This window comes from Adiantum capillus-veneris, chromosome 27, assembly GCF_014529385.1.
Source record: "Adiantum capillus-veneris isolate H3 chromosome 27, ASM1452938v2, whole genome shotgun sequence".
In the NCBI taxonomy this organism is placed as follows: Eukaryota; Viridiplantae; Streptophyta; class Polypodiopsida; order Polypodiales; family Pteridaceae; genus Adiantum; species Adiantum capillus-veneris.
In genome coordinates, this window is record NC_140957.1 from 38,304,679 (window position 1) to 38,376,767 (window position 72,089).

At 41.8% G+C, this 72,089-nt stretch overlaps 1 long non-coding RNA gene and 1 pseudogene across 3 annotated transcripts; one reads left to right on the top strand and one right to left on the bottom strand.

Annotated features, from left to right (window-relative positions):
* Nucleotides 1-6,550: 6,550 nt before the first annotated feature.
* On the top strand, nt 6,551-43,331 carry LOC147421800 (uncharacterized). Of its 3 annotated transcripts, none has more exons than XR_015186800.1 (3): nt 6,558-7,054; nt 7,126-7,516; nt 43,003-43,331. It is a non-coding gene; the product is annotated as an uncharacterized LOC147421800 (long non-coding RNA). The 3 variants fall into 3 exon arrangements; XR_015186799.1 differs by lacking the exon at nt 43,003-43,331 and adding an exon at nt 7,836-9,991; XR_015186798.1 differs by lacking the exon at nt 43,003-43,331 and having other exon boundaries at nt 6,551-7,054; nt 7,126-7,609.
* Nucleotides 23,476-28,724, bottom strand: LOC147421801 (uncharacterized; annotated as a pseudogene).
* Nucleotides 43,332-72,089: the final 28,758 nt, after the last annotated feature.

Below are 72,089 nucleotides of genomic sequence, written 5' to 3' on the forward strand. Positions count from 1 at the left end.
TGGTGGGCAAGACTGCCATTGTGGAGGGGACGTGCAGAGGATTGTATGGGGACTCCACTCTATTGTCTATTCATGGTGTATGGGGTGTAGGATTGAACTTAAGTTCGAGCCTCCACCTCATCTTGGTGCAAAGTGTAGGCTCGAACTCCTCCACCGGTGCATAACACCATGAGTAGGTAGACTAGTGGAGGCTTGCAGGCTCAAAATTAAGTTCGAGCCTCCACCCCATCTTTGTGTGTAGCACCATGAGTAGGTAGTCTAGAGGAGGCTTGAACTTAAGTTCTAGCCTACCTCCAACCGTATTGATACAATGAGCTCAACCTTCACCTAGGTGGGCTTAAATTCGAGCCTCCACCCCACCTAGGTGAAGGATGAGCCCATTTCTTTCTCATGTCATTTTCCACTAGGGTTGGGTACAATCTTAATTGAGCATCCATCCTACCCAATTGGAAGTTCATGCACTGCTTGCCCCATGAATTTTGCACCTGTTTTGTATTAAGATGGGGTTTAGGCTCAAGCTTAAGCTAGAGGTTCCAACCAGCTTGGCGTCAAGAACCAATATGCTATAGCTTAAGTGATCCTTCAAGGTTTAGCTTTCTCTCATTCCTTTTTTGGCACACATAGAGAGAAGGGTTTCCTTATCTTTAACTCACAATTCAAGGTGCTTCCCAAAATTACCTCATATCTTAACTATTATGAAGAGTCCAATCTCTTAGGGAATGAGACTAAAATACGCCCTGCGATATGTTATTAAAGTCTTATGGTCTTCTATCTAAAGAAAATACACCATATTACATACAATCAATACGCCCTACAATATGTTATTAAAGTCTTATGGTCTTCTATCTAAAGAAAATACACCATATTACATACAATCAATACCACCATAATCTCAAAAAATTTATCACAAGATTAATGCAAATTGTGTTTTACTCTCTTGAAGTCTCTCATTTTTTTCCAAATTTCCTTCATCTTTTAAGACCAATTTCATTTTCTCTTGGAGTTCTTCAACTTTTTGAAATTCTCTATATCTAAGTTAAAAGTCATGAGACTCAGATACACTCTATGATATGTCATCAAAGCCTTATAGTCTTTTATCTAAATAGAATACACCATATTACATATAATAAATACCATCATAGTCTCATGATTTTTGTCAAAAGCTAGGTGCAAATTGTGTTTCATTCTCTTGAAAGTTCTCATTTTTGTCTCATTCTTGAACTTCTTGTAGGACAAATTTTGTTTTTTTCTATTGAAACTCTTCAAATTTTGAGATTCTCCTTATCTTGTAGTACCTATTTTACAACTTTTCTCAATTACAGTATGCTGCTTATTGCTAACAAAAAGATAACTAGGCTATTACTAGTCAAATGCTTCTTATTAGAGTAGACCAAATGTAACTAAGATTACAAGCCCCAATTTAAAAATGGGACTTGAATAAATCCCAAAATTCCTAAATTGGATGTATTAACGTTTGAAGGTCTTTAATGAAGCTAACCCTAAGGTCTTTGATAGACTACCTCCTTTTGGACCCCTATTGAGATGTAACCATCTCTCCTCTTGGTCCCTTACTGAAGTAAATCTGGAAGCACTTATTGCACATTTCTCTTTGGTAGACTTCTCCTTTTGGACCCCTATTGAGATGCAATTATTTCTCTGTTTGGTCCTCTTTTGAGATAGGCTAGAAGCACATATCTATATTCTAACTCTTGTTCCCTTTTTATCTTCCCATATTAAATAATCAATTTAATATCAAAAATCCATTTGGTAATCCTAAACCCTAAAGCGACTTTATCTTCTCTACCTCATAGTCGAGGACGACTATGATTTCAAGAGAGAGGTAATGTCATAAAATATAATATCTAACTTTACCAAATCATTTTCTCATATTAAACTGATCATTTAATATGGGAAAATAAAAGGGGAACAAGAGTTAAGATATAGATATATGCTTCTAGACTTATCGCAACAGGGTACCAAAAGGAGAAATAGTTGCATCTCAATAGGGGTCCAAAAGAAAACGGTTTACCAAAGAGAAATGTGCAATAAGTGCTTCTAGATTTACCTCAGCAAGGGACCAAGAGGAGAGATGGTTACATCTCAATAGGAGTCTAAAAAGAGATATGCTATCAAAGAGCAACATGCATCTAATGGAACTTAAAAGACCTTAGGGTTAGCTTCATTAAAGACCTCTAAAAGTTAGTGTTAAAAAGTCCTTTGACCTTAGGCAAGGTAGGGCTGACCTTGAGGTGGGAATCTTACCCAAGAATGAGGTGCTTGTCGGCTTGCTAACTAAAGTGCTTAAAGTGTTTGTGGGAACCTTGCCCAAACTTGAGGGGATTCTCATGCTTAATGACTAAGGTTCTTGAAGTGTTCAATTCAAAGATAAACTCTCAAGAGGCATAAACGGTTTCCATACTTAATTGACTAAGTGCTTGAAGTGTTCAATTCAAACCAAATGACTTAAGAAACATAAAAGACACATGTCAAATCCTCCACATGTCGTTTTCATGATGTGCTTGAATCCTATTGGATAGGCTTTAAAGAGGTCCAATGAGAATTTAGATAAATAAAAATAAATAGTTAAGTTCTTTCTCTCAAAGAGAAAAAAGTGGACACATGTCCAAATGATATAATTAAATAATACGAGAGAGAGAGGGAGGGAGGTAGGGGAGAACCAAGCTTGAGAGAGGGGGGTATACTCTCCACACATATACACACACACACACACACACATTCTCTCATTGCGTGGAGTGCAACGTGCAAGAGCTCCATCTCCTTCTCCAAGCTTGTTGAGAAGTTGAGAGCCCACACGAACAATCTTGGCTACGGAATACAAATCCAACCAAGAGCCATGCTTCAATGCTTAAGCTTGCCATCTTCTTCATCTTCATTACTATGCTATAATGCTATGCTAAGCAAGAAGAGTGATGATAAGTGAGGAACTATTTCTTTCTCCAATGAATGATTCTTCTTCAACTTCTCTACCCTCATTCCCCGCTAGCTCTCTTTACCTTCGAAGGCGTTTGAGGCGTTGGGGTTGAGGCTTGTGATAGTTAATGCTTTTTGCAAAGTTTATGTTATGCTCGTGAGATGCATGAAGCTTTCCATCTTCATAGCATCACGAAGGTCACAAGGAACACAAATATTGTATTGTACCAATTCTTTCTTGATGCAGGGAGAATCTGTAATACAAACGCCTTTTGGAGGGGACCGGCTCCAAGTAAATCGGGTCCTCAACTATTGTCATGTTCTCTAATACTCTCTCTCTTGCAAAAGTATTGTTCATGCCAAATTAATTAAGTACTATGTTCATGTTGCTACCATCAATTAAGTTCACCCTCTATGTTTTCAAAGTAATCTCACAAAAATGCGCACTCTTTCTCTTAATTCCGTTATTCTCAAAGTTCATAAGCCATTTCCATTCTCTTCAAATCATAGTCGTCCTTGACTATGAGGTAGAGATGATTTGACTCAAACTTGGAGTAATGTGGGGTGGGAGATCACATCTAGGTCATAAACACTTACAATCTAGAAGTGCATGGCCTTGATTACCAAATGTAGATCTTTGAATGAATAAAAGAAAGTACAATATATATTCAGACTCGATGGGATTCACATTCATAAATGAAGACGTAATTAAAAATTTTGGGCTCATTATGATAGGAAATCATAGAGCTATTATTATGGGTGCTAGCTTCTTCCACCTTTAAGCTTTTCATATGATTTTTATTTGGTGGGTTGATTAGTTCTAGAGATACTTTGTGAGTATATGGTAAAATTCGATGTATAGTATTGAGATGAGCATCTTGAAATTTGTGAAAGGCATAAAGGGTGTTTTGCAACTTGTGTAATGGTTACAGTTGCAACATATGATTGGCTACAATTGCAACCTATGATAGTTCAGTTTATCACTTAAAAGAATATATTTGTTAGCACATTGAAGGGCTGCAAGATGTTTCTACTTGTCTTCAAAGTTGCGTAGTGTCCCATAGATTTACAAACATTTGCAATTGTTTTACAAGATCCTTGTTTTAATATTCATTATCATTAATGTAATTCTTTTTAGTTGGTGGTATAAATGATTCGGTGAGCGATTAGTAAATACCAAAAGTTTGAGCACAAGTAAATGTTATGAAAAAGGGCCTTGAGTGAAAGTGATTGGTTGAAAATGATAAAGTCCCAAGGCCTACCTGCAATATGTAGGAGAAAAAGGAGGAGAATAATTTTAAGAGATGCTTAAAACACATTAAATATGTACATTGAAATAAAATTAAGATCAGAGAGTGATTTTCAAGTTGTGGTTTCCACATTTTAGGCCGACCTTTTTCTAGCAATAAATTTGCAAGCATCCCTAAATTCAAGAAATAATATCCCAACAATGAAAATAACATCTTGAACCCATTAAACACCTCCCTGGTTTTCCACTATATACACATTTTCCAAGATCATTAAGCATGAGCAAGGCATAAAAAACATAAAAAACAAAGCATGATGAGAATTAATCCACCGCACAAAATTTTGTATGCATTTAGTAGCCACATAGAGACACAACTACATCCAACAATCTCCAACCAAATCATCATTTAATTACGAAACATAAGACTCAGATCCCCTAAGTCTACTTGAAAAAGTTCATGATGCATGTGAAAAATTGACAGAAGAATGTGTACTGAAAAACAAAAACCAGCAAAGAATCAGTGGAAGTAAAGACATTTTCAATAACATTCCACATATTTATGCAATGACATAGTGCATCTATTTCCTCCAAAAGTATTGCATCCTGTTGGAAATGAGCAAGAGAGATGCTTGAAGTGGCTAAAGGGGGGCGGGGGGGGATTTGATATCATCAGTAGGCAAATGTTGTTGTGCCAAATTGCAAGATGAGCGCTTCTCCAAAAGAAAGCTTGCAACTGCCCAACAAAGACGTGGTGTTGAGAGAAGCCAGTTGTAGCAGCCTTCAATGACAACCTTTGACTCCCTTTCTAAGCCAGCTACACGAGGCACAATCAAATGCAACTGTGCAAACCTAATGATGGGAAAATGATCAGAAATTATTAGACATCATGAAAATCTTGATCAAAGCTCGAGTCACTCAACAAAGCATGCTTTAAAAAAAAAGATGCTTCGAGAGCTAGCATGAACCGATAAAGCAGACCTACATTGTGCATTGGGCTTTCAAGGCTCCAAAACATTAAGAATGATGCAGGCTACCAAGGCTAGCTCCACGTCTAGCTTTAAACTGCCAAGATATGGTAGAGCCAAAAGCCTTTCTCCACAGAAGCACCCTCTTCCAAGATATAATTTTGGGATGAGTTGTGTTGAGACACAGGTTCTCTGCTGCTCGAGTTTTTGACGAGCTTTTGAGAAGGGGATGCTGGTCTCATGCGCTCAAGTCTATGACTATTGAGAAACAAGCATTACCTGCACTGACTACCAATAGCTAAGGTGATTTTTCTTTACAAAGGTGACCTCTTCCAAGAGCAAGGCCTTCAACAGAGAGAACAAGATCTTATGGCGATCTTCATAGACATAAGCTCTTAGTGTTGGAGTCTTTGTGAGGAACTTGTGACAGGGGAGTGTTTGGCCTCATACACTCAAGGCTATAACTATTCGGCAGCGTGCATCCACTGCCCTGATGATCATGAGCCAAAGCAACTATTTCCATTGCTCTGCTACGCTCAATTGATAACCAACAACACCTATTCATCACCAAAAATAAAACAAAGCATGCACTTGGGGAAGATCGAGCAGCGATGCGTGTTGCAAACCACAAGGAAAAATCCACCATCGATACCCCTCTCTACCAAGACAACAGGCAACCTCTCAGGGTTTGCAAAGACTGCAACAGTGGCACGTCGAGGAAACACCCCCATGGATTCCACGGAGAGAAATAGGGTATTGCAAAGAGCAAGCGAAAAAAATCTACACATCCTAGGGTTACAAGGAACGCCTTGCAGAAGCAACTCACATCACTCACCTCAAAAGCCTCACACAGCCAACCTTCTTGAGGGTCTGCTTATTCGAATTTCCTGTTGCGTTTGAGCTGTGGAGCACCATTCGTGGTGCGGTCTTTTGCTACAGATGCGCGAAGTCGCGATGCCGCTCAAAGGGTTCGCACATGCAGCATATCACTAGCCGCAGCGGCTGCAATTGATGACGTGGCTTAAAGATTCCAGCCGCAGCGGCCCCAGCGCAATAGTAGGACTTTCGACATAGTCGCCCGCTGCGGGTGCGCGATTGTAGCTGGAAAGCCTGCTTCACCAATAGGGGCCAGGGGCTCCAGACAAAAGTCGGAAAACCAACACACACATGTGCGCAAAACAGATCCAGCGGCTTCGTCCGGATTAAGCGGAAGCTGGAAAACCTGAGGGGCTCACAACACATGTGCGCACCCTTTCAGAATGGCCATGCGTAGAGCTCCTTTTAGAGCCGTGAAGATTTGGAGTGGCTCCTCTACCCATTATAATTAGAATTTCAGATTACTTTTTCAATTTTGAAAATACATAAATAGTTTCATCTACTAACATAATATGACGTTCCAAAAGAGGGAGAGAGAGAGAGAGAGAGAGGACGCGTGGGGGAGACAGAAAGAGAGGCCGTGAACCTCAGGGGTCAGTCAGGCACGAGTCGGCCGCACGACAGAGCTTTGGATTCAGCTAGAACGGCAGCCTCAATTTGAAATGCTCTCTCTCCCCCCCCCCCCCCCCCCCCCCTTCTCTCTCTCTCTCTCTCTCTCTCTCTCTTTCTTTCCGCTTCTGCGACCCCCAATTTGAAAGGTTCTCTCTCTCTCTCTCATCACACATATCTGCACAGCCTTTGCGACAGAGAGGTGGAGGGAGGCATGCATAGCCTTGAGAGAGGTAGGCTCGATGATGGCATAACAGGTTGATGAGGGATGCAGGCTCCTACGAGCAGGTCCTCCTGTGGCATTCTCTCTCTCTCTCTCTCTCCCCTGTCCAATCAAAAGATTGGTGCAACTTCAAGTGTAGGCAGTCCTATTGCTTCAATGTGCTCAACAATGCTGCGATAGGACCTAACAAGCCACCTGCAGGTCACTATGCTTATATTCTGTCCCCGGTTTTTCAGCTATGCGCCCTGTTGAAGGAATACTGTGTTTTGCAGACATGCCGTCTTGGAAAGCAGCCACACAAAGAAGTCAATACTGAGATAAACAAATCAGGTACTGGGTTTGCTGACAAGTTGGGGAGGCACACGTCCACTCTCTGCGTCGTCAACAGACAGGCGACCCCAACCCCCTCTCACCTCCAAAGCTCTGCCCAGCTGTTAAATGATTGATATCCCCTTCCTGCGCCCACTCTCCAAGTAAGCATTTTCTCGGCCTTTGCCTTCTTGGGTTCTCTATCATGGAGCTAAAGATAACTATCAAGCATGTCAAAAGCAGTGAACTTTCAAAGTTCAAGAGCCTGGCAGTATGATGTGCAGATGGCAGGTCCACATCTACACTTCAGTATGCATTTCTCAAAAGCAACAAGTTGCCATCGTTTTCCTAAGGGTATGAATGTATGACATTAATGAAAGTGTATTTGTGTGTCTTTAGAAGCTGCATAAGATCTTCATACTGTCTTTCAATCTCTCTCTTTGGCCATATCTCTCTGCCATCATCATGCAATGTGTTCTTTTGGGACATGATTTAGTATGCTTGCTTGCCTTAGAATTTATTGTTAGTTGTGATTTTAAGTAGTGATTACTTTTGACGGGTTTGCTTGTACTTTGAAAAGGATTATTGCATGCTAATTTTATACGAGTTTGTAGATGTGGTTTTGGGCCCAACCTCGCCACTCAATAGTAATAATACATTGTAGCCCATACAGGGCTAGGGGCAGGACATGTGAACCAAGTTGGGGCTGTGTGGAGACCTTTTTGCTGGTGGCGTGATTGCGCACACAATTCATCACAATCATCACGCGCACAGATTTTGAGCCACTTGATAGCGAAGTAAATGTCTACTGACCAACTTTTGATAGGTGAGTGAAAAACAGTGATGTCACCATCTTGCCATTGATCATCCTCAATGCCATGTTGCCTTAGGATCATTCAACAACTTTGATGACAAGCTGGATGTGTGTGTGAAGCTCTACGCCGCTATCATCAGCATCATCTCAAGGATGAAAATGGGTGAGAAGCTCCAAGGAGTAGCTTCTCAATCATTGGCTTTGTTTTGTTTGTAGGTGAGAGATGGAGTTGAGGGGCTTTGGACCAATAGAGAGGCTCTCGCATGCACCATGTAGTACGGGGGGTGGGTTCACATGTTTGCAGGGGTCCCTCTCTCCTAGCTCTCTGTGACACACAACGCCATGCCGGCAACGTCCTCTATCTCCCATCTTCTGTAGCTACGCAGGCAGCACGAGGGAGATTGTTTGTCGCTCTATGGGTGCCAAATGTGGTGCACTTTGTAAAGCTCAAAAAGTGCTTGAGGAGGGGATGTCGTATCGATTTTCGGATATGTCGAACTTGGGCAGGGCCATGCAGCTTTGGGTTGCTTTTTGCAGATGCGAAGCGAGTGTCTCTCCAGATGCAATCACATATACTTTGGGCAGTTTTCAACTAAAGTGAGGGTGTCTTTCTTGGTGTCTATATAGATGCAATGATTGCAAGATATGTCCAATAGGGTGAGGGTGATGTATGCCAAGTGTGGTGCACTTCATAAAGCACAAAAAGTGCTTGAGGAGCTTCCTATCCGGGATGTCGTATCTTGAAATGCATTGATTGCGGGATATGCCCAACTTGAGCAGGGCCAAGGAGCTATGGGCTGTTTTCAGTGGCTGCAAAGCGAGGGTGCCTCTCCAGATGCAATTACTTCCGGCTGTTTTCAGCTAATACGAAGCGAGGGTGTCTCTCGAGGTGTCTCTCCATATGCAATGTTGTCTCATGGACTGCATTGATTGCAGGATATGTCCAACAGGATCAGAGTCAACAAGAGAGAGTTGTTTGTAGCAGATGCATGGTGAGAGAGGGCATCTCTCCAAATGAAATCACGTAAACTTGCACCTTGAGAAAGTCTGGATGTCGTCTCTCAAAATGCACTTAATTGCAAGAAAAACCCAACTTGGGCAGGGCTAAAGAGCTCTAGGTGTTTTTCAGCGTGTGCGAAGCGAGGGTGTCTCTCAAGATGCAATCACATACGCTCTGGGCTGTTATCAGCTAATGCAAAGCGAGGGTGTCTCTTTGGATGCATGTTGTCTCATGGAGTGCATTGATTGCTGGATATGTCCAACAAGGTTAGGGTCAAGAAGAAAATAACTATTTTGAGCAGATGCAGAGAGAGGGTATCTGTCCAAATGCAATCATGTACACTTGCACCTTGAGGGCATGTGGCATTACACAAGCGTGTCTTCAGGTTACACAAGGAGTGCATGGATTGCAAGATATGTCCAAATGTGGCTTTCTGTAGTGGATGTGAAGCAAGGGTGTCTCTCCAAGTGCAATCACATACGCTTTACGCTGTTTTTAGCTGATGCAAAGCCACGGTGTCTCTCCAGATGCATGTTGTCTCATGGAGTGCATTGATTGCAATATATGTCCAACAAGGTAAGGATTAAGAAGAAAAAGAACTGTTTTCAAAAGATGCAGAGAGAGGGCATCACGACAAATGCAATCACGTACATTGCACCTTGAAGGCATGTGGCATTACACAAGCGTGTCGTTGGGTTACACAAGGAGTGCATGGATTGGAGGATATGTCCAAATGTGGCTTTTTGCAGTCGATGCGAAGCAAGGGTGTCTCTCCAGATGCAATCACATACGCTCTCGGTTGTTTTCAGCTGATGCAAAGCCAAGGTGTCTCTCTAGCAACATGTTGTCTCATGTAGTGCATTGATTGCAAGATATGTCGTGCTTGCCACTGCCTTGGTCAACATGTATGCCAAATGTGGTGCACTTTATAAGCTTGAGGAGCTTCATGTCTTCGATGTCGTCTCTTGAAATGCACTGATTGAGAAATGGGCAAGGCCAAGGAGCTTTGGGTGTTTTTCAGTGGTTGCGAAGCAATGGTGTCTCTCCAGGTGCAATCACATAAGATCTGGGCTGTCTTCAGCTGATGTGAAGCGACGGTGTCTCTCTAGTTGTCGTCTCTTGAAATGCACCGATTGCGAAATGGAGAAGGCCAAGGAGCTCTAAGCATTTTTCAGCGGATGCGAAGAGATGGTGTCTCTCCAGATGCAATCACATACCATCTAGGGTGTTTTTAGCTGATGCAAAGCGAGGGTGTCTCTCCAGATGCATGTTGTCTCATGGAGTGCATTGATTCTAGGATATGTCCAAGAAGGTCAGGGTTAGGAAGAAAAAGAGTTGTTTTCAGCAGATGAAAAGAGAGGGCATTTCTCCAATGCAATCACGTACACATGCACCTTGAAGGCATGTGGCAATACACAAGCGTGTCGCTGGGTTACACAAGGAGCACATGGATTGCAGGATATGTTCAATATGGCTTTCTGCAATGGATGCGAAGCGAGGGTGTGTTACTGATGGAAGCAGCAACACCCTAGGCTGCAGTGGCAAAATACGGTTGCGAGCTTCCATGGTCGTGTCCCAGGAAAGGCACTGTAGATGGAGCAAAGCAAGCGCAGGAGGCTGAGGACTCTAGAGCAGAATCTGTGTACTTTAGAAATGATGCACGCAACAGTCAAGTAGGTCTTTGTGTAGCTTCCGTCTTGCCCAATTGCAAGCTGATCGGGCCCAAAGTGCCACCAAAGCGCCACACATATCGCCCTCTGTCAATGACTAAGCATTATGTTGCTCCTTACACCCACCAATTGAGCAAAGAAACCACGAGCTAACCTCCCATTTATGCATCCGTGCATGTCTTCAACTTCCATCCCCATAACAAGCCTGATTCTTTCATCTAGAGGCCAAAAGCTTCCCACATTTTGCCAAGGTGTCTCTCCATCAACATGTTGTCTCAGGGAGTGCATTGATTGAAAGATATGTCGTGCTTGGCACTGCCTTGGTCAACATGTATGCCAAATGTGGTGCACTTCATAAGCTTGAGGAGCTTCCTGTCTTGGATGTCGTCTCTTGAAATGCATTGATTGCGAAATGGACAAGGCCAAGGAGCTCTGGGCGTTTTTTAGCGGATGCGAATCAAGGGTGTCTCTCCAGATGCAATCACATACGATTTGGGTGTCTCTCTAGATGTTGTCTCTTGAAATGCACCGATTGCAAAATGGGCAAGGCCAGGGAGCTCTGGGCATTTTTCAACGGATGCGAAGCGATGGTCTCTCTCCAGATGCAATCACATACGATTTGGGTTATTTTCAGTTGATGCAAAGCGAGGGTGTCTCTCCAGATGCATGTTGTCTCATGGAGTGCAAAGAAATCATGAGCTAACCTCCCATTTATGCATCCGTGCATGTCTTCAACTTCCATCCTTATAACAAGCCGTATTCTTTCATCGAAAGGCCGAAAGGTTCCCACTTTTAGCCAAGGTGTTTCTCCAGCAACATGTTGTCTCATGGAGTGCATTGATTGCAAGATATGTCGTGCTTGGCATTGCCTTGGTCAACATGTATGCCAAATGTGGTGCACTTCATAAGCTTGAGGAGCTTCCTGTCTTGGATGTCGTCTCTTGAAATGCACTGATTGCGAAATGGGCAAGGCCAAGGAGCTCTGGGAATTTTTCAGTGGATGCGAAGCAATGGTGTCTCTTCAGATGCAATCACATATGATCTGGGCTGTCTTCAGCCGATGCGAAGCGAGGGTGTCTCTCGATGTTGTCTCTTCAAATGCATCGATTGCGAAATGGCCAAGGCCAAGGAGCTTTGGGCATTTTTCTGCGGATGCGAAGCGATGGTGTCTCTCTAGATGCAATCACATACAATTATTTTCAGCTGATACGAAGCGAGGGTGTCTCTCCAGATGCATGTTGTCTCATGGAGTGCATTGATTCCAGGATATGTCCAATAGGGTCAGGGTTAGGAAGGAAAAGAGTTGTTTTCAGCAGATGCAAAGAGAGGGCATCTTTCCAGTGCAATCACGTACACATGCACCTTGAAGGCATGTGGCATTACACAAGTGTGTCACTGGGTTACACAAGGAGCGCATGGATTGTAGGATATGTCCAAATGTGGCTTTTTGCAATGGATGCGAAGCGAGGGTATGTTACTGATGGAAGCAGCAACACCCTACGCTGCAGTGGCAAAATACGATTGCGAGCTTCAGCAAAATACGATCTGGGCTGTCTTCAGCTGATGCGAAGCGAGGGTGTCTTTCTATATGTCGTCTATTGAAATGCACCAATTGCGAAATGGGCAAGGCCAAGGAGCTCTGGGCATTTTTCAGCGTATGCGAAGCGATTGTGTCTCTACAGATGCAATCACATACCATCTGGGCTGTTTTCAGCTGATGCGGAGTGAGTGTGTCTCTCCAAATGCATGTTGTCTCAAGGAGTGCATTGATTGCATTGGAGAGATGCTCTCTCTTTGCATCTACTGAAAACAACTCTTTTCCTTCCTAACCCTAACCCTACGCTGCAGTGGCAAAATACGATTGCGAGCTTCAGCAAAATACGATCTGGGCTGTCTTCAGCTGATGCGAAGTGAGGGTGTCTTTCTATACGTCGTCTATTGAAATGCACTGTTTGCGAAATGGGCAAGGCCAAGGAGCTCTTGGCATTTTTCAGCGGATGCGAAGCAATTGTGTCTCTACAGATGCAATCACATATCATCTGGGCTGTTTTCAGCTGATGCGAAGTGAGTGTGTCTCTCCAAATGCATGTTGTCTCAAGGAGTGCATTGATTGCATTGGAGAGATGCTCTCTCTTTGCATCTACTGAAAACAACTCTTTTCCTTCCTAACCCTAACCCTACGCTGCAGTGGCAAAATACGATTGCGAGCTTCAGCAAAATACGATCTAGGCTGTCTTCAGCTGATGCGAAGCGAGGGTGTCTTTCTATATGTCGTCTATTGAAATGCACTGTTTGCGAAATGGGCAAGGCCAAGGAGCTCTGGGCATTTTTCAGCGGATGCGAAGCGATTGTGTCTCTACAGATGCAATCACATACCATCTGGGCTGTTTTCAGCTGATGCGAAGTGAGTGTGTCTCTCCAAATGCATGTTGTCTCAAGGAGTTCATTGATTGCATTGGAGAGATGCTCTCTCTTTGCATCTATTGAAAACAACTCTTTTCCTTCCTAACCCTAACCCTACGCTGCAGTGGCAAAATACGATTGCGAGCTTCAGCAAAATACGATCTGGGCTGTCTTCAACTGATGCGAAGCGAGGGTGTCTTTCTATATGTCGTCTATTGAAATGCACCGATTGCGAAATGGGCAAGGCCAAGGAGCTCTGGGCATTTTTCAGCGGATACGAAGCGATTGTGTCTCTACAGATGCAATCACATACCATCCGGGCTGTTTTCAGCTGATGCGAAGTGAGTGTGTCTCTCCAAATGCATGTTGTCTGAAGGAGTGCATTGATTCCAGGATATGTCCAAAAGGGTTAGGGTTAGGAAGGAAAAGAGTTGTTTTCAGTAGATGCAAAGAGAGAGCATCTCTCCAATGCAATCACGTACACGTGCACTTTGAAGACATGTGGCATTACACAAGCGTTTTGCTGGGTTACACAAGGAGCACAGGATTGCAGGATATGTCTAAATGTGGCTTTTTGCAACGGATGCGACGCGAGGGTGTGTTATTGATGGAAGCAGCAACACCCTAGGCTGCAGTGGAAATACCGGTGCGAGCTTCCATGATCATGTCCCGGGAAAGGCATTGTAGATGGCGCAAAGCAAGGGCAGGAGGCTGAACACTCTAGAGCATAATCTGTGTACTTTAGAAATGAGGTAGGCAGCCAATCAGGTAGGTCTTTGCGTAGCTTCCGTCTTGCCCAATTGCAAGTTGATCGTGCCCAAAGTGCCACCGAAGCGCCACACACCTCGCCCTCTGTCAATGACCAAGCATTATGTTGCTCCTTACGCCGACCAACTGAGAAAAGAAATCTCGCATTTATGCATCCGTGCATGTCTTCAACTTCCATCCCCATAACAAGCGTGATTCTTTCATCCAGGGGACGAAAGCTTCCCACATTTTGCCAAGGAGTCTGTCCAGCAACATGTTGTCTCATGGAGTGCATTGATTGCAAGATATGTCGTGCTTGGCACTGCCTTGGTCAACATGTATGCCAAATGTGGTCCACTTCATAAGCTTGAGGAGCTTCTTGTGTAACAGACTTGGACACTCCAAGTCAAGAATCAACCGCGACAGCACCAAATAACCACTTCAAAACAATTCACAGATCACAATAGATTTGCACTGGCCCGGCGGAGTTTCGTGCCTAGAGATATTGGCCCCAAAGACTGGCGCCCCTTTCGGTATTTCTTTTTGTATTAATCAATCATCAAAGTACAAGAGAGCGGTTAGGGTTTCACTCTCAGACTCTGCGTCTAGATGCTCTGAGAAGTGAGGCCCTCACCACTAATTTAAAGGTTACAAGGGATGCCCAAAAGCAGAGCCCCAAAAGCTTTTAAAATCAAAAGCATCAGTTCTCTCTCTCTTTCTCATTTAAGTAGAGAAAAAGCGAAATTTGCGTCGCTCATTATTTTCCAAATTTTTTCTAAAATAAATAAATAAATAAAATAATCCGTCTCCGTGATTTCCGAAAATTAGGGTTTTTGGCAAAATTTAGGGTTTGTAGGAATTTTAGGGTTTCTGGCAGAAATTAGGGTTTCTGTTGTCCGCCACGTCATCACTTTGTGACATACCCCCCTCTTGAAAGCATTGTAATCGACCGCGATTATGCCTGCAAAATCGACAAAAGCCATAGACCGTCTTAGCAGACACTGACTGTTAGTACCTACGTACTAGGAACGCACATCTAGCACATGTACAAAATCGACAGTCACATCACAGGACATCACATGACATTCAACATTCATTCGGATCTTAGACCATGATTTATCGGCAATGTAGCTAGTAATCACATCTAGGTCCAATCGGGACCTCATCGATGTCCGATTGACTAACCCCTATTGCAACCATGTCTATTCGAGATCAATCAGACCAAAATGCTGCAGTCATTTCGGCTATCAGTTCCTGCACTCACAAGAAGTCAAGAACAAATCAGTATCATAATCAGGAATTCCATTTCATAAAGTCATCCAGCAGAATACTGTCAGCTCTCAGTATCCCTGAAGCTCAAAGAGACATCAGTGACTTTAGTATCAAAATCGAGGCATCTGTTGACAAAGGAGTGGAGTGACTCCCCTCTTGTGCATCCCACTGCACCAGATCTCCGGCCAAGCTGAATTCTGGGTTCCGTTTGGAGTAGACTATGCTAAACCAAAACATCGAGGTAAAGTTTCACAATCCGAGGAGTATCTGCTAGGTCCTCCTCCTCCATCCACTTCGCATCAAATGCAGGAAAGTTCTTGAACTTAACCAAGAACCGCCTTCGGACTTTACCTTTCTTCGTATCATTATGTGCCAAAATCTGTTCAGGAACAAGGATCTCCTCGTTTTCTTCCACTTTGGGTTGCTCATCAGGCTCCCCATCATCAAGCACATCACCCTTAACAGGGTTCAAGAGACTCACATGCAATGCATTGTGAATCCTCCAAGTATCTGGCAGTTCCAATCGGAAGGAGACATCATTTATCTTGTCAGTAATCTGGAAAGGTCCGTAGTATCACATACTAAGCTTTGGAAAAAGCCTCTCCTTTCCCTGTTTCTTTCTTAGGCGTGCCTTCTCAAAAGTAAGAGCACCCAATCATCCTCCTTCAGTTTCCAGTCGCGACGATGGCGATCCGCTGCCTTTTTCTGTCGTTCTTGAGACTCCTGCAAAGTCTCGCGAACCTTGGCAAAAGCCGTATCCAAATCTCGCAAATATTCATCCGCTTCAAATTTCTAATCTTTCGTGCTCAGGAAGGATGGAACCTTCGCAGCAGTTTCAACAATCTCACATGGCATCTTCCCCGTCGAAGAGTGTATCGTGTTATTGTAGGCAAATTCCACCAAAGGTAAGTTCTTTTCCCATTGAGTCTTCTGATGCGAGATACAAGACTTCAATAAATCTAAAATCACTGAATTGGCAATCTCAGATTGCTCGTCAGTCTGCAAGTGGAACGATGACGAGAACTGCAACCGCGTGCCAATGTTCTCCCAAATTGCCTTCCCAAACAAACTCATAAATCTGGGGTCTCTGTCGGAGACAATCGTCTCAGGCGTGCCATGTAATCGGAAAATCATCGTGATCATTCTGTATTCTCGGGAGATAAAAAAAAATGAAATCCATTTCAATATTTTCCCAGGGGCGGGAGGGTATGGGTAAAGGCTGTAACAATCCCTGTGCCTTATGCCTGTCAAACTTGACCTTCTGGCATACCAAGCAACTGCGCACAAACTCTTCCATATCCTTCTTCAGTCTCCGCCAAAAGAAATCTCTCTCTACTCCTTTCATGGTGGTAGCAATGCCGCGGTGACCCGTAAAAGGTGGACAGTGGCAATCAATCATAACCTTTTCCCTCAACGGCTGTGTAACGCACAACATAGTCTTTTTCATCAAGTAGCCTTCCCGAAGGGAGTATCCAGCTACTGTCTCGCCATCCCGTATCCGTGTGAAAATATCTGCAAAATCTGTATCTGTGGCACACTGATCGACCATATCCTCGAAGCTCCTATGATGTATCGCGGAAATAGCCAGAACCAACGGTTTCCGAGACAAAGCATCTGCCACCACATTCTTCTGTCCTTGCACATGGACAATCTGGAAGTGGAACTGTGACAAGATGTTCACCCATCGCATCTGCTTTTCCGAAAGCTGCTTCTGTGACAAGAAGTAGCGCAAACTCTGATGGTCTGTAAAGACAGTAAAATCCGCTCCGAGTAGGTAATGCCGCCACTGAGTAAGAGCGTGGATAACCGCCAAAAGCTCTTTCCCATACATCTGTGCTGTCATCTGCGGCCTAGAGAACAAACGGCTCTCGTAAGCTATGACATGGCCTTCTTGCATCAAGACCGTACCCAGACTACGACCACAAGCATCACAAAATACTTCAAATGACTTCTGCAAGTCCGGCAAAGCCAAATCTGGTCCTGTAGTGAATTTCTCTTTCAATGTCTGAAAGGCAGTCACCTCTGTGGGTCCCCACGAAAAAGGTACTCCTTTCTGTGTCAAGATATGCAAAGGGGAAGCAACCTCTGCAAACTTTCGTATGAACCGCCTGTAGTACGAACACAGTCCCAAGAAGCTTCTAACTTCATGGACATTCCTCAAATCGGGCCAATCACGGATAGTCTCTATCTTGGCCGGGTCCATTCGCACTCCTGCTGCTGACACAATGTGTCCCAAAAAGTGTATCTCTAGTAGGAAAAATTCACTTTTCTTTGCATTAATCACTAACGTGTGATCTCGTAATGCCTGAAAGACTTGAAGCAGATGATCTCTGTGTTCTGCCTCATTCTTGGAGAAAACAATGATGTCGTCAAAGAAAGTGCCAACAAATAGCCTGTACTCTCGAAAAATCCTGTCCATCATCCGGTTAAATGTCGCAGGAGCATTGGTTAAGCCAAAAGGCATCACCAAAAACTCAAATAACCCAAAAGTCGTCCGAAAAGCTGTCTTGTAGACATCTCCTGGCGCTATCCTGATCTGATGATATCCACTCTTCAAGTCAATCCTGCTAAAGCACGAGGATCCCTGTAACCTGTCGAGTATATCATCGATCCTAGGAATCGGAAATCTGTTCTTGATGGTGATTTCGTTGAGAGTGCTATAATCCATGCACATTCTCCAAGATCCGTCTTTCTTCAAAACCAACAACACTGGAGAGCAATACGGTGAAGTACTAGGCTGGACAAGACCCTTTTCCAAGAGGTCTTTCACTGAGTTCATAATCTTTTCATTCTGTACTCGGCTCACATGATAAGGTGGCCGATTCGGTGGCGTGCTTCCAGATATCAGATCAATGGTATGATCTTCAGAAAAAAAAAAAATCTTGGCGTTCTTTTCTTCAGGTCAAAACATATTCAACCTTTATCCATCGTTCAGTTCTCCCAAAAGAATGAGTAAGAAAACTGAAGTTGATCAAGTACAATCTCTAAGCCCTTCATTTATCAAAGTCGCTTTCTCGGCCCGGTAGTCAACCACGGCGTAGTTCTTGTGGTACCAAGGGATCCCGAGTAGAACGTCACTCACGTGCCCTGAACACCCCTATCATTGCAAACGAAGTTTGCCAATGCTCGGTGTAATGGCAACATCCCATCCGGGTGCCAATCGAACTACCTCCGCCTGCGGCGTCAGTCTGTCGGGCGTAGTTCCAAATCGAGCCGCCAATTCCAAGTGAAAAGAAGTTGGCCTTGGCTCCTTCAAAAGAGCTTCCTGATCCTTCGCTTTGCCCCGAAAGCGGCAAAGTTTGTACTTTCATTCATTAGATTCGGTGCAGGTCCCACGCCATGTGGTACCAGTTATGCTTTTCTATTTGCCTTTTCTGCCACATTCCTCAGCTGCTCTCGAACTCTCAGACCTGTCGTCGTCTTTATCAGTGTGTTCTTTCTGTGCCTTATCAGGGCACTTTGCGGAAATATGTCCATGTTCCCCGCATCCAAAGCACTTCCCCTCTCTGATGAAGCGAGCTCTCTCCTCAGGAGTAAGCTTGGGTCGTGCATCCTTTTTTTTCTCTGGGTTGCTCTTTTTCATTCTACTTTCATTCCCAGAAGTCTGTTCGGCTCGTTGTGTCATGGCCTCATCTGTGGGGTAGGTCAGACTGCCAGAGTGAATGGCAAAGCCCTGCTTCGCATGACTCATCAACTCCTGAATAGAAGCTGACTTCTGTTCCAAGCAGTGATCTCGGATCTCTGTAGGTAGACCCAAGGTAAACCGCTCAATCTGTTCTCTGAACGAGATCTTCTTGAATGAAGAGGCGGGTAGAAAAGAGCTCCAGAATCTTTCACAATAAGCATTGATTGTATCCTTCTTGGTCATCCGAAGATGGTTCCAAGCAGCTCGTATATCTCGCTCAAACTCTTGAGTCAACAAAGAAGAAATAAAAAGCCTCTTGAATTTCAGCCATGTAACTGGCACAGTCTTGCTTAATAGAATCGTGGACCACCAAGTGCGAGCATTCCCCTTAAAATAAGAGGCAGCTCTCCGAATCTTGGAGTGCTCTGAATAGCGTCCTCCCGCGAAAGCGATGTCAAACTGTTGTATAAAAGACAAAGCCTTCGAAGCATCTGAGTATCTTGAAAAGTATCAAACTTGATCGAGTGGCCACCTTCCTTAAACTCTCGGACTTTCTTGCTTTTATCTTCGAGAAAGTCATACTGGTTGGCTTTGTAAAAATTCTTCTTGTTCGCATAAAACTTTCCGTCATTGGAATCTGAGCTGTCTGTAGACGAGTCCTCAATAGAACTGTCAGTCTCTGGGCGAGATTTAGCCTTCTTTGCCTTTTTCTTGCCCTTTCTGAAGCTTTGTTTCTTGCTTCGCTTTTTGCTTTTCATGTGTTCTTCGCTCGAATCCGAGGAGCTAGAAGAACTATCAGAAGAAGAAGAAGAAGAAGAAGTAGGTAAGCCTTCAAACTTGACACGCTTCTTCTGTTTCTTTGCCTTGTCGAATGTCGACTGACGACCCAAATAACCTGGAAAGTCAGTGCTTTTCTTCTGCTTTTTACCGTGCTTTTTGGCTTTCTTTTGCGTGTCAAAAAGCTAAGCAATCCGTGCATCAACCACGTTCTCCAGTTCCTTCTCCGTATATTTCTTGGGGGCAGAAGGTTTCTTGAGAGCGGGTTTCGGGAGTGGTGTTGTGGTTCTCTGCCACTCCATCTGTACCTCTTTCAAAGAGGTTTGGTTCATATATTTTGCCATCTTCGGGTCCTTGGCAAAATTGAGCATCATCTTTGTTGCATCGCCGATCAACTGGCGACGCTCTATCTCTCGTCGCTCTGCCTAAGTAGGCCAAGGCGGGCCATACTCTCTACCTGAATCTTCGTTGTGATCCCAACCCGCATCTCCAGATGCAGAGGGAGTCGACTGATCATTGCCTGAAGCCATAGGTGCCGCGGAAAAAAATTTCGGGGATCGGATTTCCCGTAGAAGAGAAATCGGCCGTGCTCTGATACCATTGTAACAGACTTGGACACTCCAAGTCAAGAATCAACCGCGACAGCACCAAATAACCACTTCAAAACAATTCACAGATCACAATAGATTTGCACTGGCCCGGCGGAGTTCCGTGCCTAGAGATATTGGCCCCAAAGACTGGCGCCCCTTTCGGTATTTCTTTTTGTATTAATCAATCATCAAAGTACAAGAGAGCAGTTAGGGTTTCACTCTCAGACTCTGCGTCCAGATGCTCTGAGAAGTGAGGCCCTCACCACTAATTTAAAGGTTACAAGGGATGCCCAAAGGCAGAGCCCCAAAAGCTTTTAAAATCAAAAGCATCAGTTCTCTCTCTCTTTCTCATTTAAGTAGAGAAAAAGCGAAATTTGCGTCGCTCATCATTTTTCATTTTTTTTTTTGTAATAATCCGCTTCCGCGATTTTCGGAAATTAGGGTTTTTGGCAAAATTTAGGGTTTGTAGGAATTTTAGGGTTTCTGGCAGAAATTAGGGTTTCTGTTGACCGCCACGTCATCACTTTGTGACATCTTGTCTTGAATGTCGTCTCTTGAAATGCATTGATTGCGAAATGGGCAAGGCCAAGGAGCTTTGGGTGTTTTTCAGCGGTTTTGAAGCAATGGTGTCTCTCCAGATGCAATCACATACGATCTGGGCTGTCTTCAGCTGATGCGAAGCGAGGGTGTCTCTCTAGACGTCGTCTCTTGAAATGCACCGATTGCGAAATAGGCAAGGCCAAGGAGCTTTGGGCATTTTTCAGCTGATGTGAAGCGATGGTGTCTCTCCAGATGCAATCACATACGATCTGGGCTGTTTCGGCTTCGTATGGGCTGTTTCGGTTGATGCGAAGCGTGGGTGTCTCTCCAAATGCATGTTGTCTCATGGAGTGCATTGATTCAAGGATATGTCCAACAGGGTCAGGGTTAGAAAGGAAAAGAGTTGTTTTTAGTAGATGCAAAGAGAGGGCATCTCTCCTATGCAATCACGTACACGTGCACCTTGAAGGCATGTGGCATTACACAAGCGTGTCGCTGGGTTACACAAGGAGCACATGGATTGCAGGATATTTCCAAATGTGGCTTTTTGCAACGCATGCGAAGCGAGTGTGTTACTGATGGAAGCAGCAACACCCTAGGCTGCAGTGTCAAAATACAGTTGCGAGCTTCCATGGTCGTGTCTCCCCCCGAATGGCGAAGTGGGACAAACTATCTGGTACTTAGAATATGGTCATATGGTACCCACTTTGTACAAGGTCATACACCAATGAGATATGGGTTAAAGGTATTTTTTGTGAGCAATGACAAATCCAAGTCTTATAAACATCATGTGTGTCATGGTAAGAGCGAGCAAGATTTACTCAAGTTGGGTTCAAAAAATAGATTCAAGAGAAGTGTGTAGAGCTCCAGCTCAATATCTTGATCCTGTTGAAATAGCACGATTAAGAGTGCTATGCAGATAAATTCCTTAGCCTTTTTGGCAATAATGTAGACAAAAACTTTTTTTGTTTGAAATATGTCTCTTTAGTGATGTTCTTTTATGTAATCTGTGTGTGTGTGTGTGTGTGTGTGTGTGTGTGTGTGCGGGTGCGCGCAAAAGAGGGAAGGAGAAGAGAAAGATGCAAAAAGGATAAATATAACAGGAGTAGTCTCAAGGGGCCAAAGATAGAGTGAGACAAAAACTTGCATTTGAACAATGGATAAAAAAGTATCCGTAGGTTATTGGTGATAGTGTTGATCGTGTGTGTCATTTTAAGAGCGAGCGAGACCCGCCGGTAGGCGGGTCGCGTGAGCTAGTATTTTGTAACGAGAAGTCATCTCCAAGGCCTTTGCGCTTTGGGCAGCGAATGTCTTGTGTTGAAGAAGCTACCTGCGAAAGACAGAATAAAACCTACGACGTGAATCAGACAAAAAATGTCTTGCACTCATACGAGTCCTACGGTAGTCAACAAGAGAAAAGAAGCAGATAGATACATTCTACAATCATGCGCCATGTCTCTCATGCCACCCTTCCTGCAGTTTGATGAACATTCCCCCCCAAGTCACAGGTCTGGTTCTCATGGGCGTGGCCTTCCTAGCCTTCTGCATCATGCTCCTCTCCTCCGTTATGGAGCAGCGCAGGCCCGCCAACCTGCAGCAGCCCACCATCAATGGCAGAGATGAGTACCTTCACAACAACACAAATATGGCGCTTCCAAATATCACCATTAATGGCAGAGATGAGTACCTGCACAGCAACGCAAACATGGCGTCTGCAAATTGTATGCCTATCGTAGCACGTCCTCCTCAAGCTGCAGAGGCTTGGCTGCAATACATGCTCAACACCTGCCTGCGCCTGCTCCTGGTTCTCTTTCTCGTCGCTCTGCTATTTATCTTCTATTGCCTGGTGCGTCTCTCTCTCTCTCTCTCTCTCTCTCTCTCTCTCTCTCTCTCTCTCTCTCTCTGGTTTAATACGCATGTACATTCCGTTCCTCCCCCCGGCCCTTTCACCTTCTGACAAATTTGATTAGTTCTGCTTCGAGAACCTGCCTCCAGTGTGAGAGCCTAGAAGACTCGTCTTTGACTGTTTGCTAGACAAAGCAACTCATATAGGTGTCTCTCTAAAGACCGCCCAAATATATATATATACACCTCTCACGTGTAATGCATGCTCTTGAGACTTGCAGCAGATATTCCTTCTAACCTTTCATGTTTCTGTAGTCTACTCTTTTATTGAATTTTGTTTGAAGTCTTTGCTTGAACGTCTTCCTAATTGTCTTAGTCTCTTGATTCTCTTGGTCTCCTTTAGCAATTCTACTTTCAAATCTCAAGCCTTTTCCTAGCTTGATCTCTAGGCTTAAGGTCCCAATAACAGGAGATGCCCTAAAACAAGGACACCTTTTGCTTGATTTTACTCTATTAAATTTAAGTGTCATAATTGGGCTAGCATGGGATACGAGGAGATTATCAGAAGGGGTTTCTTTCATGTCAATATGACTCAAAATCACTACGTAAATTGGAAGATTGAATTGCCTAAGTTTTAATTTCCCTTTGTTCGGCCCTATGTTTTGAGTATCCTTAACTTGGCCCCTTTACCCTAACAACGGCTTAAGAGACCGTACGTTCTGTACTTCCAAGCAAGACCTTGGGAAGGAAAATTATTTACTAATGCCAATTAATTTTTTTGGAGCATTGAATATTTCCAATGGCTTATTAGGGGCATCATTACTCAAGTAGTCTTTTTTTTTTTTTCCCAACAAAGCAGAGAAGATTATATTATCCGAAAGAGGGAGAAAAAGTTACAATTGAACTGAGTACGATGACTGAGACGGGAGACTCTCCCACATTACATACCATCCTACATTACATACCATCCTACATAACAACGAGATCCATAAGTATGAGTATTCTTGACTTAAGTACATCAGAAATTCCCCTATGCCACCCCATATGCCCGCAGTGACTCGATCTGATTAGATAGCTTTTCCATGAAGTCTTTAGCTTTAGAGATTGCTTCATAGGTTTCTGCAATAGCTTGCATGTTAAACGCCGTCATGTTTAGAATTTCTTTTCTCTTCCAATTAGTCAGCGGCAGATCTTGCTCATCATCCGATAATCCCAGCAGAGTCTTTGCTGCATCTTCATTGATCCTATTCCGAATGTATTAGGTGTTGGACAGGGTAATTTTCAGCTTGTAGACCTGCAAATTAAAATCCATAAAAAGTACTCTCAGGCTTGGAGCCCGGTAAGTCTCTTCAAACACAATGCAGTTTCTCAGTTTCCAGATGATCCAAAGAAATTCAGCCCTAGTCCTATTCCAGTAGGTGGTTAATATGCCTATGGAGTCACCTAGCAAAAGTTGTTTCCAAGAGACTTGAGTGTCAAAACAGAGTTAAGAGGTACTAGAATCGTGGTTGATTGGGGACAGGTCATAAACAGATGGACCACCGACTCCACACTTCTTTTACATCTGGAGCAAATCCTTGCCGAGATGCCTGCTTTCTGCATTTTCTCCCCTGTCCAAATTGCTTTGTGTAGAATGAGCCACATCAGCACTGACTTTTTCGGTTGTATGTTTTTGTCCCAAAGTTTTCTGAACTTGAACCCCCATTGCCTGCGGTCCAAGCTTACATTCCATCGTCTGTTGAGGGTGATGTGTAAAGGTGGGTTAATGTCTTTCCCGTCTATCAGGGGATGTTGGAGCTTGAAGCCCCCTTTCCAACTAAATGCATTTAGATGGACTGAGTCTTTGATCAACACTTTCCAGCAGTTTTCCACCGGAAACAGAGCAATTCTAATCATGATAAGGTTGAGTTCCTAGGGTTGGAGAGGGAAGAGGACAAGTAGTTCTTCTCTAGTTTTCCATTTCTGAAGGTTAGAGTTCCATAGATCTCCCCAGGAAGAGATTCCTTTTCTGTGATTATAAGGGCAGTTTTTTGTTGTCTTTCATTGATGGCTGCTAGGGGGGGCAAGGGGCCACCTTACTGAGTCCAGTCTCTAGAGTTGTCATTTACCTTCAAATTGATTCTAGAGCGGTTCCTGCACCCCATAGTGAGAGCAACAGGTCGGAGCCCCTAGGTTTAATCATTTGTGGCCCGAAGAAGATAGTGACCCAACTCAAATTTGTCCAGTTTTTACATTTAACTAGTGAGAATAGGTGGAGTTTCTTGAACAGGAGGCTGGCCCATTCCTGTTGTTCCGGGTCTTCCAAAGCTCGGACGATCAACTTAACCGCTATTTTGTCTACCCAATTGGTCAAGTTTTTGACACCCAGCCCTCCTTTCTCTACTGGTAAGCAGCATACCTCCCATCGGACCTTGGCAGCACCCTTTTTGAAGGGATTGCCCGCTCAAAGAAAATTCCTATAATATTTGATTATCTGTTCTAGGTGTCCCTCAGGAGGTCTCCAGCAATTGAGAAAGAAGAGAATATAAGATGCAAGAAAGTGATTGATCACCAATACTCGGCCTGCTAATGAAGTCTGAAATCCTTTCCACCTTTTGAGTTTGGACCTAAACCTATCCATGACCCATTCCCATCTCTGTTTGAGACTGACCTTAAAACCAAACGGAATACCTAGCAACCTAAACACTTCCCCATCCTGAATAATTTTGCATCCCTGGTTGGTAAGCCAGACTGGGAGGGAAGATAGAGAAGCTCTAATGCCTGTTTTGCTGTGGTTGACTTTAGACCCCGATGCCAGACAAAATGTCTCCATAGCTTGCCAGAAATTCAGCAGAGTTCTTTCATCATTGCACAGCACTGCATTCGTGTCATCAGCAAATTGTGAGAGGCATTGCTGTTTTTCACTGTTAGGAAGAGGGACGCCCTTTATATTGCCTTCTGAAATGTTGCCTTTGATTAAGCAGTTAAGACCATTAGCACTTATTGCAAACAAAAGAGGGGCTAGGGGGCAACCTTGCCTAATAGACCTATTCAGTTCAAATACTTCTGATAAGACCCCATTAAGGGAAACTCTTGCTCTTGCATGACCAAATAGGGTGGCAACAAACCGGATCAGACCGGGCCCAAATCCCATTTTTCCCAGACTTTTCAGGATAAAGGACCATTCAAGGCGGTCATAGGCTTTGTCAAAGTCAATCTTGACAAATACATAGTCGATTCCCATATTCTCAGCATGATCAATGCCCTCCCAAAGGGATATGACCGCCTCAATGATCCTTCTCCCTTTGATAAAACCTTTTTGTTCCGAGTAGATCCACTTCATCAGGGCAGGTGTGATCCGGATTGCCACCACTTTAGCAAATATTTTGTAGCAAGTATTAAGCATAGTAAGAGGTCTCCAATTGGCAAGGTTTTCCCTGGCACCTTTTTTGTGCAGAAGTTTAATGATCCCCGTGTTGATGGAGTAGGGTAGTGTTTTAAATTTGTCTGCTTCCTCCCATACCTGAAGAAGAAAAGGGGAAAGAACTTCTTTGAACATCTGAAAAAACTTTGCTGGGAGCCCATCAATCCCGGGAGATTTATGAGGGGCTAGGGCGTCTATCGCATTCTGGATTTCTGAGATAGAAAAAGGCGAGTTAGCTTGCAGTTTGGTAGTCTCAGAGATAACTCTACACCTATGTTTCCACACAATTTCCCTTGCTCGACTGACTGGTTCAGAGAGCATCTCCTTGGGGCTAAAGAGTTGCTCAAAGTGGCCTTTCGTATAGCTGAGGTTTTCTTCTTCTGTCTGAATTGTACTATCTGAGTCAGTGAAAAGAGGGGTGGCCTCTCTAACATGTTTTTTCCTCAGCATTTTGAACATTTCTTTGGTTGGTTGGTCAACCTTTCCAGCCCACCACTCCCTAAAAAAAAACGAGGCATGTTTAAGGGCAAGATCTTCTTCCTACTTAAGCTTGGACCTTAATTCAGAAATAGAGTTCTGAATGGTTTCATTCTGAGGCCCTGATTCAAGCTCGCTTAGGGAGCTGTAAAGCTGGTCCCTTCTCTTCCTCCTGATCGAAGTGACCTCCTTCCTAAATTTGGAGAGCAGTTTTTGTGTTTCTTTGACTGCTTCTGACCACGCTGCAGCCGGGTTGTTAGCTAAAGAAAATTTGGACTGTCAAACCTTGCATATGGCCTCTTGAACCATCGGGATCTTGAAAAGGGCAGGGTCGGTGTGAAACCATTGGTTACGAATCTTTCCAACTTTTTGGTCGATTACGGACACCACTGGATAATGATCAGAGATGCAGGAGTTGTACTTGACTTTGCTTTTGACCCTAGTGAACGAGTTAGCCAGGGGAAAAGAAATGTAGCTACGGTCAAGACGGGCTTTCCTAGCATTCTCCCCTCTCGAGTAATTTTGCTAGGAGAAGCATCCCTCTTCTCCCATGTCCCACAGCTCAAGACTGTCTTTCAATCTGTCCCATGCAGCCTTCTCACTACCATTGAATACCGTGCCTTTACCAAGGAACCTGTCTAGAGATGATTCAACCATGTTGAAGTCGCCCATCATGAGGATGTCCCCTTTGACCTGAGACAATTCCTCCCATAACTTGCTTCTTTGGGCAGTAGATCCTGCAGCATACACCGAGACCAAAATGCATTTAACAGGCACCACGATACTAATAGCCACCTAGTGCTCCCCTCCTAGGACAATGGGCACCTGAGGGAGAAAGGAGTGAGGAACCCCTATCGAGGTGCCTCCAGATCCCATTTTGATGAGATGAAGAGAACCACTGTAATGATTGCGATATTTCGTTGAGTCTTCTGGTCAAGTCCTCACCCGTGACCTTGATCTCTTGAAGAGAAATAATGTCCACTAGATTGTCAGTAACCCAGGCTTTTATTTTCTTGGATTCAGTGGGGTCAGTAAGCCCCTTGACATTCCAAGTGACAACTCTCATCTATGCACCCGTTTGTCTTTTTTGGCTTTGTTGGCCGGGGATTTTACATTCTTCTGACTGACAGGTTCGTGAGTCCTCTTGTTGTCTTTCTGAATCTCCATAGGTGCCGGGGTTGGAGAGGGGGGAATGTTTTCCTTATTCGCTGCTGCAGGTTGTGGGGTGGCTAGATTAAGATCGATAAGGGAATCTTCGTCCATTCTATTCACCTGGGATTCTAATTCCGTAGGGAGAGATTCCTCAGCATCGGATTTGGAAACCTCTGATTCAAGCAACTCTTTTTCATCAAACCCATTGAGTGGAGCCAGTACCAAAAATCTGTTAGGCTGCCAAGTTTTGGGTCTAGGTTTTTCTTTATTCTGCTTCTGAGGAGAATATTTTCCTCTCCCGTGAGTGACCGTGGTGAACTTGCCTGCCCCTTCTTGCGGGCCTTGTTCCTTGCTTTCTACTGGTTCAGAAGAAGGAGCTGGGGGAAATTTAATCGGACAGTTTTGACATAGTGGGCTTTGTCCCCGCAGTGAAAGCACGCATTAGGCAAGTATTTATAGGTTATTTCTTGAATCGAACAGTTCTCCATCATCTGTAAAGATGTCAATGGCAGTGGGGAGATCCCTTGAGATGTCCATTTCTATTAGCACTTGGGGGTGCCATGAAGGGACATAGTTAGTCTTCTGTCTACCCCCTAGGACCTTACCTAAGGGGGCCCCAATCTCAGCTAAGTGGGCATGGTAATGCATCGGTAGGTTTGGGAATTCGACCCAGACAGGGTAATTGACTAAAGCCGAGTGTTCTGGGTTAAATTCTTTGTGCCAGCGAAAGAGACTCAGAGGTGAAGACCTAATGACCCACTGCCCATGGCTTAGCACAGAAAAAGCCATGGCTGCAGTTTTGAAGATGAACAGATAGTGGCCTTTTGGTGACGCCTGAATCGTTTCCACTTCTGCCTCTAAGGGCCCCCACTGATTTCTAATCCAATTTTTGAGGGACTCTACAGGGGGACGGGGTCCGGCTAGGAGACCTATCAGAGCCCTTTCTTCAAGATCTTTTTGTTTCTTTCTGATCTGAGAAGCAGGCAGAGTGACGAAGGGCTTACCTCCGAGACCTCGTTGAGAGCTTCCTCCAGCAGCTCCTTCGCCTTCTCTCCCGAAAAGCTCCTCGGGAAGCTTATCTTCTTGGTGATAGGGGCCTGGTTGATAAGCTTCTTCACCTCCTTCTGCAGCTCTTTGGGGATGGTATGACAAGGAGGGGAGACCATTGTCGCCTGTTGAGAATGACGCTTTGAGCTTCTGCGCGAGGCCATGCGGAAGCGTTGTCAGTACTTCGTGAAACAGGGCTGTCTTCAGCAACACATTTTCCTGCGGGGAGTTGTCGAGCACCAGGCTGCGATGGGGAAGGGGGTTGGCAGGGTGCCAAGCATTCGGGGAGGAAGAAGTGAAGTTGCATGCAGACTCGTGTGGAGAATACATGAGGGGACTAACGTAGTGGGCGTAACCTCGAGGGTTACGCCCCTGACGCGTCTTGTTAAGTCTAGTCTAAGGTTAGGCCATCGCTAAGACAGCTTAAGCTCTCTCTCTCTCCAAGCTCTCTCTCTCTCTCTCTTTTTCTCCACCACCCTCCTTCGATACTCAAGTAGTCTTTACAACTTGGCTGGGGATGTTGCATTTGACTTGCTTTCATTATGGAAGGGCAATTTCAAATTTGATGATCACCACCACATAGTCCCAATGTTCCATCCTCATTGGGTGGATAAGCAATTCTTAATATAATATAGCCTTGAATGGATATTTGCAGTCACAACTTCTTTTACATGGAATATCGCATCGCTATAGACATACACTCGAATCATGAAGATGTTGAATGCAAGTATCAAAATTTGTTAATAGAATATAATGATGTCATATATAATTTTGTTTAAGAGGGGGTCAAGAAAGCATTAGACCTTTGGCTCTGATAAGAGTTAAGCTAGAATAGTAGAAATAGGTGTAAGAGACACGACCGCTAAAGAACCCTAATATATCTGATTACCTACAACAGAGTAGGTACAGATCCAATTCCAATTACCCCAAACCCCAAGTCTAAATTCAAAACCATATAAAACTTGCTAAACCATGCTCTCAATCATCTCAAAGGCACACAATCTAAGTAGTATGCATGATAGTCTACCAAGTTGTAGATAAGTATTCAAATTCTCATTCCTGTTCTATAGATGCGAGACTTTTTTCTAGTATAAAAATAGATTTCTTGCTTGCTTAATTCTCAAGAAGGAGAAGACAAGGTAGATGGAGACTTTTCCCTCGCTTTTCTAGATGCAAATAAGAAAGGCAAAGAACTTGATGTTGATGAAGCCAATGACAAAGAAGTCCTCTGGCTAAGCTCTGCTACCTTTGAGGAAGATGGTTCATAGATGACCTACTGCCTCCACACCCCTGAAGACATTAGTAGATATGATTACCATCTTGGCAATTTTACACAACATTTGGCATGCTAAATTAGGAATTTCCATAGCTTGTCTAGAGTAGCCTTTGATGTTTGTAGCATGTAGGATTTTGAGGGGACAATATTCTTGGTAGTTAAGCACCAGTTTCCTTTAATCCTGTATTGTACTCCTAAGCTCATGTGCTAGCTAGAAGTCAAGTCCTCATGGTGGCAATCTAAAGAATGTGTCGAGTTGGATTGTGTTTGTTGCCTCCAATACTTCCTTTTGACTGTGTAATTGCTATAGTTCTTGAGGAGAAAAAGTGTGTCTTTGACCCTTTGCACCTTTGTCTTAAAACTTTGCCCCGAACAATTTTTCAACTCTTATTTAGAGATTTGTGCTTGCTCATGGGAAATCAATTAGTCTCTAGGTTCATATGGTTCATCATCCCATTCTCTTTGAGCTCGTAACTTATGTCAAGGCATCCTAGAAGTTTGAGCATAAATTTATGAGTAGAGGGCATTCAAAAATTGCTTCCAGGTTAGCTACACAATTTTGTTTTTGTCTTTGATGACTATGACTTGACCATATACACAAAATTAGACATAATCAATGCTATTTTCATTCAAATTTGGCAAAAAAATTCAATAAGATTAAGATAACATTGTCTACAAGCACCAAATTGCACAAGTCAAATTGAGAAAAAGATACATGAATCTCGATCCAACAATTTTTACCAATTCAACTTTTACTGATATAAGTTGGTTCTTGATGAACAGGTTCTATAGGTACCATTTGTGTGTGCATTGGATCTCTACTTGGGTTTTTGAGCCCCTTTTTATTACTTTCAAATTCTTGAGTGGAAAATTCTAACTTTGGCCAAGGTTGTAGCTTTTGAACTTTTGAGAAATTAGTATAGGAACACACTAAAAAGTAAATGTGTGCAATCAGTTTTTGATTAGGAGGTGGAACATGGATCAAATCCATGAATTTTGGCTTTTAGGGAGACTCAAGCACTTTTTTCCAAGCCTATATTGATAAATTTTAATGTAGATTTGAAATTAGAATTCAAGAGTTAGTCGCGTTTTTGCCTCACTTCCCCAATTACATTTTTTCCACCGACTTTATTAAGTGGTCTACTTTGGCCATTGTTTAGAGCACTTGTCTCCTTCCTTTGCTAGGTATTCTAGTTTTCACTATGCATGTGAATTAGAGCATACTCCTTCCAGTTCCAGCTTGTCATTCGGATTATTGAAATCCTTGGTATGCGTGTTAGAATGTTAGTGGTCTTACCCTAGAAATTTCTAGCAATGTTAGTTTTAGTATTCCACATGCACATGGCTCTATGTGCTTAGTAGACGTGATTCCTCAACTTCCAAAGCCGGTTTTGTACCTATCCCTAAATAGAAGTGTCTAGAATCCCAAGAGGATTATTATTGGCAATTTTTTGAGCCTATTCATAGGACTTGCATGTGTGGATGAGCCCAATAGATTAGGTTTTCAAGTTTTCGAATCCTCTTGCATAAATGGATTGTACAAGTGTTTTGACAAATGTCGCTACACTACAATGGGCATTTGGCAAGACATGCATGTAGTTTTAGGTTAGATAAATCTAATAAGCCATTTCTCATGTTAATCGGATTCTTGGATCGACAAATGTGCCTCGGAAAATGTGTGACAATTTGATCCAAAAACTTAGCCTTGGTCAAACTTATTAATAAATCATTTATACTATAAGAATTTGACAAATTTTTTGCCCTACTAAGCCTTAAGAGGATTATAACGTGCAAGTTTCACCTATAAAGGGAGAAACTCCTCTAGAATTTTTAATGAGTGGCAATAGTGCTTGCAATGGACCAGTCCTAGCATTTTTGCAAGGTCAACCAACAGCTACCTTTTTGCTCCAAATCAGCCCTAACATTTTTGGCACAATAAATCCACCCAAAAATTTCCACCTTTATCCTTAGCACTTGTAAATTTCAATAGAATAGCTAGCCTTGTCAAATTTGAGCCCTTTTTTAAAAAAGAAAATGGATTGGTGGATCTATCTTCTCTAGCTTCTTCTTGTGGTTTGGTACTTTGGCAGCCTATTGAGCCTTTTCTTGACGGTTCCCTTGCCCCATCAAATGCTCAGATTGCTACCCATCATCAGCATCATCAAGACATACATTTTCTGCCTTGCTTTACATGACATATTGGCTGCATATTTTGTACCAAGACTTGTGTTTTTGCAGACAAATTTTGGCCTTTGTTTCCTCTCACATTGGGAGCGCAAATCAGCCTCACATCCACCCCTTGAATCTCACATTTAGACGGATTTAGAGGTGCATCAAATCATCCCTAGAGGTGCTCCATCTTGAAGAGTTATTGAGGTGACATTCCCCATTCAAGTTAGTAGAGTCTACATGAGGTATTGCATGTGGGCCCATTCCATTTACGAAATCAAAAGCAAATAGCACATCGGCAATGGTGTGGGGGGCCCTTGATAGGGTTGGTTGGGGTTGTCATTCTCTGTTTCTCTCTCCCCCTTTGCATATCTTTACCTCTCTCTCTCTCTCTCTCATTCTCTCTCTTCAAGAAGAGAAGGAACCATCTCTCATGCTAAGTAGCCATCATTAACACAAGGAAATAAGTAAAGATATATGAAAAAAGTAAACATGTGTGGAAGTGTAAAGTCTAAATTTTGTCATTGTTTCAATTACACTGCACTTCACATTGGTACTAGAGCTTTGTGATTTTCACCAATCTGCTAATCTTGGAATTTTTTTTTTCCTCTGTAGCGTTTGAGTTGTAGCATTCTGCCCAAGGTCTCTTCTCTCACTAAGGGAGCTACATGAACTACCATTGCACGTAGAACCGTGCCCCTTAGACAGAGAAAATGCAAACACTTTATATTACAATTATGGTGCACCTACGAGAGAGTAGTTGAGTTAGTGTGCACGCTCAACCACCTCAACATAAAGAAATCCTAGCATGTATATTTATAGTCATGAATTCTTCAACATGATAGATTGCATCATTGAAGACATGCATTGAAAACATGAAGATGTTGATTGTGGGTATCAAGATTTATTAGCGGCCTATGACAACAAAAGAAGGAGACATCCAGATAAACCTATTAGCTTTTGTGTCTTGGAATTATTTGCACAACCATCTCTTCCTTCTGCTTGGATAATTCCATCATTCCAAAAGAGGCATTGCAACATCATTGATCTATACACATCTTTGGCAGTACATTAGGCCCACACCATCTACATCTTCTTAGAAATCAGTGATCATCAATTTGGAGCAAAGGTTTCCAATATGAGGCAACCACCATGGGACTTTGTAGGCATTGCAAAGACAAGGATTCATCTAGAGCTTCAATCATACAAAAATCTAGTCAAAGACTCAAGAGGAGCCTCTATCTTTGAGGAATGGCCATGGTTTGTTGGCATTCAAAAGGAAATATCCATCTTTATCTCTCATTTGGCATTACTCTCACCAATCTTCTCGTGTAGCACCATCATAGGCTGGCGGGTAACCTTCATGGGGATTGACGTTTGCATATATAGGCATTTTCTCTACGTGTATCCATTTGGTTTCTAGTCTCAAGTGGGGGTGGCAAAGGCTGGTTGCTAACCAAAAAGGGAATCATTGATCTAGGAGGCAATCCAGGGTTGGGAGTAGATGCATCATTACCATCCCTATCTTTCAGACATTTCCACATCACATGCGAGAGACTCTCTCTCAAAAGTAGCCTTGGAGGACATCATCTATAAGGCCATTCAATTGGAATCATTATATGTCCTGCATGGAGTTCGGTACCAGTACCTCACCTTCAGCATGAGGGGATGTCACGTGCACATGGCTCTCTATGCCATGTGGACATGCTTCATAAACTTTCATAGCCAATTATGTACCTATCCCTATATAAGAGTGTTCAAAATCCTACGAGATTAGTGTCAGGAAATAGGGCATAGCTAAGTAGATAATTGGGTAGTTTACTTAATGAGAGATAATTTTCACACACGAGAGATTAGAGAGAGAGAGAGAGAGAGAGAGAGAGAGAGAGAGAGAGAGAGAGAGAGAGAGTCCACACGATATACGTGGTTCACCCAATGTGGGCTACGTCCATGGGAAAGCAACCACTCAATGGATTTAGTACTTCAAAACAAGAAGTAGATTACAAAGGGGTTATGCCTTTTTGGACCTCCCACCTTGCTTCACTCTCACCACCTCACATCAACTTCACAATGCAGCACAATGCTTCATAATGCATTTTTGTGTGTAGAAGAGGCCTCCTTAATTTTATAGGCCAAAATGGTTGCCTTCTCTCATGAGAGACAGCCATGTGTAGCTGCCCTTGTGTGGCCGCCCTCCAATCGGACCACCCTCCAATCCGCCCATGTGTGGCCACCTTTGAGAAGACAAGTCCTCCTTTGAAATTGGTCACTGGCCATTGACTACCGGCCACCGGCCAACTGATCGATCGTTTTTTAACCACTTTCTGGCCGCCATCCGGCCATAATATTCCGGCTTTTCTCGAAACTGCCCGTGAAAATTTTGGTTTCCGACGAGTGATTTTTCTTCACGCACAATGGCTTCTCCTCATAACGGGGGCCTTACAAATGTGCATTTTTAATACAAAAAATTACAAGGGGTAAATCAGGCTCCATCCTTAACAATTAGTACCAAAAATTTTGTGAGCTTGTTTGTGGGATCTACATGTTCAAATGTTAACAAGTCCAATTTAGGTTTTTTAGTTTTGGAACCCACTTGCATAAATGGATTATACAAGTGTTTTCATAGATGTTGCTACAGTACAATGGGCATCTGCATGACGTGCATGTAGTTTTAGGTTAGAGGAATTCAACGAGTCATTCTCTGCATCAATCAGATTCCTAGATTGAAAACTGTGCGACAATTTCACTCAAAACTTAGTCCTGGTTAAACTTAATAATAAATCATTTTAATGATTTATTTTATAAGAATTTGATAGAGGTTTCATGCTACCTAAGCCATAAGAGTTTGATAGAGGTTTCATCCTACCTAAACCTTAAGAGTTTTATAATCTATAAAGATTCACCTATAAAGAGAGAAAGTCCTCTAGCGTTTTGCATGTGTGTGTAGCGCTAGCAATAGAGGCAACCCTATCATTTTTGCAAGAGTATCCAACAGCTAGCATTTTGCTCCAACTCAACCCTAGCATTTTTGGCTACAAATCAGATACCAGTTTGCAACTTCAGCCCTAGCACTTGCAAATTTCAATAGAACAGTCAATGCTTTCAAATTTTGGCCCCTTTTCCTTGCCAAAAATGGATTCAAATTGTCTTCATTAGCTTCCCATTGTGGTATGGTACTTTGGTAGCCCATTAACCCTTTTCTTGGCCATTCCCTTTTCATATCGAGTGCTCCCATGACTGCCCATCATTGCTCATCAAGACCTTTAGTTTCAAACATGTGTAAAGGCTGCCCATCATTGGTTTCATCAAGACCTTTATTTTCAAACATGTTTTACACGACAGATTGAATGCGTACTTACTATGAGATCTACATTTTTCCAACACGTTTTCAGCCCTTGTTTCCTCTCACATCGGGAGTGCAATCAACTCTAGGTCTACCGCTTGGTGGCCATCCGCAATACCACATTGAGATGGATCAGAAGGTGCATCAAATCAGCCCTAGAGGTGCTTTATCTTGTAGAGTTACCAAGGCAACATTCCCCATTCGAGTGAGTAGAGTCTTCACTTGAGGTATTTCCTCTGTGTACATTCCATTTACACAATAAAAAACAATGCCACATCAACAACAGAATGGGTGGCCCTTGAGAGGATTGGTTGGGACCCCACTGGAGTGTCATTTTCCTTTTCTCTCTCTCCCTCTACACACTCTCTCCCTCTCTCATTCCCTCTCTTCGGGAAAATAAAAGAAACCATCTCCCATGCTAAGTAGCCATCATTAACACAAGGAAAGAAGTAAAGATTTGTGAAAGTGTAAAATCTAGATCTTGTCTCCATTTCAATTTCTCTGCACCTAACATAGCAAGGGTCTTTTACGAATTTTGATAGATGTTTGTGCATTGTTTGGTTCATATGTCATCTTCCCACTAAGTGACTATCTGGTACATGAATTGAGATCCATAATTCCTGATCGAATGTAGTCTAATTTGTACCATGCATTCCTTGGTAATTGAATACCATATTTAATTAAATTGTCATTAATTTGGTGATTTGGGACCACTTCTACCCCAAATTCGTTGAGTTGTCTGCGTAGGGTTCTCATATTGGTTAGCTTGGGTGGTCTTTTCTCTAGATCATAGAACTCATTTTTTCTTCAAATGTTCTCTTCTAGTTATTGGTTTCCTCTGTTCTAATTTTGCAAAGGTGCATGGATCACGATTCATGTTCTAATAGCTTTTGCAAAACTATTTTTTGTAGTTTGTAAGTGCTATGGAGAGATTCCTTTTGATGGTAGGTGAACATAATTTGGGCCCGCCTAGCCATCCCATGCATGGATTCCCCTTTCTAGTTGATGTGATCTATGTTGAGATGGATCTGGGTCCCTCTATCAGTGCATGTGTATTTGGATCAATTGCAATCATTAAGCATCATATTAGGAGCATAACATCGGCTTTGGTGGGTAATAATGGCTAGGGTGGTCCATAGCAAGAAGGAGAAAAGCAAGTTTCTCTAGACAAAGAAGCTTTCTCTCTCTCTCTCTCTCTCTCTCTCTCTCTCTCTCTCTCTCTCTCTCTCTCTCTCTCTCTCTCTCTCTCTCTCTCGTCATCACAAAAACACACAAAAGTGAATTTGCAAATGAGCCTAGAATCAGTCTCTTTGCTTATATCATTACCTTTTTCTTGAAATTCATCTCGTGCTTTCACATCTTTGGTCTTATTTTGTTCTTTCAATTACTTTCAGCTCAAGTAGTTTGCAATTCAAACAATTGATAATTAATTATGTACTATCATTTTGACTCTTTGTGCTAGATTTGATTGGGCCCAAATTTTACGCCCTCCAATTTTTGTCCATATTTGATATGCCTCCCATATGCTTAAAGTTGTTTTCTTTATAGATATCTTGTTTGCTCTCAGATTTTGATTTCAATCTTTGTAGGAGATGATTATTAATTTTTGACAGTTGTATATAGACAGTGGGTTTGTGGGGTTTTGGTTGAGGCATTTTCTCATGGAATATTGTCCATTTCATACTCTGTTGTGGCTAAGGGAACTTCATGTGTTTGACCATTGAAAATAAACTATAGAGAGTATATGAACCACATTTGTGTAGTTTCGAAGGTTTGCATCCAGGGTAATCCAAGTATTAAGGCTTTATTGATATCTTTGTCGACCATGATGTATAACTGATATGGGCATTGAATATCATTTCCAATGATGGCAACATTCACACATCCCATACTAACCATAATGCCTTAATTTGCAGCCTTGCGAGTAAATACGATTGTACGATGAAAAATAGGATTTTTGGCCATGCATTGCCATGAGGCGCATAGACACGACCAAAACGCAATGTAGAACTCACCTTTCCGAGCAAATTTTTTAGCCGACAACATGCATTTGGAGAGGGATCACCCTCCAATAGTTCCTTACCCAAGTACATAGCCATCCATGCACAAAATAGGCACATAGCACCTTTGCACCTCTTTGATCATTAGCCTGCCTCCTTAGCATACCTGGCTCTACCAGCAAACCATCTGATCCAAAAAACGCATTTGACCCTCCCTCCCAACCATGTTAAGCGGAGCTCTTCTGAGGGGAACCCCGTATCTTGAACACAACACAATGTATAGCTGCACTAACAAGAATACTTTTCAACCATGAATTGCTTAACTCCATTGAAAGCTTGGGTATATCGTAGGAATCTCCTGAACATCTGCCATAGAACATGACTCCTACATTGGAAGCCCTTCCATCATTGGATCCATGCTCTCCTTCACCTCTTCTTGGCACTCAATCCCAGCATCATCAAGCCCTTCTTTATAAACTCACCCTTCAAGGTCCATCAACACCTCAGATTGCATTAGGAAGAGAATGGGGTCTAGGAGGGCCTTTTTATTTGGCAGTTAAGGAAGTCAAAGCTCTAGTATTAAGAAAGCAATAAAAGGAGAGCTTTTGAATTCAAATAGGCAAAATGGCTAGTTTATTTGAATTCAAAATTTCCCCCCAAAATGAAATTTAAAATCTAGCGCAAAAACTACATCAAGTAACATATCTACAGAAAGAGCTCGGCGTGTAGATTATAGATCTATAATCTTCGCTCGAATTGGAGATTGAATGTAGGACTTATGGAAGGCCAAAAATCATAAATTTTCTCACTTGCATGTCCACTTCTGTAGGCTTGGATTTCTCCACTTGGACTTCGTCTAGCACATCGGTTGGCACTTTCTCCTACTCTTTCAACACATCTTTCACGGTTTTATCCACATGTATAAGATCAAATTCCTCACACCTTGAGTAGAAAGAATTGGTTTCTCACGTTTTAACAACATCCATAGAACTACTATCATCTAATTTTGCCTCTTCCTCTGTCTCAAGATCTGGGATTTCCTCCACCTTCACTACTTCAACTTCATTTGCAAACCGCACCTTTTAATCTCTAGCATATTTCAATGGAGTTTGACCAACCATGCCTGAGTTTGCTTGTGCATCTCCTACCCGATCTAGAACCACTTGTACTTTTTCTAGGACTGGAGCTTCTTTGATGGGCATCCTTGGCATCAAAACCACTCCATCTCTTTGTAACTATAGAACCCTTGGTTCCTCTTGCACTTGCACTTCCCTTTTCACCAACCTTGGCTTCACTTCAACTCGCCTAGGCACCACACCATTTGACCAACCTTGTTTATCTTGTCGCTTCTTCAAAATCTTCTTGGTTTGTCCTCTTTCCAAATTTACCACTTTCGCATACCGCACATGCCCGTCCACTTCAACAGGTTATCTCTAACCTCTTCATGCACGCAATCCATAAATTTGCTAAATTTCATGTAGTCAAAATTTTGTGTAGTAGTTACCTCCATAAGCTGCCTACAAAGGGCCTCAAATTCCCACTCGAATGCTTGCAAATTTTAGTCTAGGCTTTTCTTCAAACCATCTATCTTTTGCTTTACTTCATGCAACTGTACATCCTCTACATATTGGTGGTTAAAAGTCGCTTCCAAAGTTATCCAATCCACCTTTTCTTTATCTTGTAATCCATCGTACCATCTTTTAGGTTTATCACTGACGAAGAGAAGAAAAACTTGAGCTGCGCCTTCTTCTCTTGATAATCTTCTCTCCAGTACAAATAGACCATAACCCTACAGCCAGCTCTCCGCATCTTCCACCCCAATGAAAGTAGGAAAACATGTCTATGCCATCTTTTACAACACCTGCTCTTCAAAAACTGCACTCCAACAACTCCAAAACCACAATTTCACCTTCAAATTGGAGCAATCAAATACTCCTCTATGGGGACACTAGAAGTTTACGAAATTGAATGGGAACACACTCAAAAAAACAACACAGATGTCCTCTATAGCCCATGGTAGTCACAACACCCTTGTCCACTAGAATTTCACCATCAAAATTGCACATCACGGCAAGAACACCACCGGTTGCGTGCATACCAATGCACACATGCTTCACACGATGAATTGATAGCATACCATACTAGTTTTTTCCAACTCGAGCAATTCCACAATGCACACCTCTCTCTTCTCTCACACACATAGATTACCCAGGGGCCACATACTCACACACACCGGAACCAAACCCTTTGAGTAGAGCAAAGATGATAAGGGGGGAAAGGGGGAAGAAATGGCACAAGGTTTGGCTATGGTTTGCTTCAATTTTGGCAAAAAAACACTTTTTACAACAGCCATACAACTTGGCTCCACTTGCTCGGTCACTGCAAGCCCAAAAACTTATTTTGGCAACCCTTGATGGTGCCCTCTCAGTCTTTGAATCTTTCTTCTCTTGCCTCGCTCCTGCAGAAGCTCACCAAGAGCTCTCCACCATGGAGCTCTCCTTCTCGCAAGAAACCCCTAAAAGACCTTCTAAGAACTCACCCAACTAGAAAACAATAGACCTCTATATGGGTGTGGGAAGAGCCCCCTATTCTTGTCAAGCCTTCCTTTTTCTAACTTTGCCTTTTGCATGTGAATCCGCTCTTGCTATTTTGGGCATGCTTGCCCCCCACGTCACTATGTGAGCCAATTATTGGCCTTTCCTTGAGGCCCAAACCAGAGCAAGATCCATCCCTACGGGAGCCATGACGGTGCCATTGGTGCTCCACCATTTACTCTTAAAAAATATGTGGTCGGGGAGATCCCTTCATTGGGCCTACCACATGAGCACTGTCATGAATTTCCACCCATTGGCATTTACCACTGTTGCACTTCCGCCCTGCCAAAATGGTCCCGAGCACCACTCGACTACGTTGTCATCTCAGTCCATCCCCACCTTAGGTAGTGCTAGTGAATGGCCACCATGGCTCATGGCCAAGATCTCTCTCTCTCTCTCTCTCTCTCTCTCTCACACACACACACACACACACACACACACACACACACACACACACACACACACCTCATCACTTGGCCCTCAATGGTTCCCCTTGAGCTTCAAAAACAACATAAAAGATTTTTTTTCCCACATATTCAAATCATTGCCATTTACTGCCTTGTGATCGGACTCTTGAGCCATGAAAACCAAGTCAAAGATGCAGTTGTCAAATCCAACTTGTACCCTCCCCGTTGCATTTGGACTTTGTCGAGCCCGTCAATCGAGGTGATCCAAATTGTAGAAAATCATCTATCCCCGCCAGCTTCAACTTCTTGTATCTAGCTCGTGCGGATTTTGTTTGTCAAGCGGTCAAATCCTTTGGCCTTCATATACCCCATAATTTGCATACAAACCCTTGCAAGGATCCAAAAACCACAAATGGCACACTAATCAAGGCAACCAAGCTGGCACAAAATTGGCCCCCCGGTGAAACTTCAACATGAAATATCTTGACACCCATAACTCCGATTGTCAATTTGAAAAGACTGACATGATCCACTCTTCAAGAACTTCATCCATACAGTTTAGGATCTTCCTTGCCAAATTTGTACTTTGTACTTGCTTCACTGCCCATGACTGCACCTGCTAGCCCTTCCATACTTGCTTGTGTCGTCTTCTATGGTCGATACGCTTTGGCTGCACATACGTTATTAGAGTGGTTTACTAAATAGGGAGAGACAATTTTCACACACACGAGAGAGAGAGAGAGAGAGAGAGAGAGAGAGAGAGAGAGAGAGAGAGAGAGAGAGAGAGAGAGAGAGAGAGAGAGAGCACAATATACGTGGTTTACCAAATGTGTGCTACGTCCATGGAAAAGCAACCACTTAATGGCTTTGCACATCAATCTTGAAATAGATTACAAAGGGATTAGCAACCCTTTATGGAACTTCCGCCTTGCTTCACTCTCACCACCACTTCACACTTCACCAACTCACACACCCTTCAATGCACCTTCATTGAAATATTTTGTGTAGAAGAGGCCCCCTTCTATAGGCCAAAATGGGTTGCCCTTTCTCATGAGAGACGGCCATGTGTAGCCACCCTTGTGTAGACAAGTTCAAGTTGAACTCTCCCATGTACCTATGTGTAGCCACCTTTGTGAACACAAGTCCAAGTAGAACTCTCCCATGTGTCCATGTGTGAGCCATCTTTGTGTAGAAAAGTCCAAGAGAAGTCACCCATCGGCCATAGATTTTTGACCCCCGACCATTGACCATTGATCATCAACCATTGAATTTTCCATCTTCCATTGACTTGACCATTGGCCATTGACTATTGACCACCAACCAACAGACCATTGACTATTGACCAAGGTCAATCGGCCATTGACTACCGGTCACCGACCGGCCATTTTTCAATCACTTTTTGACCGTCGTCCGACCAAGATATGTTGGCAAAAAAAAAGAATTTTTGGGTTCTTTTGGCGAGTGATTTTTCTCATGCACGATGGCTTCTTGTCAACATGGGGGCCTTACAAATGTGCATGTTGAAACTAGAAATTACAAGGGGTGAATCGGGCTCCATACTTAACAAAATCTACGGAGTTCATCATCTTTTATTGATAGGGTATACATGAGTACTAGAGAATCAGTTACTAACTCAAAGAAGTTTGGGACTATTTGATTCTCTTGCATTATCATCTTTCATAGGATTCAAAAAAGATGAAAGAAACTTTTTAAGTCCACTTCTTATTTCCAAAGGCTCATTCTGGTCTTGGGCCCTTTGCTAATGGATGCATTGTTTCCAAGCAACATCCTCTCTTTTTTATCTAGTATTCTCCCAACAATCTGTACTTTCACTAACAGTGACTACAATTCTAGCCTAATGTCTTTTATATAGTGGTATGAGGGATGGTTTCCTAGAAGAATTTCCAACTGCAACCCTACAACCCCAAACTCCGACATTCATTATTGCATGCACAATGGTGTTCGTCCCAACTAGATGGTGGAAACACATATATCAATGAATGTGTCTCTATCCGTTTGATCAATCTCATAGGTAAGGATAGTCATTTAGAAGGGAGAAAATAACTTACCAAATATATTTACCGCTAAGTTTCCCACCATGAGTTTCTTCTATAAAGCCTGCAACATGTCAAGTGATGTTTCCCTTATAGGAGAATTCACCACAATAGTTTGTTTAGATGCGATAGCTTGATCAAGATTATTTAGAACTTCACTTGTAGCTTCTGGTGGGGTTCCTGGCATCATGATCACTTTATCTGCCAAAATCCCCTAGGTCTTACAACTGACCTTGTAGTGTTGTGGATAGTTATTGATGAAACTATATTTGTTTGAGCTCCGAGCGGGTTCCAAAATTTCTTTTGTAATCTTTTCCTTCCTTGATGCTGGCTAAGATTCGTGGCTTTTGAGAAGGAATTCCTTTTCAGCATCGGGATATAAAGCAACATAAAAGATTGACATTGAATGACATCAACATAAAAAGGAATTCTATTGGCCTCCACAACCACTTCCATGCCCCAGATTTTGAGTAGAGACCTCTCATTTAGTTGAAATAGATACTTGCCAATGATATGATGAGGTACATAACATTTCTCTTTCACTGGTTCAAGTAGCTCGTCAAGTTGGGTTGCATTCTCATCTATACTAATGTGCATGGATTCTGACAACAATTGTCCTTGTTTTCCTATAACAGGCTTTGCATAAAAAATGAGGACTCACTTGAAGATGATGGCGATGCAGAATGTGAGTAAGCTAGTGTGTTGAGGTGTGCAATAGTATCCGGGGAAGGAAAAGGTGATGCAAAATCAATTGAATAAGGCAAAGGGGATGCAGGAGGAAGCTCTCCAAAAGAAGGCTCAATGCACACAGGAGGTGAAGGAATGCACATAGAGTCATGCACCCTCCTCATGGTAATCCTAATTTGGGCGATGAATGCTCCACTCTTTTTGTACATTGATCTTATGCCCAATTTAAATGAAGTGTCCTCCATGCATTGATCCATAATTTTTGTAATGGATATTGATGGGATACTAAAAAATATTTGGTCTTCAATGCACTGCCAATGGCCATCATAAGAATCAGATACCTTCAATTTTTTCCCAATTTGGTTTTGGTGTTTAAAAACATTTAGATCCTCACCAGTATACTACCCTTGAGATGCACCAACTACTTTTGTTTTGATAATGAATAGATCCAATGTCTGATATTCAAACTTAGAGTCTTGCTTGTCTTATTCTTTTGGTGCTGGAGGTTTACCTGATCTAGAGTAATATAGATTCATCTTGGTCCCATTATAGAACCATGGAAGTATCATTCTAGATAAATCTCTGAGTTTGACTTTGCCATTTGAGAATACCCAATCCACCTCATATGGTCCTGACCAGACAATTTTCAGATTAGGTTTCCCTAGTTTCAACCTGTATAGTAACACCAAGTCTCCTTTCTTTAATTCTCTAATCTTCAATTTGCTGTCATGCCAATACTTCCTTCTCTATCAAACCACTTCTTGTTCCAACATTTCCCTCTATCTAATCTCATCCAGCTTCAACAGGTCATATAGCATCCGCTTCAGCATCAAATTAAAATCCATGTCACGTTCAATTACCATCCTGAGGTTGGGAACAACGAGCTCCATAGGTGCAACTGCCTCTATACCATGCACCATTCAAAATGGAGTCATTCTAGTTGTTATTGATCTTGTGACCTATTTTGTAAGTCCACAGTGTTGTTTTAAGCTCCTTCTTTATGATCTTGGTCAAAATAGCCTTCATAGTCTTATAACTGCTCTTGACTTTTCCATTGTATCTAGGATAATACATTGCGGATTTCTAATGCTTGATGGAGAAGATTTCAATCAAGATTTAGATTTTTTTGTTGATGAAATGAGTTATGAGTTCCCTAGTCTAAAACTATCTTGATTGAACAACCATATATGTAGACTATGTGCTCATACACGAACCACGATATTGATTTTGTTGTGTTGTTGGGAAATTTTTTGGCCTCTACTCATTTGCTAAAATAGCATGTGGCCATCACAATATACCTACTCTTCCTTGGGGGGTGTCACGTGCACATCTAACCCTATGTGTACATGGACAAGCTACTTCATGACTAGGGTTCAATTCGGTTCAGTTAACCTAGCTTAGGAAGTATTCTGGCACTTTTGTGAGTCTGTTCGTAGACCGTGCATGTCGAGGCACTTAGAGTAGTTGCATATCCTCTGGTTGCACACAACATGATCATCAGATTACCATTAGAACCCATCAAGAACATTTTTGCAGTGCACAGACCTATTTTTCCTATTTTAGCCATTTTTCACTTATTATTAATAAGTGACTTTGTTGGGAAATTGGGTAGGGCAATTTGACTCAGGCAATATATAAAAAAAACATAGCGCTAGCACTTTTTGGCAGAAGAGACAGCAGAGACCACAAGTCTGATAGAGTGCACCTTTTTCCCCGCGAACGGATCAGCCCTAGCGTTAGCAGATTCTTGCAAATCTGCAGCGATCAATTTTCAGCTATACAACAGTCCATCATTTTCAGATTTAGACCCAGATTAGCCAGAGTTTATGTTTTCAGTGTATTTTCATCGCATCGTCATAGTCGCCGTCGTCACCGATATAGAGGCAGAATCCAGCAGATACAAGATTTGCAGATTTCAGCCCTTAGCATTTTTAGTTTTCAGTCTGCCTCGTCACCGTCCTCATCGTCATCAACATCGTCGTCAAGTTCATAGCATTGTAGAGATTTGTGCAATCAATAGTAGACCACTCTCGCCATAGAAAGTGGGCCTTTCAAAGGAGGGTTTGACAACATTTTGGTGTCGTATTCTTCTCTCTCTATCTCTGAGTCTCAGTACCTTCATTCACAATGTCATTCACTTTGTTTGTGATCATTTTCACTTTCTCACCAAAGGAACGAAAGGCTATCCCTTCCATAAGTAAAAGGAACCCTTGAGCACAATTCGGAGCACTCATCTTGAGCAAAGTTCAACATTCACTCCCACAACACCTTACATTGGTATCAGAGCTTTGGCAGTGTTCTATATCACTCAAGGAAAGAATCATAGAATTTTTTTTGCTTGTTGCGGTCGCATGTAACCCAAGAGTGACAGGAAAACAAGGAAAAGAAAATCCTTCTCTAACACAGATTGCAAGCTAAAGAAGAACTCAAGAACCTCAAGACCTCAAGAACCCAAGAACCACAAGAACCCAAGTTCCTCGTGAACTTAAGAACCCAAGACTTCAGTGTATGGTCCTCACCCAAAGCGGAATGGATACTTTGCATGGAGGTGATGAGCATGGAAGTGGTGAAGAAGAATTTTCCCGACCAGGAGGTTTTTCTGACCCTCCCCCTTCTCCATCTATGCCAAGGATTGAACCAAATTCTATGGAGGCTTTGGTCAAGACGATGATGTATATGAAGTTACGACAAGCCGTGCAACGCGCTGTCTTGGAGCGCAAACGCGAAGAAAGAAATGAAGAATTTTGATCGTAAACACGATGAAAGAAAGGCAAAATTTGATCATGAACACAAAGAAAGAATGGCAGCCATAGAGCGTGAGCGCAAGCAAGCACGCTTGGCGGCCGTAGAAAGAAAAGCAGAATTGGATCGCGAGCACAAAGAAAGAAAAGCCGAATTGGATCATGAGTGCAAAGAAAGACAGTTAGAGCGTGAAGCGCAGAGAGACCAACTCATGCAACAATTGGTCCTACTATTTTCTAATGTGCAAGCGCAGATTGAACAAAATAAAGAGAAGGAGACTGTCTCAATCTTGTCTTCTCTAAAGCACGCCACACATGATTTGAATGATAACGATAAGCATGATGATTTTCATGTGATCAAGATGTGATTATTCACAAGCGGATCAGCCTGGCGACAGCAGGATCCATAGCGTTTTTGGACGAGCCTAAAGCCCTAGTGTTTTATAGATTTCAGCCTAACGACATTGCGACATGATCCTTGCGGTAGCAGATCTTCACCACATTGTTTCCCCCGAGACAGATCAGCCCTAGCGTTAGCAGATTCTTGTTGCAAATCTGCAACGATCAGTTTTTAGCCATACGACAATCCATCATTTTCAGATTTAGACCCCAGATCAGCCAACATTTTGTGTTTTCAGCCCATTGTTGTCCTGTCATTGTCACGCTGTTATCACCGACATAGAGTCAGAATTCAACAGATACAAGATTTGCAGATTTTAGCCCTTAGCGTTTTCAGTTTTCAGGCCGTCTCATCTTCGTCCACATTATTGTCGACATCGTCGGCAAGTCCATAGCATTGTAGAGATTTGTGCAATCAATAGTAGACCTCTCTTGCTACAGAGAGTGGGGCCTTCGAAGGAGGGTTTGACAACATTCTGGTATCGTATTCTTCTCTGTCTATCTTTGATTCTCAGTACCTTCATTCACAGTGTCATTCACTTTTTTTGTGATCATTTGCACTTTCTCACTAAAGGAACGGAAGGCTCTCCCTTCTAAAAGGAACTCTTGAGCATAGTTCGGAGCACTCATCTTGAGAAAAGTTCAACATTCACTTCCGCTGCACCTTACAGGGTGAGCTTCTTGAATGGACCCATGAATTCTAGAATCCACTTCATGAAAATCTCCAATGGTTGTAGGGTGGTCACAAGCTTCATATTTGCTACTGTGGGCCTTCCCCCTTGTTGGCTAATATCGAAGGTTTTGCAAAATTCCACTACATTAGCCATCATACTTTGCCAACATAACCCTGGTTGTAAAAAAAATTTGTAAGTGATTTCGATAAAAAATGTCCCCTTTAGCTCCCACTATGAGCCTTTGTAATGCCACCTACATTCTTCCTTGCATAGGCACACATCTCCTAAGTACCCATCAATTTCGAGTCCTTATAATGATCCACCTATGATAGTGAATTCGATACTCTTAATTTTTAGTGTCTTCTTAATGGATTGGGACCAATCCTTTGGAAATCCTCCAAACTGGAGGAATTCATATACATCATGCCGCCCGTTGAATACCATGCTTTGGAATAACTTAGCATCCATGGGCTCATGTCTTAGAAATTTTCTTGAAATTATAATGAGGTCCCTCTATACTCCTGGACAAGAAATCTACTCCACAATGAGTCTTCCCTTCTTATGGAAGATCTTGAACTCAAATTCCAACAAGAACACCATCTATCTGATCAACTTGTTGCACACACCAAACTTTGTCTTCGGCCATCTCAATGCCATTTTTGGATAGAATATCATTTAGAAGCTACCGTAAAGACCAATTTGAATGGATTCAAACAAATCCGTTCCTCTTTATATATCTCAAATACCATTTCCAAAAATAGAAGATGTATATCTTTTGTTAAAAACAATTTGAAATCATCCACAAACATGGTCAAGATTTTATGAAGGAACTCACTGAATATTTGCATCATACATCCTTGAAATGTTGCATAACCCAAACAAATGACTAAGTCCATGAATGCTCCCAATTTCCTAATTAATGCCATTTTTACTCTTTGTATCCATCCATAAAACTAAACATTTTGTGACTAGCAGTCTTGTCTAGAATCATGTTAGTGAATGGGAAGCAAAAATGGGTCTTTGATAGTATAAGCATTCAACTTGTGATAATCCACACAGATCATCAGCTTCTCATTCTTCTTTGAGACCACCACTATCAGAAACAACCACTCAATGCTTGCCACTTTCATGATGAATTTTGATTTCAATAAATTGTCAATTTCCTCTTTTATCTTGTCCTTCTTGAAATAGCTAGGATTTATCCTATACCTTTGGAGCATAACTAGTCGTGCATTTGGCTTTAGTGGTATCCCGTGTTGATTGACCTTTGAATCTACCCCTTTTAGGTCTCTAATTTTCTAAGAAAAAACATCTTTATACTTTTGAAATAGCTGTTTGGCATTTCTTTTATCTCTAGTTTTAGCTATTTATTGATCTTGAACATGTTTGGAATTTTCTCTGAATTTCATTCTTTCATTTCTATATCATCTAGCAATAACCAATTTGGTCTAGATCCTTTCCTTTTTGCCAATGATTTTGCTTCCTTATCTGTCCATATCCCTGCTACATATTCATTAAAGGGGTTTCCCATTTAGCCAAACCATCCTCCTTGTCCACCTATCTAGTAATTTGATGAGCATCATCCACACTAGCATACTGAAAAACCTCCTTTGACCTAAAGTATTCAATTTTCAATTCCAATTATTTTGGAATCCTCACATCCAGATCCATTGGTCTTTCCCCTTGGTTAGACTTAATGAAGTTCTCTAGGTACTACTACCTTTGTCTTCTTTGCATGTTCTTGATTCAACAACACCATGTTCAAGTCAATTCCTACATTAGGAAATATATCATTGATGCGAGCATCTACTTGATTGTACCATACTTTATACACAATGCTTTTGGATGCATTGATTTCTTTCAGATTTTGGCGTTGTTTGTTTTCTTTACTTGAATGCATCTATTGGGTCGTTGAAATGTCAATGTCTGGCTTGCATAGTCATGAATGCCTCTAGCACTCCTGAAACAAGGCCAACCCAATAGCATGCTATATGCTCCTTGAACATCCAACACCAGAAGCTGGTCTTGAACTCTCTTTTTTCACTCTAGTTTGTAGATTTTCTATCAATCCACTAGCCTGGATAACTTTTTGGTCAGCCATCCTTATTCTAAATGATGATGGCTTTATGTCATGAATGCCCAACTTGTTTGGCATGTTCTCCCAATATGTTTACTCTTGCCCCGCCATCTAGTATGACATCTAATAATGGTTGCCATTTTTTTCTTATCTTATAGTTGATCTGAATGATAGGCACTTCATGATCTTCTATGTTAGACAAGTCCACAATCATAGCTTCTAACTCTTTCTACCTCTACATTTTAATAAAATTTGCATCCTTTAGTAAAGTCCATCTGACATCATCTAACTCTATGACTAGCTTCTAAATCCTTTCACAGACCTTGACCTAGATTTTATCTTGTTCATTGTCAAAGCTACTTTTTCAGCTGGAGGACCTTCCCTCAAAATGTCTATCTTTGTAGTGACATGCCTCCGTTGGCCTTCCATGTCTACTCGCTAATTGTCCCTTTGGCTCGGGGCCAAGTCGGGGAGGGGGGGGGGGGGGGGGGGGCACGGGGGCACTATATTCAAAACCTACATATCACATGCGTTCAAGGACTATTTATATTAGCTGTGAAATTTTCACAAATAAAGGAACCCTTTTCCTATTCAATCAATAAATGCCTTTTCAAGATTATTTTTTTGACACCCTTTTATCTGTACATCTGTGAGAGAATATAAAATAATATAATCCCTACTATTGAACCCACGTGATATGAATTTTTTTAATTATAGTGACCCCCTTGAGTCCTTTGATGAGGAATTAGATTCTCTCTAAGCATTTTCTATCCTCGGATCTATTTTCTTAGCTTTGAACAAGCTTGCATTTGTTTTTCTAAGAGAGGTTTTCACAACTACCTAGTAAGCTCCTTTATTACAGAACAAGTAAATGGACAAGCAAAAAGCACGAAAAAAATCTTGTGTGCACTGTACTCACTGGAATTTATAGTAACTCATGCATAGATTGGGAGGAAAAAAAACATTCACTTATCAGGTCGCATTCAAAAAATTTGTAGGGACAACACCTTTAAACATGATTTATGGACTTTATTTCATCTTACCTTCTATAATTTTTTATTCCAACTTTGAGAGTAGCCAAAGACGTAGAATGGATTCGCCATGAATTTTTTGCCACGGATCAATAAACTTGAGATCCTAGAAGAGACCCGACTACTAGTAGCAGGTATTTATGCTTAAAGAAGCTGCATGAAAGAATTTAATGACCAAAACATCAAAGTCAAAGAGTTTTCAATGGGTGATTATGTCCTTGTATACATGCGCTAAAAACACATGATAGGAAACTAAAAAAGAGGTGTGATGGACCATTTGTGATCAATGACATATAATTGAGTGGTTCCATTAAAATTGCAACACTTGACAAAGAAGATATGTATAGCTAGATTAGTGGTTTCATACTAAAGAAATACCATGTATCTCTAACCGCACAGATGCTGACATAGACACATGGAGCCCGTCAATGAAAACTAGATCAACAATTGTAGATTCTTAGAGACATGTGACAAGAGCTACCAATGCAACCTACTCAAGTGATTCAATCTTCAAAAAAATGGCTAGGCAGTAGTGATGTTTGCATCAACGTGCAATTGGATAAAAGCATGTTAACGTGACATGCTTTTTGTGCTAGTTAGCATATCCAAGTTAGCATATATAAAAAAAATTGGGCACACGGTAAAATTTTCACAAATAATATATAAAAAAATTGGAGTTTGTATAGTTGGATTATTTGTTTCAAGGGCTTTCTATTGATATATAATATGTCATAGATCTTAGAGATCTAGCTCGTGTTATTGTACTAGTTAGCATATGTCAAAATTGTGCTAACTAGCATTGTCTGGGACAACAAAAAGCATGACACATTAACATGATTTCACCCAATTTCTCAATGTAAAATTTGAATGCAATTTAGTCAATATGGTGGCAAGAGAAAATGTAATCAACTATACCACCTACAACAAGCTTACCATTGCAACTCTCATGGCTGCAAGTCATTTTTCTCCATGGATTTGCTTGTAGCATCGGTCGGTACTTTCTAGGTTTTGCTATTCTGCATTACAATTGTACGAGGAATATGGAGCATGGAGGGAAAGCTACCCATGGATTTAACCGACAAGGACCTACCACATGAACAGTGTTCAACAGTGTTCAAGGTGCCAAAGAAGAAGAAGACTAAGATTATCCTCCAGCAGGTGCATGACCACATTTACGATGCATGTAGGCTTTTGTATCATAAATATAAGTGTTCTGTCTTATTTTTTTTCCATTTGTGCTCTGTAGTTAATGTAGACTCAACATGTGCTTGCTTGTGTACATGACAAGCGCAAAGGATTGGAACCCCCAGATTTAAACATGTTGTACTTTGACAAAGTAAAGGGGGATGATAACATCACCTACTATGTACGGAACGATGCAAAATTATTCTTGCTTGGATTGAGTCAGATAGCAGAGAATTTTTTGTGGTCGTCGCGCGCCTGCCACTATCTTGAGAAGGGTATGGAAAAGTACCTATCTCAGGCCAAGCATTGTCTGAGTGGGTGGCTGGCATAGAACTGCTGCCATGTTAGTAGTTGGGAATATGGAAACCCCCAAAGCAAATGTTTTTCAAAAAACTAGAAACCTTTTGGTATGTCTTTCCTAAGTTCAATAAGTCTAACACTTTACTGCTGGATGATTCCCTCTATAAGATGTACTTCAATGATCCCAGTAACTTTGTCATTCTGGCTCGGATAGAAAAGCAAAATGAGAGGCAGTAGAAAAATTTCCTCAAGAAGGATATTGCCTCATTTATAATACAGTAGGCTGAGACTTCTGACAGATCCAAGATTGCTAGGGAATGTCCATTTGATGCCAAGAAGGATGAACTTAGACAATTAGACTGGGATCTTGCACATGGAAAAGTATGGGGACAACATAAAATTCTTGCACCGAGACTGCCACCTTCAGCAACCAAGTATAAGTGGCCTCCTCAACAAGAATGGCCACAATAGTCTTCTAACTAACTGACTTTACTCCTTGACAAATCTAACTCCCTATCAAGCTAAATGTTGTTGTATCTAAACCTGAATATACTATGAAGAATTTTGCAAGTCAATGATTTCTGCTACTGTCAACTGGATTGGGTATTGAGTGTTGGTTAAGCGGTCAAGTGGTTCAAAGTGCTCATTAAGTGGTACAAAGTGCTTAAAAGTGTTGGTCAGGTGGTCCAAAGAGCTGGTCAAGTGGTTCAGGTGGTTCTTAAGTGGTGGTCAAGTAGTACAAAGTGTCGTCCAAGTGGTTCAGGGCGTTGGTCAAGTGGTGGTAAGGTGGTTCAGATTGCTTGTCAAGTGGTATAAAGTGTTGGCCAAGTGGTTCAAGGGGGTGGTCAAGTGGTCCAAGGGGCTTTTCGAGTGGTATAAAGTGCTTAAAAGTTATGGTCAGGTGATCCTAAGTGGTCCAAAGAGCTTGTCAAGTGGTTAATGGGGCTAGTAAATGGTGGTCAAGGGGAACAAAGTGCTATCTAAGTGATTCAAGGGGTTGGTAAAGTGGTTCAAAGTGTTGGTTGGGTGGTTCAAAGTGCTTGGCGAGTGTTATAAAGTGCTGGCCATGTGGTTCAGGGGGTGGTCAAGTGGTTCATAGTGCTTGTCAAGTAGTATAAAGTGCTTAAAAGTGTTGGTCAGGTGGTCCTAAGTGGTCCAAAGAGCTGGTCAAGTGGTTCAAGGGGTTGGTAAAGTGCTCAAAAGTTCTTTTAAGTGTTTCAGGAGACTGGTAAAGTGGTTTAGGGGGCTGGTAAAGTGCTGGTCAACTGGTCAAGTTCTCAGAAGTGCTTTCAAGTGTTTTAAAAGACGTCTTTTATCACTCTATTGTGAAAAGTGCTAGCTATTCAGCAGGGGTGATTAGTTGTAATTTTAAGGAAAGTAGTCAGGTGATCCTCACCCCCCTCAGCTTTGATGTAATCCTGCTTGACTCTCTTTAATATAGTTCACTTCCTACTTTCATTTTTTTCTAAAAAAAGTGCTAGCTACTGTTAAAATTGCTGGCCAATTCCTCAAGTCAAATTTACAGAGATAAATCTTACAAGTTCTCCTTTGGGGGACATGCTGTTATAGATTGAATATGTCATTTGACATATCATATACATTATGCTCACCTTCCCTCGGGGACATGGAAAACCCGATGCATCACACCAGATGGGAGAGGATTAGAGCAGTGGGCTTGTTGTCCAAAAGAACATAAGTATCATCTCGGCCATTTACCTTGTTGTAGAATAGGCCCTCAACCACATACAACTTTTTCTTAATGATGTTGTGCCATTGATCCTTTTTCTCTGTTTTGGCCAGGTGCTTTGTGTTGGTAATTTCAGGACGTAGAAGTCTACACCTGCCTCCTCTGCAGTCATTGCAAAGTTATGGCCAACCATCAAGGCATCGCTCAGGTCATCATGGTGGCCAACATACATGGGGGCGTATTCATCCTCATCCTCGCTCGACGCTTCTCCATCTCTTTCATCTGTAATTGTGGGTTGTATTTGAAAGTATACCCATCCATGGACATGATCTTTGTTGGCACATCTCCTCCATTGACCTTTGATGCACGCACCACAAAAGCAAGAGAGCAGTATGTGCCTTAGTCTATGCATATCCGTCTGATTGTAGCTATAGACAGTGCCAGGATTGAGACCATGTCATGCGCTTGCAATCCCATGCTATAACTCTATCGACATCACCGAGCTTGACCTCCCATAAATTGACTTTCTTACCTGTCTATGGGCATTGATTTCTGAGAGTTGCATTGAGGAATGCAACAATGCTTGAAGAGTTATGCACCCACCCACCCATTAGTGACCACTGCACTAGCCCCATTGTGTTCACCCTTTCCATGGTCTGAAGCAAATAAATTGTGAGTCATTTTGACACCTATCATATTGAAGAATCGTGCAACAACATAGAATGGCCTCCTTGCTTTGAATTGTGATGCAGTACCATCCGACCACACCCAATGTCGTTTGACACTATAGCCGTGTCTTTTCAACCATTCATTGTGCAAAAGAAAACAGTGTTGCACAAACAAAGTGTCATGTGTCTTGTCAACAGAGATGTAGAAGTGAGTCGTCTTTTGTAAAGCACCAAGTGCATCATGTAAGTATATGAAACGTGAACAAAGATTGTGACTTGAGATGAATACCAATGCAGTGACTGGATCTCATTATTCACCTTGAAGGAGTGATTCTTTGCAAAATCCACTATAGACACCACTACATCGTCAGGAAAATTGGCCAAGCTCTCCTTGAACTGTTAAGCTTGCCACATGTACAAGTAGTTGTGTTTGATGAAATTCCCTAGTTTCCTTTGAAGCACGGAAATGAAACTCATCGGACCGAGTTGCTCAATCACGAGGTCTTTTCAACATTTAGCTAGACCTTCTTTATCCTTTTCCTGCATAGGAACCTTGTCAAAAAACTTGACATTCATTCTAGAGGTATATACCATCACTCTCTTCGACGGGACACAACAAGAACCTTTTAATCCCGCAATTAGTGCATGTTCCCAAAAGACATTTGCTGCGGTGAAAAGAACTATTAGTTGGCTTTGGACACAATACAAACTCCCATAGTTCTATCAAGGATGAAAAAGTCGCTTTTGATGTTGTCCACTGCGCTATCCCACACTCAAACTACACACAAGACATGTGCAAAAGCATGACGTTTCATGTAGCCCGTATCTTCCATGGCGCGTCTGATTTAAGCCTTCTTTAAGTGAACAAGCTGAACATGGTATTCACAACAACATGTGTTGCGGTCCTTCAACCTGCGTACGAAGTACATGGCTTCAGACCCCAAAGCACCTAAGGGACATCCTAATGTTAGGATGAGCCTCCTGGAACCGCATGTACAAAGCCCTCTGCCACACAAAAGACATTTAAAAATACTATAAAATATTGAAATCTAATTGCAACACTTACCTACTACCACCTCTGGGTGTATTTTCACAAAAGTAGGTATGACTTCACCTTTTGTCCACAAAAAAAGTAGGTATATCATTTTTCCACCTTTTCAACCAAAGTGAGGTGGGGTTGCTTGAGTAGTAGGAGTTGGTGAAGAGTGGGAGTTGGTGTCTATTTTTAGAAATTCACAGTTTCTACTTCAATTTTTTGTATTGTTGAACTTCTGTCCACTAGTGAAGCACTTCAGTGCACTTGGAGATCACTGTGAAACACTTCAGTGCACTTTGGTGCCCTTTTAAGCACTCTGCAACACTTTAAAGCACTTTCGGACACTTGAAAGCACTGTGAAGCACTTTGCGGCACTTTCAAGTACTACAAGGCACTTTCAAGCAACCTGTCATGTACTTTGGTGCCCTTTGAAGCACTCTACACCATTGTAAAGCACTTTGGGGTACTTGAAAGCACTCTCAAGCACTTCAATGCACTTTAAGAGCACTCTGAGGCACTTTGTGGCATTTGATAGCACTTTGAAGCACTTTACCAGCACTTTGATGCACTTTGGAAGCACTCCAAACTACTTGGTGGCACTTTAAAATCACTTTCACGCACTTTGTGGCACTCTATGGCACTTTTAAGCCCTACGCAACACTCTGTGGCACTTTCAAGAACTATGAAGCACTTTATGGTAGTTTCAAGCACTATGAAGCACTTTGGGGCACTAAATGGAGTTGTGTGGCACTTTGAAGCACGCTGAAGCATTGTAAAGAACTTTTTGATGCTTTCAAGCACTTTGAATCACTTTGAAGCGCTTTGAAGCACTCTGCAACACTTTAAAGCACTTTTGGGCACTTGAAAGCACTCTGAAGTGCACTTTAAGGGCTCTTTGAAAGCACTTCAATGCTATTTAAGAGCACTTTGTGGCACTCTAAAGCACTTTAGATTCTAGAAAGCACTCGAAAGTACTTTGTGGCACTTTTAAGCACCGTGAAGCACTTTAATGCACTTTGGAAGCGCTCTGAAATACTTTGAATCACTTTTTGGCGCTTTCAAGCACACTGAGATACACTTTTTTGGCGCTTTCAAGCATTTGCAAGCTCTAAGTGATGCACTTTGAGACACTTATAAAGCACTTCAAAGCTTTTGCAAGCATTAGTAAGTAAAGCATTGTGATACACTTTGAAGATGTTCTGGTTGATATACCTGAGGTAAATCGAGGAGATGCATCGGATGCACCACTTGTGCCCTCTTGCCGATTCTCTTTCGAACGACATCTTTCTTGTTTGGGGAGATACAGGTTTCCATTGACTAGAATTGAAACACGGTTTCTCTAATTTTGATCGTTAAGGTACTGGTCCTATGATGTTGACATTGACACGTGTCTAAGGGAAGTGACCCCTCTTCCATATCAGTTTCCAGTCGAAAAATGGCTCTTGCGACATTTCTTTGATGAAGTCCTAATGCCTTCGCAACATCATTATTGCTCATTACATTGCTAGCCCCATTGACTCCATTGAGGTATGCCATGATAGTAACCCGTTTCAGAAATAGCTCATTGTTTGAACGAGGAGTCTTCACCTCAGACAATGTAAAACAAATGTTAGAGAAAATGAGGCTCCCAACTGCCTCCAATGTGGGTTGCAACACTGAGAATGTTGGATGACTGCGAAGTTGCTGTAGAATGCTCCATTGAAGACCCTCGGAAAGCCCCTTTTTTTGATTACGCCAACACTTAGCAACTGCCCTATAGATTTTCTTTACCTCCTGCTCATCAATGTCACCATCCTCTCGTGCTCGTTTCATCCTTTTTTGCATGTTTCTTTCTTCCCTCTTCTTTGCAGCCCATTAGTTTTGTAGACTTGGCAGAAGATCCCTTGGGATATGTTGTGTAGCAGATAATGGAGAAAGGTAAAGGGGGTTTGTACTTCCATTATGAGTATTATGTGATTCCATGTGGAACGTGCAAGGATGCTAATGACACGACAATGAAGACAATCAAAACAATGCCATAGTACTCATAGAGATAGAGATAGAGATAGAGAGAGAGAAAGAGAGAGAGGGTTTGTTGAAGCTGAATATGGATGGCAATGAGGAGCTGGCTGATATGGATTTGTGCTATGCCCACAAGCACCTGCAGTAGCTATGAGAGAGAGAGAGAGAGAGAGAGAGAGAGAGAGAGAGAGAGAGAGAGAGAGAGAGAGAGAGAGAGAGAGAGAGAGAGAGAGAGAGAGAGAGAGAGGGCACTGAGCCCGCAAGCCTGCAGATGCTGCACGAGACCGACAGCAAAGGCTATGGAGAGAGAGAGAGAGAGAGAGAGAGAGAGAGAGAGAGAGAGAGAGAGAGAGAGAGAGAGAGAGAGAGAGAGAGAGAGAGAGAGAGAGATGGGCATAAGAGGTGGAAGGACCCATTGTGGCATTGCTGGAGAGAGCCCAAAGGAGTGGCAACAAGAGGGAACTTAAATGCGCAAGCAGTTTGCTACTTTAAGCTTTAGTATTAAAGTGAAATGGAATTTCTACCCCGCCTAAATTCCAACCTCTCAACCAAAAAAGATTTTATCTTTCCTTTATATAATATGAAAATGAATAACCCATCAGCCATTTCATCTCCTCCCAAAGGAGTGTTCAAGACAATCCTTTTTGGTACCACCTAAACATGCTACGGCCCATAAGGGGTTCCCTTGAGAAGAACTCCGCTGTACATGGTTGGGAGGGAAGGTCAAATGTGTTTGTTGGATCAAATGGTTTGTGTTAGGTTTATGCTAGCCATGTCCGGCTGCCCATCTAACTACTACTAACCCAAGACTTGAGCCACTTATTATATATGTGCATAATAATAATTGAATAATCTTTTGGCTCTCCCCCTTCCAAACATCGTACTCATTCTCTCTCTCTCTGCTCGCTCTCTGGCTCTTGCAGCGCACTACTTGCATCTTCTCTTTCAACTGGTATCAGAGCACAGGGACAATGCAACAGAGCTTGTGACAGAGAGCAAGCACACACAGAGAGAGAGAGAGAGAGAGAGAGAGAGAGAGAGAGAGAGAGAGAGAGAGAGAGAGAGAGAGAGAGAGAGAGAGAGAGAGAGAGAGAGAGAGAGAGAGAGAGAGAGAGAGAGAGAGAATGAGTACGGTGTTTGGAAGGGGGAGAGCCAAAAGATGATTAGACCCCAATTATTATTATGCACATATATAGTAAGTGGCTCAAGTGTGTATAACTTTACACTTGGGTTAGTAGCAGTTAGATGGGCGGTCGGACATGGCCAGCATAAACCTAACAATCTCCCACTTGATGGCCAATGTGGGAGGCCAAAAGAAAAATGAGTGAGGAAGTATACTTCTTACCCAATGCCCATCAACTCACGACAGTGTTGAAATTGATGGCTGGAGAGACACTTGGCTCCTGCACCGCACTGCTTGCATCTTCTCTTTCAGTTTGCTGGTGGAGTTGGGTATGCTAAGGAGGCAGGATAATGATGAAAGAGGTACAAATGTGCTATGGGCCTATTGTGTGCATGGATGGCTACGTACTTGGTTAAGGAAATATTGAAGGGTAATGCAGCTGGATAGAATTGAACAGAGCCAGGTCTTTGATCCTGGAGGATAGATTATGCACGAGTGGGGAAACCCACTTGAGGTTTGGTGGTAGTAGGCAAGAGTAAGACATTGTACATATGGTAGTGTGTTTTTTTTTTTTGTAGCTGGTGTAGACATGGGCAATGAAGCAGGTATGCAGTGCAAGTTTGGCAAGGGAGATCCTGAAGTATATGGATGAAGTGCTTGAAGATTGGAGCATGAGTCGGTCTTTGCATATTAACAATCGGAGTTCTGGTTGCCAAGATATTGCCAGTTGAAGTTTCATCGGGAACTAGTTCTGTGCCAGTTTGGTCACATCGGTTGGTGTGCCAACTGAGGTTTTTGGAGCCTTGCAGGGTTTATAAGAAAATTATGGGCTATATAAAGGCGAGATAAAGGACATAGGAATCAATGTCTTGACAAACGGAATCCGACCTATTAGATATTTTCACTTGGTTTTCACAGGTCGGGAATCCGATCATTAGGCAGTAAATGGCAATGATTTGAAAATCGTGTGGAATTTTTTTTCTTTTATGTTGTTTTTGAAGCTCAAGGGGAGCCATTGACACCACTTGTGGTGACGGTGGATGGAAATGATGACGGAGCCGAGTGCGCTCTGGCACGGCGGCAAGCCGACAATGGTAAACACTAAAGGGCGTCAGTTCACGACAGTGATGATGTGGCAGGCCCGGTGAAGGGAGTTCTCGTGCCACATATTTTTGAGGTGCAAATGGGGGAGCACTGACTGCGTCATCGGGGCTGCCATAGGGATGGATCTCGTAGTGGTTTGGGCCTCAAGGAAAGGATGAGAATAGGGGTGGCTCAAGTGGTGACTTGGAGGGCAAGAATGCCGGAAATAGCAAGAGCGGATTCACATGCAAAAGGCAAAGTTAAAAAAAGGAAAGGTTGACAAGAATAGGGGGCTCTACCCATGCCCATATAGGGATCCATTTTTAGCCAATTGGGGGAGTTCTTACTAGGTCTTTTTGGAGTTTTTTGGGAGAAGGAGAGCTCCAAAGTGGAGAGCTCTTGGTGAGCTTCCCCAACAAGGTAGGAGAAAAAGGACTCCGAGACTGAGAGGGCGCCAACGAGGGCTCCTAAGATCAGCTTTTGGGCTCACTGTGATCGTGCAGGTGGAGCCAAGTTGTATGGTCATTGTAGAAGGTGTTTTTTGTCAAATTTGAAGCAAACCGTAGCCAAATCGTATGCCGTTTCTTCCCCCTTCTCGTCTTTACTCTACTCAAAGGGTTTGGTGCCAGTGTGTGTGAGCGTATGTGCCCCCGGGTCATCTGTGTGTGTGAGCAAGAAAGAGAGAGTGATTTGCGTTGTGGAATTGCTAGAACCGGACAAAATTGGTATGGTATGGTGTCAGTTGATGGGTGAAGTGTGTGTGCATTAGTATGCATGAAAATGGTGGTGTTCTTGTCGTGATCTGTGGTTTTGATGGTGATTTCTAGTGGATAGGGGTGTTGCGAGTACCTTGAGCTATAGAGAGGCATATGTGTTGTGTTTACGAGTGTGTTCCCGTTCCCCCCTCTCCAACGTCTATTTTCCCAACACATTTTGCCCTACTTTGTACCCAAAATACAACAAGCCAATTGATCAACAAAAGGTACACAAGATAGTAGACCAAATCAAGGAATGGTATGAACAAAGTAAGGTTGTTTGGGTTGCTTGGAAGAATTTCCTTAATGATATTGAATTGCAGACAACAATATCAAAGTTGAAGGATGAAATGACCAGATTCAATGGCATGATGATGCAGTGGAGGAGCCAAATCAGTACATTGATCAAGTAGACCAATGAGCTACTCCAACTAACAAAGGAACCTCTAAACCTCAACTCAAAGAAATGGCTGAAATTTTATTTGAGACTTGGATCATCGCCAAGCAGCCAAATCCAATCGGTTGAATTTACACCAAATATAGGTTGACAAGGAACAGTCTTAGAGACTTTGCCTTCAAAGTATGGTTGGTTAGCTAAAAGTTTAGGATACTAATAGCCTCAACAAAAGCTGCGATCTCTAGTGGAATGCCATACATTGGATCTAAAGGTTCTCCTCTATGTGGGCATTCTTCTACAACAATAAACAAGCTACTCAATTGTGGATGATACTACACGAAGCTATTTGGATATCTATCAAAGCTGAGAGTTTTGGAATAGCGTCTCGCAATTGTCGAAGGTTTGATAAGCAAGAGGAAACTTTGGAGCACTTGCTCTTCAACTACCCTTTCAATGCCGCTCTAATACAAATTAAGGTGTTTTAGGTTTTGCTGCACCATTAGAATTGTTCTAGAGGGCAGGTTATTATCTATTTCTTTGCAAAAAAAGGTTGTCATTTTTGGTAGGTCCTCAAGTCATCTCATTTTTAACTTCAATGGAACTTATACCCTTTTTAATACATTTCAAAACTTTAAAGAAAAAAATGCTGACAACTTTTCTATTTAAGCTACATGGGCCCATCCAAGAAGTTATGGATGCTTAGCCCTATAACGTTGTATAGGAAGGTATCTAGGCAATGCAGGCTCATAAATGGATATCGGGTTCAAAATCTTTTACTCCGATGTGTATGTCTCCAGTGCATCCATGTAATTAGGGTCAAGTTGTATATTTTTGCCTCTTTCAATACAAATCCCCCCGCTTTGGTTGTTTAATTTATATTTATTAAAAAGAAAAAAAAGCCCTGAAGCAGTCCTAATTCGGTGTATGATTGAAGAATTGATGTTGATGCGCGCTTGAAGACACAAGAAGATTTAGAAATTTTCTCATGTAGGAAAATAGAGTCTTTTTCGGTGTTTTTCATACAATGCATAACATCATGAGCTTCTCCTCGAGAGGAACCGCATATCTAGCTAGGTACGATTGCCCCCCCACCGGGCCGGTGGTCCCCTACCCCCAATCGTATCTAGCTAGGTATGCGGTGCCTCCCTCACAGAAGCTCATGATGTTGAGGTAAGTCACAATGTGGGAATTAGTATGATAATTTATCCAAAACTTCTTGTGAGAATTGCAGGTGCAGGAAATGAAGAGTGGCGTGAAGGACGTGGGGGGCATGGATCAGCAGCCAGCAGCAAATTAATGGCAGATGTAGTACTTACTAATATTGCCCCAGCAGCTATCAATGAGAGCGAGTTTTAGTCGTAATTAGATCGTCAGCTTCTTTTTGCACAACTGTCCGGGTGGATGGATTACCCCTTTTTTTTGTCTGTATGTAATTGCCCGCAAGGACCTGGTTCATCTCTCTCTCTCTCTCTCTCTCTCTCTCTCTCTCTCTGTGTGTGTGTGTGTGTGTGTGTGTGTGTGCGTACCTGATCATAAGCTGCCCATCATGTGTAAGTGCAACCTTTGGCAGTTTAGCGTGAGGAAAGTATAACATGGGAGCTGCGAGCGTCTGCTGGACTTCCAGTTCCTGCACTGGCCACAGTCGCCGCCGGCCCTTGCATTACCGGCTTTTCTTTCTCCAATTGGGCTGGATTATAAAACGAGAATGAAAATGCAAGCGCAGAGAGAGAGAGAGAGAGAGAGAGAGAGAGAGAGAGAGAGAGAGAGAGAGAGAGAGTGTGTGTAGACTTCATATTTTCTGGAGGACTTCTGCTCTAAGAGATCTTGTGGGTAACTAATCAGTTCGCCTACTTCACAAGTTTTGGCCATAACTTACAAATTTTCTCATGTAGGAAAACAGAGTCTTTTTCAGTTTTTTTCATACAATGCACAGCATCATGAGCTTTTGCTCGAGAAGCACCGCATACCTAGCTAGGTATGCAGTGCCTCCCTCATAGAAGCTCATGATGTTGAGGTAAGTCACAATGTGGGAATTATTGTGAGAATTTATCCAAAACTTCTTGTGTAAGAGATCTTGTGGCGAACTAATCAGTTTGCCAACTTCACAAGTTCTGGCCATAACTAGCTTGCTGCAAATGACTAAATAGACTTTTCAGTTTCATAGGGCTTCTCATTTTTCACATTGTCACCCTTCACTTTTACATTTAGACAATTTGATTTTTTAAATTTTTTCTTCTGATAAGTCTTTCCATTAACATGTTCTTCTCCTTGGAGGCTGGAGCTTGTACTATGAAACATAAATGTATTGATTTTATTTTGGTAAAAGCCAATCAATTATTATTAGGTACAACCCAATGTTTCAGAGAATTAGGGAACTTTCAAAACATATAAATACAATAGTAAAGGGTGATTTGTGCTTGGAAAAAGAAACCAAAATTATGCGAACCGACATGTGAGAACTTTCAGAGGTAAATTGATTAAATTTGAAGATTTCTATAGTATTTACACTAAATTTTGTAGGTTTTCTCATCTTCAAATTTTGAGATCAATCTAAAAATTTGTAGGTGGGATTGCACTAAACCTAGGTTTTTCTCAAGCATTTAGTGATAGTATAGGAAATGAAAAGCTTGGTGGCGTTAGAAAGTCAAAATGTGCATAAAATGTGAGTTTTGTGCATTCAAAGCTTCTTTTCCTTAACTTTCCCTTAGTGCTTTCTTCTCTTGATTTTTTTTTTTTGCACCATATATATATTATAAAATAAAAAGGTATTTCTAATGGCTTCAAAAAATAAAATAAAAAGTATTTCTAATTTAAAAATTCTCTCAACAACAAAAATGATGCGCTAGTTTATAGCACGTAGCCACAAGCAATGGACGAAGCACATAGATCTGCAACAGTGTTAGCTATAAAAGACGGATACAACATTGAGAGAGAGAGAGAGAGAGAGAGAGAGAGAGAGAGAGAGAGGTGGGGGGGTGGAGGGGAGGGGGGGGGGCGGGAGGACACTTTGAAGAGAAGAAAACGCTAAAAGAAAAACAAAAGAGAAGAGAAACACCTCTTTATATGGACACAAAATGTTGTTTGGCTTTCCACTTTCATGCATCTTTTGACTTTCCACCTTCATATGTCTGTTGACTTTCCACTTTCAAATGTCTTTTCAGTTCCTAAACTCTCCCTTCACTTAGGCACTTAATATGTTTTGAGAGAATTTTATTTTTTCTTAGATTGGGGAGACCTAATTGGTATTTGGTTATTTCTCAAATAGGTCAATACAATTAAAAAATAAATTAAAACAGTATCAAGAACAAACAAGGTGAAGCATCACGATGGTTTGCTAAGGAAGGGTTAGGAGCTAAGGAAAAGGGATGGATGGACATGAGATTAGAATTAGTGAACCATAGTGTGAAATTAAAAGGATTGCTATGTTCAATTTCCTTTCTCCTTCTTGGGGAGTCTCTCACACCAAATCAATTTAGTTGGCCAATGGTAGGGAGGTTCAATCACAATCACCATAGTGTTTCTAAGATTTTGGCTTAGATAGTCTCTAACTTCAAATAAATTCCCTAAAGAGTAAGGATACATTAGATGTTATGAAGCAGAGACGAAACTTTGAAGTGTTTCAGAAGAGCGCATGATATAACTTTTGAACATGTTATGGACTCAAAATTCACTAAAATGGTTCAAAGACTTGCAAGGGAATACAAAAGTAGTTGGGATGATTTTGCAAATGCTTTTATATAAGAACTAGTATGTGACCCGCGCGTTGCTGCGGCAAAGTAAACATCGTCTCTATTCTAAGAGTAGAAAGCTCTCTCTCTCTCTCTCTCTCTCTCTCTCTCTCTCTCTCTATATATATATATATATATATATATATATATATATATATGTGTGTGTGTGTGTGTGTGTGTGTGTGTGTGTGTGTGTGTGTGTGTAAGTTGTGTATATATACAACACATATATTTATTTATTCGGATGTGTATGTATAGACACACACACACACATGTGTAAGTTGTGTATATACACAACACATATATTTAATTATTTGTATGTGTATGTATACACACACACACACACACACACGTGTAAGTTGTGTATATATACAACACATATATTTATTTATTTGTATGTGTATGTGTATGTACACACACACACACACACACACACACACACACACACACACACACACACACACACACACACACATATATATATATATATATATCAATCACCCAAATTTGAAGTCATTGTGTTTGTTTCTACAATATTAAAAATCCCACCCCCTCTCCCTCCTCGAGAAAGTATGCGAGGATGTAAGCACTTACGTTCAAGAATCAAGAAATTGGCTATATTTATAATCTATCAAGGGAGACACACATGAGGCCACCTCTATTTGTTGATACGTTGGGTTGCGAGCGTCTTTTCTTGTCAACACTATGCAAGGGTAGAAGGAGAGGGTTACGTGTGGAGAAGTTAAGAGTTAGGAAACTTTTCATGTCAATAAATTAGCTATAGAATATTCTGACATCATAGAAAATGTCTCAAAATATTTCAAAGATTTGAAGCATCTGATAAAATTGGAATGATATAGAGATGACTCACATAAGTTATATATATATATATGTAGGTATATATGTAAGTGTGTGTGTGTGTGTGTGTGTGTATACACATACACACACACACACACACATATAAATATATATGTATACATACATACACACATATATATGTATATATATATGTATCTATGTATGTGTGTATATATATATATATATATATATATATATATATATATATATATATATATATATATATATATATATATATATATATATATATATATATATATATAAGTCTTGAGTCAATTTGCCTGGAGCTCATGTGCCCTATACAAACGACTTGTCATCATGGCATAAGGAGAAGGGAACTCATTTCTCTTATCTATAACAATAGCTCTTGGACCTTGTGCGTATCGAGGCAGCTAACTGAGCACTGGTTCTGTCATCCTTGTCAATCTTTCCTTTGCGACTGTCCTCTAGGGAACTCATGCATTTGCCTTTGGCTTCGCATTCCCAAGCCAAACACATTGATGGCTTTTTGGAGAACTGCACCCGTGCATAGGCCGCTAACTCGGTATTGGTCAATGCGTTATCCATAGCCTTTAGGTGGTGTTGGTACTTGAGCAAGGGGGGACATCTCATGGGTACACTCCTTAGACAGCAAGGTTTTCTCCTGGTACTCCAAAAGCCTTTGAAAAATCCCCAAGCTGCTCCAAAGAGAGTCTACATTGCACAAGAATTCCACAATCCCTACCTCCCAAGCCCCTCTACCTTCATGTCACTAAAAGAGAGCAGTTGTTGTAGGCATTTCAAAATTCTATAAACAACATTGCCATTTGCTGCCTCCTTGTGCTTCTGCTGGAGAACTAGCCCCAACTATTGCATTTAAAAACATATGGGCTAGGAGGCAAAGTAGAGTAGCCACTCCAATGGGCATTTCAATATGTGCCTCCATTCGCTGTGGGTTTGCCAATGAGTCCCCCCTTGTCACATGCATCTCAAAATGCCAAGCTCATTGCTAGAGTTTTGAAATGCACAAAGCAATGCCACCTTCACCTTGCCTCTTGTTGCCCAAAGTTATCGGTGCCCATGAATGCTAGCATAAAGATGCTTTCACACAATGTCGATGCTAAGGCTCAAAACACCTATCACAAGAATTCCTCTTGCCATAGTTGCTTCTCAAAATGCCATAGTAAAACGCTTGTGCGAATCTCTGTCTTCAACGTTCCCTCTTTGCATTGACTTTCGAAACACAACCATAGGAGCGAAAAATGTTGCATGTCAAACAGCCACTAAAAATGTCAGTGCACAACGTCTTTTCCATCTCCTCTTCTTCAATGCGTGCTTATTCTCTCAAGATCAACAAGCAGCATGCTCTGATACCATGTCAAAGTCAACAATGCAAAATCATAGAGCAACACAGAGAATACATGAGAGAGAGAGAGAGAGAGAGAGAGAGAGAGAGAGAGAGAGAGAGAGAGAGAGAGAGAGAGAGAGAGAGAGAGAGAGAGAGAGAGAGAGAGAACTTCAAGCTTCAAAATGTGTTGATCTTGGGGTAGACATGTCCCAATGAGCTCAAATGTTGAAGCTTACACATAAAGTCATCATGAATCCACTCTACTACTTGCATAGCCATATCCCTCGTGCTTGACAATATAATTTCGCAATGCCTCGGTTGAGAACAATTTGGAATCCACCATCTTTGTCCAATCCCCTAGTTGAGCATTAACACTCAACCATAGCTTTTTTGGAGAACTACTCACTCATGCGATCGAGAAACATGTACAACATGTACAAGGCTTTGAAGACATGAAAAAAAGACTATATATATATTGAAGCTAGCTCTAGAATCATCCCCCTTTTTTCCTCCTCCTATTAGATACTCAAAAAAGAACCTTGACTCAATTAAAGGGAAAGCTCTAAGTCTCCTAACTAGAACACCAACACCCTCCTAGATCCCAAAAAAAAAGAATATCCTCTTCTTTCTTGTATCTTGGACACAAAGGTCTAGAACCAAAACATAAGGGTGTAGACAAGGTGTGCATGCGTGCTATACTGTCCACCTAAAGCTTAAAGCATGTGACTATAAGGCCATCATCAGCTCGTTCAAAAGCACAATCACCCTCACAATTACCTTTACTTTGTGACTTTGATGGTCACTCCAGGCATGCATGGGTGTATATGCTTAAAGCTAAGTCTGAAGTGTTTATGTGCTTCATGCAATCTTTGGCTATGGCTGGAAATGTCTCTAAATGTACTATGGGCACCCTCCATTTTGATCGAGCGGGGAGTATAGGTCTTATGAATTCAATGCATTTCTAGTTAGTCATGGGATAAAACACCAATGTACACTGCCATATGCACCTCAAAAAAATGGTGTTGCTGAGAGGAAAAATAGTTCGCTTATGGAGATGGCACGAGATCTATGGTCAAGAATCAAGCTTTGCCACATTCTTTTTTGCCTTAGGCCATCATGTGTGCTACTTCTGTACTTTCTATGACTCCTTATGAAGCATGTCATGATGGAAAGCCATCTATTGATTACATGTGCTTTTTTGGTTGTTTGGCTTATGCTTTGGTGCCACAAATGTGGCGCAAAAAATTGGACGATAAGGCTGTCAAATGCACTTTGTTGGTTATAGTTTTGAAAGAAAAGGTTACAGGTTGTACCATCCACAAATAAAGTGTATCTTGGTTAGACAAGATGTTGCGTTTGTGGAAGATTTTGTTCAACCCTTGTTGTCATGTACTAGAGACAATAATGTAAGCTCATAGGACATTTATGACAGTTTGTTGCCTCTTTTCAATGGTGGAAATTTGAATGTAAATTTGAATGAGGAAAATGTACATCCTATGGGGGATTCTAAAAATGTTACAAATTAGCCTATTACTTATGTAGATGTACATGATGTACTTGATGTGGAAAGGGCTGAGAATGAGCAGGCTAGACGTGTGCGGTATGCCAAAATGTTTGGTGCATACTTTGCATGACAGTAAATTGCACACACCTTTGTCTATTTGTACTCGTTCAGGTTCTTGCCATGCATCTTATGCATCAGATTGTTATGATTTGGCTTTTCTAGCTTATGTGATGTTGAGGAACCTTTGTCTTTTGATAAAGCACAAAATTCAAAATACTAGATGGTTGCCACGCAATCAGAATATGATCCACTTATAGAAAATGACACATGGAATTTATGTGATTTGCCTCCTTAAAAAAATGCCATTGGTACGAAGTGGGTTTACAAGTTGAAACGTAAGCCGGATGGTGAGATTGATCACTACAAGGGTTGACTTGTTGCAAAGGGTTATGCACCACAGAAAGGCATAGATTATGAAGAGACTTTTTCTCTCATTTTTTGTAAGACTACTATGCATTTTCTATGTGCATTGGCAGCTCATTTTGGATGGGATGTACACCAATCAGATATTGCTACTGCTTTCTTGAATGGTGACATATTTGAGGAAGTGTATGTAATGTAGCCTCGTGGTTTTTTAATTAAAAGGGCATTAAAATAAAGTGTACAAATGTAAGATCTTTGCATAGGTTGAAGTAATCTCCTCGTAATTGGTATGAGAAGTCTGACTCTCATTTGGTTAAACAAAGATTCTGTAATAGTCCAACCAAAAGCACTTTGTATGTAAAACGTGAGGGCGATGTACTTCTCATCATTGTTCTATAGATTTGTCATAAAATCTAATATCTAACCAACCCAAACAATTTTCTCATATTAAACTGATCATTTATTATGGGATAATAAACGGGAACAAGGGTTAGAATATAGACATGTGCTTATCGGCTCTATCTCAACAAGGTGCCAATGGTAAAGCGGTCCAAATGAGAGATGGTATGTCAAAGATCAAGGCTAGTGTTAAAAGTCCTTTGACCTTAGGCAAGCTAGGGCAGAGCTTGAGGTGGGAACACGACCTAAGATTGAGGTGCTTGTCATGCTTGATGACTAAGGTGCTTGAGGTGCTTGTCGTGCTTGATGACTAAAGTGCTTGAGGTGCTTGTCATGCTTGATGACTAAGGTGCTTGTCATGCTTGATCAGGAAGGTGCTTAAGAAGTTTCCCATGCATGGGGGGAAAGGTGCTTGAGTCAAAAAGAGACCCTACAAAGAAGGGGGAAAGCCCCAAAGTTAGGTAAATCTTTGACTTAACCTCCCACTCACCCAAAGGGCACCCCCTTTTCTGAAGGGGCACATGGACACATGTCAAACTCTCCCTATGCTTAGCCACATGGTGTGCTTGAATGCTATTGGCTGGGCTAAAGAGGGTTCCAATGAGCTTCTAGTTCCATTCAACAAATATCTAGATATTTTCAGTCTCTCTCTCTCTCTCTCTCTCTCTCTCTCTCTCTCTCTCTCTCTCTAAGGGGTAAGGAGGACACTTGTCCAAAGACTGCCCATGTACTTGAAATGCATGGTGCATGTGGTTGGCTAGGGAGAGAGGGGTCCAATAATCTTGAAGCTTGAGCAAAAAGGGGTGTGGGGGGGGGTTGCCCAAAGCAAGGAAGGGGGGGTATACACCTCTCACTCACTCACTTTTTCTGGTACATTCTCATTTGGTGAAAGTAGAGGAACTCTACCTCCTTCTCCAAGCTTGTTGAGAAGTGAGATCCTACACCAACACTCTTGGCTATGGAATGCAAATCCAAACAAGAGCCATGCTTCAATGCTTAAGCTTGCCATCTTCTCCATCTTCATTACTATGCTATTATATATGCTTGCAAGAAGAGTGATGATAAGTGAGGAACAATTTCTTTCTCCTATATAGAATGTTTCTTTTTCCTCTTCCCTATCCTCGTTCCCCGCTAGCTCTCTCCACCTACGAATGTGTTTGAGGCATTGGGAGTGAGGCTTGGGATAGTTAATGCTTTCTTCAAATTTTATGTTATGCTTGTGATGCGTGAAGCTTTCCATCTTCTTTGCATCACGTAGGTCACAAGGGATGCAAAGATTGTATTGTACCAAGTCTCTCTTGATGGGAGAAACTATAATACAAATGCCTATTGGAGGGGGTACCACCTCCATATGAATCCGGTCCTCAACTATTGTCATGTTCTCTAAACTCTCTCTCTTACAAAAGTATTGTTCATGCCAAGTTAACTAAGTATCATGTTTATGGTGCTACCATCAATTAAGTTCACCCACTATGTTCACAAAATAATCTCACAAAAGTGCTCTATCTAATTCCCTAATTCCGCTACTCTCAAAGTTCATAGACCATTTTCAATTACATTGGTATCACAACATTTGGTTTCTCTTTTCTTGCTTAAGAAGAGAAGTCCTTAAGAAGCCTATTAATGGTTGATTTTGTTAATTATATTAAGGTAAGTGGGACTGGGATCTATTATCGGTTTCATTGAGCCCACTATGTGGGATATGGTACACACCTTGGGAGCTTTGGTCTTAATCATAAAGACTTTTTAGACTTGCCTACGGCTTTACCATTATTGAGCCATTGAGTGGCATAAAATGGTAACCATCTTTTTGCAACATTTGTCAGCCTACTCAACGTCCTCTTCTTCATATGTGTATATATTTTTCTACGCTATTAAGTTATCTAGAGTAAATTCCCCCTCTTCAGTTAACCTTTGTGGTGACACATACATTGTACTCTTCCCAAAATGTCACCTTAGTCATATATTTATATTACCACCCTTTTCTTTTTTGCTTTGTAAATAGAAGTAAGCATACAATAACCAACTATATACCCCCAAGCTTTCTTACCTCTTGTGAATTAGTAGTAGAAAAATAATATATCCATCTTCCATCCCATATAGATAAATTACCATGGAAATCAGCTCTCCACTTGTCTTTACCAAAGATTATGGTCCATCTCTACAAGTCTTCTATACCCCCTACATAGGTGGCCCGATATCTCTTAAGAATATACATATAGTTTTTCCCCTTTCAAAAAGACTCCAATTGTATATTCTTTTCACAAGCAAATAATATTGGGCCCTCCTCTATTTGTTTAAGCATCATAGCCTTTTGAAAAAGAATGATTTCCCTTGGATGCATACAAGCAAAGGGCCCATACAAGAAGACTTGGAAGCAAAAGGTTCCCTAGCCTAGTGTGGACCTTCCAAACCGAATTCCTTGGTGCATGGGCGTGAAGAATAGTCCAAATTCATATCAAACATGTTGAGAAGGTCAAATTTTCCTTTTGAAGCATGTCATTCCGAGCTACAGGTAAAAAGTTATGGTCAAAATAGTGTAAATCTGTCAGATTCGCAGCAAAAGGAAACTGTAAATCAAGTAAATCAAGAGGGTGAGATCTTATTTTTCCCCTACTCATCTTCTAGAAGAGCAATGAGTGTTCAAGGTCACTTGCATGTGATGGTACCAACCTAAAGATGCTTTCTAAATGCCAAGACAGACAAGTTGAGATACCCCGCAGAAGCCACCCATAGGGCCTCATGGTGGGGCCCACCTACATTATGAACCCCTATGGAGCCTTCACGGTCTAAAATGATATTTTTGGTGAATAAATAGTCCCTTTTATGTCCAATATTCAATGAGTGGTCAAAGGACACTTAATTAGGGCTAATCACTCACCCTAATTAAGTGTAGCATAATCCCACTCCTACACAACTATAAATAGCCCCCTTGGAGAGACTCAAGGACACACACCTATATTTTCAACTTCATGTTGTTTCTTGATCAATAGTAGAGAAAACCCCAACTCTCCCTCTTTCACATCCTCCCTCCTAACCCTCCTCTTTGGAGGAAGTGCAACTCTATCCTCCACTCTTTCTATTCTACAATCTCTTACTCCATCAACCCAATAAATCATTTGTAGCACCTCAAATAACTTGTAAATACATCATGATCTCTCTCATGGTTATGTTAATGATCATTAAATCATCTTCAAAACTTTCAAGTGTCGCAATTTCGTGATGGTTAGCCAGCGTCTGTCCTCCCCTTAAAAGGTGTGCGAGAAATCAAGTAAGTGTTCTATTCTCAATTTACCATTGGTTTGTTTCTCCACACTTATTCAATTGGTCTAAAGAAATTTCTCACTCCAAATCTCTTTTGCTTCATTACATATGCATGTGGCTCCCTCTCATGGTGATTTTATTTGTGTCACGGCATTGCATAGATGGAGATGAGCTCTCTATGCAAAGTGCGTTAGTTTGATGTAAGTGATTCTCTTGTGTGTTTGAGAGGCAAGTCTTGTGCGCATGATTTTTTTTTATGAGTGCTTGAGAGAGGAGGAGTTTGGATGTATTGTGGGTATTCTTATGGGGAGAAGGTGAATTCTATTCCACAAATTGCATATTTCATTTGATGCACAGCATTGGGTTGCATAATCG